The 59,718-nt window shown below is 44.4% G+C and overlaps 3 protein-coding genes across 8 annotated transcripts; 1 reads left to right on the top strand and 2 right to left on the bottom strand.

Moving 5' to 3' along the window:
- Window positions 1-5,842: 5,842 nt before the first annotated feature.
- Window positions 5,843-21,008, bottom strand: ABCF1 (ATP binding cassette subfamily F member 1). 3 transcript variants are annotated; one of them, XM_029944761.1, is made up of 25 exons: window positions 20,870-21,008; window positions 16,924-16,970; window positions 16,614-16,703; window positions 16,367-16,496; window positions 16,174-16,211; window positions 15,981-16,088; window positions 13,871-13,945; window positions 13,673-13,789; window positions 12,727-12,828; window positions 12,265-12,387; window positions 11,766-11,866; window positions 11,583-11,668; window positions 11,170-11,309; window positions 10,936-11,084; window positions 10,551-10,634; window positions 10,224-10,348; window positions 9,913-10,025; window positions 9,622-9,793; window positions 9,391-9,465; window positions 9,233-9,303; window positions 7,406-7,438; window positions 7,156-7,324; window positions 6,918-6,982; window positions 6,759-6,831; window positions 5,843-6,616 (listed from the first exon to the last, which is right to left on the bottom strand). In XM_029944761.1, exons 1-25 carry the CDS (start codon window positions 20,940-20,942, stop codon window positions 6,450-6,452), a joined length of 2,526 nt encoding a protein of 841 aa, XP_029800621.1. In that variant the 5' UTR covers window positions 20,943-21,008; the 3' UTR covers window positions 5,843-6,449. The 3 variants fall into 3 exon arrangements, with proteins under 3 accessions (XP_029800621.1, XP_029800622.1, XP_029800623.1); XM_029944762.1 differs by having other exon boundaries at window positions 16,367-16,493; XM_029944763.1 differs by lacking the exon at window positions 16,174-16,211 and having other exon boundaries at window positions 15,981-16,069.
- A 6,169-nt stretch (window positions 21,009-27,177) lies between these two features.
- PRR3 (proline rich 3) lies at window positions 27,178-33,289 on the bottom strand. Of its 4 annotated transcripts, none has more exons than XM_029943872.1 (5): window positions 32,550-33,289; window positions 31,770-31,832; window positions 29,398-29,580; window positions 28,760-29,050; window positions 27,178-28,480 (listed from the first exon to the last, which is right to left on the bottom strand). In XM_029943872.1, the coding sequence occupies exons 1-5, from the start codon at window positions 32,653-32,655 to the stop codon at window positions 28,374-28,376; spliced, it is 750 nt and encodes a 249-aa protein (XP_029799732.1). In that variant the 5' UTR covers window positions 32,656-33,289; the 3' UTR covers window positions 27,178-28,373. The 4 variants fall into 4 exon arrangements, with proteins under 4 accessions (XP_029799732.1, XP_029799733.1, XP_029799734.1 ...); XM_029943873.1 differs by lacking the exon at window positions 32,550-33,289 and adding an exon at window positions 30,344-30,416 and having other exon boundaries at window positions 31,770-31,818; XM_029943874.1 differs by lacking the exon at window positions 29,398-29,580 and having other exon boundaries at window positions 32,550-33,279.
- A 196-nt stretch (window positions 33,290-33,485) lies between these two features.
- GNL1 (G protein nucleolar 1 (putative)) lies at window positions 33,486-40,930 on the top strand. Its single transcript, XM_029943871.1, has 12 exons — window positions 33,486-33,833; window positions 34,247-34,412; window positions 34,797-34,933; window positions 35,090-35,241; window positions 35,334-35,405; window positions 36,349-36,556; window positions 36,726-36,821; window positions 37,226-37,420; window positions 39,380-39,558; window positions 39,636-39,798; window positions 40,044-40,184; window positions 40,569-40,930. The coding sequence occupies exons 1-12, from the start codon at window positions 33,761-33,763 to the stop codon at window positions 40,808-40,810; spliced, it is 1,824 nt and encodes a 607-aa protein (XP_029799731.1). The 5' UTR covers window positions 33,486-33,760; the 3' UTR covers window positions 40,811-40,930.
- Window positions 40,931-59,718: the final 18,788 nt, after the last annotated feature.

Below are 59,718 nucleotides of genomic sequence, written 5' to 3'. Positions count from 1 at the left end.
CAAATCCCTTTCCAGTATTGCCCTTAAAGCCTGAGAACCTAAAGCTGGTTATCCTGGAGAACACCTCTACTCTCCTATTGTGGGTCCTCCACATGCACATAGAACTGACATGGGATCAGCTGCACTTACAAAATCATCCCAGCCAAGTTCATTATTCTTCATGGGGTGGGGAGATGGTAAAAGGGGTATTATATATCCCACTGCACTGAGAGGGCTCAATCAGGCTGGACTTGAGTTCTGCAATACATCATCCCCACTTCTGTCATGACACAGGCTTTTACACTGAGTCCTTTCTTAAGACTTTGCAACCTTCTGTAAACTCCCAAAGTTTGCATCGTGGGTCTGTTAGGTCAGTGATGGCCAATTCACATCTGCATCCAGTGGAAGTTTTAGCTGGCATAGGTGAGGCTGCTGGTGACGGACCACCCTTGTGTACAGCTCATTCTGGAAACTTTGTGAAACACAAGTGAGACCAGCTTTTCATCAACTTGCCCAGCACGCTGGGCATGACAGTCACACTACATGCACTGCCTTCAGGACTTGGCACACTCTTTGCCCCTACCTGGAACCTTGTTGGTGTGAGGCCTCTGGCTTCCTTGCCCTGTCAGCCACCTCTGAATCCCACCAGGTGCCTTCCTGGGTGGGTGCAACAAGCTGACTTGCCCTTCCCCAGCCCTCTCCTCCACATGTCTTGGCATCAGTTGTTTTCTGTGAAAACAGTGGATTGGTTGGCTTTTGTGCAGGGTCTTGGGTTAGAGCCACAATGGATTTGAGGGATGAGTATTTTCTTTTTTCTTTTGATTTTGTATATTTTGTACATTAATAATAAACAGTGGAAAGAGAAGCAGCTTACTTAACCCCTAGTGTGTTTGGGCTCTTTGTTTAAAACCCAGCCATTTTATCTGCTGTTTCAGGTACATCAGTATAAATGTTTGTGGAGTCTGTTTTTCAGTCCTTTGAGGAGCTAACCTTTGTTCTGTGAGGTCAGTGTTGGTATTAAGTGAAACAATGGTGAAGCAAGATTTTGAACATAAAACATCCATGGGTAGAGTAAATCCTATGGGTCAACATTCTTTGAGCAAGCATTGGGACCTAGGGGAACACAGCTTTTCACAGATTGCTGGAGCTGCAGATGATGTGGGTGGACATTTACTTCAGTTGAACCTACCATCCCTGTGGAGTTACTTAGGGAAGAAATTTAAGTGAGAGTGGTGAAAGAAAAAACTGATTTTCTTTTAAGAACAGTTCCATTGGAGAAAGCAAAGAAAAGGGGAAAGTGTACACTGCTCTTCCCCCAAGTGGTTCTGCAGAACAGAGGTGAGTGACTACACTAGGCTAGATGATGCTGGAAACTTTAAAAAAAACCTTTTTTTTTTTTTAAGAGAGTGCATGAGCAGGGCAGGGGCAAGAGAGGGAGACAGAGGCTCCAAAGTGGGCCCTGCGCTGAAAGCAGAGAGCCTGATGTGCTGGTTGAACTCACAAGCTATGAGATCATGACCCCAGTCCAAGTCAGATGCCCACCCAACTAAGCCACCAAGGTGTCCTAATGATGTGGGGTTCTTAAGGACAGCCATTGAGGGCCTAGTTGAAGGAGTAAGATTCTTGGGAAGATAGGTTTTGGAGATCAGAACATAGAAGGATAGGATTACTTCAAATATGAAGTTCCGCTATTCTTGAAACTAGAAATTAGAATCGGTGCATTTTGGGGAGGAATGGGGGGATGTTGGGGGATGGGCTGTTTACGAACCGTGGTGTTAGGGGCACCTGGCTGGCTCAGTCGGTAGAGCATGTGGCTCTTGACCTCTAGGTTGTGAGTTTGAGCCTTATGTTGGGCATAGAGATTTCTTTAAGAAAAAACAACAGCTCATTTTGGGGCATCTGGCTGGCTCAGTAGAGCATGCAACTTGATCTCAGGGTCATAAGATTGAGTCCCACGTTGGGCATAGAGATTAAAATTTTTTAAAAAGGAGAAATAATTTTCAACTTTTTAGCATTCATCAGAATCATCGGCGAGGCTTGAGAAGGGAGTCACATATGGGAGCTTAAAAAGTTGAGAAGCTGAAATATATATAGTACCCAGCTTAAGTGGAAAAAGTGAACCACCACCATTCTCTTGACTTGTGCTTCCATCTCTGGCATCAAGCCACAAGAACCTTTAGAGAGTTCAAAGTCTTCTAGTTTAATTTAAAATCAAGTTCAGCTATTTCTCTTTCAAATTCTCCATGGAAATCCAAAGGGACTCATTTCCATGCCTTCACCAATTCCCCCTAAGGCACTTCTCTCCATTTCAGCTGGTCTGTTCTGCTTCCATTCCCTGCCCCCAAAATCCCCTTTCAACTTTAGACATTCTCTATCAACCCCTCCCAAACCACTCTAGTTCCATCTCCAATTCTGGATCATCATTGTTCTAGTTCTCCCATTCCTATTCCTGGGCAGTAAACCTAATGTTGAAAAAAAGCACGAAATCCTACCAACTTGGCTCATATAAATTACAGTAACTCACCACTTGCTCCTACTTGGCAATTCCTAACTTTTGATTGGCACCTGAAAATCCTGAACAAGTCCCATCCAGTGTGAGCACCATTTCCCCTTCACCTGAAACTATCTGAGCCTACGTTATCTTCCTTTGTTGGAGAATGAAGGATGAAGGGTACTGGTTTTCAAGACAGTAACGCTCTCTCAGCATCTCCTCTACCCACTCAACTATTCTCCACCCAGCAGACAGAACAAGTTTGTGTAACTTAAAACTGGGGCACCTGGGTAGTTCAACTGGTTAAGTGTTAGACTCTTGATTTTGGTTCAGGTCATGATCTCATGGTTTGTGAGATGGAGCCCCACATTGGACTCTGCAGTGTGGAGCCTGCTTGGGTGCTCTCCCTCTCTGCTCCTTCTGCTCTCAAAAACAAATACACATTAAAAAAAAAGAAAACGTCAATTCTCACCACTGTATAGATGCCAGTGGCCTCCCACTCCTGCTTAAACTGTATCGCAACTCCCCATCAAGGCTTACAGGCCGAGTGTCCTGGCCCCTGATCAATCTCAAGCCACCTATCTTGCCTATGTCAAGCTCTTCCCAGCTCCAGGGTCTCTGCAACACTGGTTTCTTCCCTAAGAGACTAAGGGCTCTTTTCCATTCACCTAGTTCCTTTACCATCTTCAGGCCTTGGCTTTAATGTTATTCCTGAGAAGTCTTCCTTTTTCAGTGGATTTAAAGCCCACCCTACCCTTTCTATCCTAGCTCCAAGAGTATCAGAGTCTTCCTATCCTTGCACTAACAGAATCCCAGGCGATACTCAGGCTGCTGGTCTGGGACATTCTGAACATCACTACCCTAGAACAGACAGTTCAGGGTCCCAGCTGTTTGCTGCATTTAGCACTGGCCAGACGTCAACTTTGGACACGTCCATGCTGTATGGCCACGAAGAATGAGCCAGCTCATTCCTCATTTTCACTTATAGTACTGACACTAGTCTCTAAAACCCCCTTATGTGTTCCTAAAGCAGTGCTATCCTGACTCTCATGCTCCTCCAGGACTCATCCTTTTTTACACAAAGGGAAAATGTCTGGGGCACTGGAGTCAGCTAAACAAGAGCCATCTTATTATCAGCAACAACCATCTCTGTTGAGGGTGGGTGACTGGGCAGGTCTGAGTTTCAAGTTTCCTTAGGAAGGTATGCAGAACAATCTGTGCTTTTCAAAAACATTTCTATGGTAGTTCTTATGTACATTAGTGCATTACTTATAAAAGTTGTTTATGAGTAAGAATATTTAATTCTATTAACAAAATTCCATTTTCCAGGCTTTGGGTTATCCATACATACTGTACCATATAAACTGTTATTTTTTATTCTTTTTGCATTTTATTTACCCATATTTAAGTGCATTAGTAACTCCATTACTATGTATATTGAAAGAAAATGTACAATTTGTGTCCATGTACGGAAGCTGTTTTGAAGCATCTCAAGTAGTTGTAGTGAAGTTGATCAAAAACTTGAAATGCAAAATTTTGGTATTCATTTTATAAATAACATTCCTATATATTTTATGCATCATCTCATCTGGACCAGTGAATTGAAAATATTGAGTGTAGAGTGAAACAAACACACCTAGCAAAAGTGAAAATTTAAAACATTTTACAAAATAACTGCCTACTCCCTTAATCCTATGAGGTAGGTATTTTTTTTTTAAGTTTATTCATTTATTTTGAGAGAGCACATGTGCACACACACAGGCAGGGGAGGGGCAGAGAGAATCCCAAGCAGGTTGTGCACTCTCAGCATAGAGCCTGACGCGGGGCTCCATCTCACAAACTACAAGCCGAAATCAAGAGTCAGTCAGTTAAGAATGGGCTACCCAGGCATCCCTAGGTACATTTTACTTTTTTTTTTTTTTCAGATGAGGAAACAGGTCCCAAGACGCTAACTAGCTTGTCCAACATCATATTCTTAGTAAGTAGGACTTGAAGCCTGGCTCCCATTGTTCTATGACAGATTTACTTCACAGAATTGTGGAAGTTACATGAAACACTTTACTCAGGTGTTTGGTTCAAGACCTGGATTTTTTTCCCCTCAAATTCCATTAAGAGGGACAGTTCCTTTCTAATTTGACAATGCTATTTCCACACCAAACCTGCACTTCCAGTACAAAATCTGTACTTCAGACTATTACTTTTCACTTAGTCAAAGAAGAGTTTCCCTAAAAAAGATGTCTAAGCCATCAGACTAAACCAAATAGCTCCTCATATTCCCTCTGGAACTGGAGACATCAGATCATTCTTTCTCCTCAACTCCCACACATCTCTTTTGTCCTTTCCTTCCTGTGCCTCCCCTCCCCTAATTCAGCATTTAGTTACCTCACCCACAAGTTATAGGCTCCATTCCATATACCTCTAGAGTCAACCTCACCCATCACCACCTAAGTCTCCAACCATCTGCCACTGGTTACTTTCCAAATCTACCTCTCCAATATAACTCTAGTAAGAAAAATGGCCAGCCACACCTACTACACTTTCTCATTAACTCCCAAAGTTTTTTCTTCTTTACAGGCCTGAGATCGGCTCTTCTACATTCCAAAAATGACTCCCTGTTTTCTCATTATTCAAATTCTTTTTATTTTTCAAGAGGCCCATCTTGAAATGATCCTATCTATCAAATAATCAAGTTCTGGATCATCTTTCCCTTCTATGAGCACGTGGCAACTTAGAGAATCTAGAGTATACACATTTGGCAACTAACCAAATCACCTTTACACTCATGTCTCATTTTCGAAGTCTTCTGTAACTAAAGACCTTTTCTTTTTTGTACACCCTACAGTGCTATACGTGATATCAGTTATTTAAGGGGCGCCTGGGTGGCTCAGTCAGTTAAGCGTCCAGCTTCGGCTCAAGTCATGATCTCACGATTCGTGGGTTCGAGCCCCGCTTCATGCTCTGTGCTGACAGCTAGCTCGGAGCCTAGAGCCTCCTTCAGATTCTGTCTCACTCTCTCTCTGACCCTCCCCTACTCACGCTGTCTCTCAAAAATAAATAAAAAATATTTTAAAAAATTAATAAAGAAAACAACAAAAAAAAACTTTTGAGAGAGTATCAGTACTGTACGGTCCTGACCACAGAGGAAAGCTTGGACAACGGGAGGCCTAAGAGTCCCAGATCGAAGGGACCCTTTCTGTTCCTATCTGAAGTGTTGGAGGCTCTTCAAACAGCAAGCACCATCTAAAATGTGTAAGACTACAAGTCAGATCCATCTGTATTAGTGGGGAAGAGCAGACGCTGAATGCTACTAGCAAAGTGAACAAAGTAAATAAAAACTGAGAATAGTCCCAACTCCCATGAATCTCCAAACAGTGACAGGGCGCAACAATTCCTTTCCTTTATTTCTTCCCCTTGTAAAGTGAGATTCAAGTTGAGTGGCAAGTCCTTCTTGTCTCCAAGTCCCCAAACACAAAAGAATGCAGGCACCAAACCCTGGACTGGGTAACAGCACAGGCCTCAAAACTTGCCTCCTGCACTGAGCTGCAGTAACTGTTTATATCAGTAAGTCAGCATTAAATCCACCAAAAAGAACAGCACCACTCAAAGACCAGGGGACCAGGTGGGCTTGAAGCGTTCTGGTGGACCACAGTAGGGTTCTTAGTGATGAAAGTCTCCAGACAACTGGCCATATAAGTTTGGCTAGATGGAGCCCACAACGATGGTCATCTCTGTGTATATGGAGGGATGTCAAAAGGCCAGCTCAGTCCTCTGAAGAAAACTGTGAAAGGCTAGTTTTTCAGAGAAAAGGAATCAAAGTGGTACCCTGGTGAGATCAAGACCATACTTTGCCTTCCTGTGCCTGAGTAGTTGCTGAGTCAGCTGCAGACCAGAGGCAGGCTTCCAAGCAAAGAAAGGGAGACAACAGGGTACTTCTAGGCCACACAAGCTTGTCCTTCAGGAGACTTCCACAAAGGAAAACTCACTCTCGGGGTCTGTTGACCATGACCTCACCCAGAGCCTCCAACACTTCCCGCTTGTAGTCCTCGAAGTCACCATCGATCTGGCTTACACTCTGCTCCTCCACTACCCACAGCTGGCAGTTGGTTTCAGTGATAAGTCGGGCATCATGGCTGACAACAATCACAGCTTTGAAAAAAGATGTGAGAAGAAAAGAACAGGGAGGAAGGAGGCAGAGAAGAATGAGAACCTGAAAGAAAGGAGCCCCAGCCAAGGCACACTATAGCCTGGTCCCCAAGGAAGGAGGAGGGTACACCCTGAGCCAACTTACCACCCTTGTATTCATTGATAGCTTCCCCAAGAGCATCAATAGACTCGATGTCCAAGTTATTGGTGGGTTCATCCTATGGAAAAGACAGTCCATGACGAAGTATTACAATTCTTTTTATTACTGTCACCTTTACCCCATCCCATAGTCCAGCTCACTCACCAAGATGAGGACATCGGGTTCCCGACAAGCCAGCTCAGCAAACACAACTCGGGCTTTCTGCCCACCTGAGGCAAAGGAAAAAGAGGGCCATCACACTTCACTGTCTTATGTTTTTGAAGATAAACTCTGAAAATGTGTGTGTGCAGAGATTCCCCAAGTCCTAGTTCTTTTCTGACTCTAGGTACAGTCTGGGCCTGTGAAAACTGAGGACACCTTCCCTAACCCCCTACAGTGGTACCAGAGAGTTTGCAGATCTGGATGGTGTGGGCATGACTCTCAAGGCCAAAGCGGCCTAGGCACTTCCGAGCATCCTGGTAGGGAAGGTTGAAGCCCCGCTGCAAATATTCAGTAGGTGTCTCCTCCATACGCAGCTGCTCTGCATACTGCTGGTTGAAGAAGCCAATTTTCTGCCCGAGAGAGGAAGATGGCTGTGAAAATCATACTTCCTCCATCAGACTCTTACTCCCTAATTCCCAAAGCCAACTTACCAACCGGTGGTTCTTTCTCATTTCTCCACGAGTCTGCAAGGAAAAAGCAAGTGGAAAGATAAGGGACTGGGGAGGAAAGTGCTGCCCCTCCACATCCCCATTATTCTGAAGGGGAGATAAATACCAGAATTGGGCTGGGAATAAGTCCATGCAAGAAAGGGAACCCAGATATTCTCCCTAATGTGACAAAGGCACATCCAGGAAATGACAAGAGACAGAGCCAAGGGGAGTGAGATGAAAATAAAGAAGGGGAGACAAAAAGCACAGATTCAGAAACAGGAGGGGAATGACCACAAAGAACACCCCTGTCCCACCCAGCAAGATCCACCAATGGCATCTTTTTCAGGGTTCTGCCTCACATGGGGGTTAAGACACTGTGAGAGGATCTAAGAAAGAACACTTTGAGGTGTGTGAAGAAATGGGCCCTTCTCAACACTTTCTTGGAGGGAGTAGAGATGGTTAAGCTAATCAAAAGCACTGTCTGGCAGTATGTTGTAAATCCTAAAAACAATCCTAGGCAGTTTATCCTAAGAAAAAAATCTATACTCATAAACACATACAATAAGAATATTTACTTGGGCACCTGGGTGGCTAAGTTGGTTAGCATCTGACTTCGGCTCAGGTTATGTCACAGTTCACGAGTTTAAGTACCGCAACAGGTGAGCTTGAGCCCCCCTTGGGATGAGCCCTACTTTCTCTCTATCTCTTCCCCCCTTCTCTCCCCCTCATGGGATTCTCTCTCCCTCTCCCTCTCTCTGCCCCTCATGGGATCCTTTTTCTCTTTCTTACCTGCCCCTTGCTCACTTGCATCCTCTCAAAAAAAAAAGTTTACTATAGAATTGACCTTCAGTGAAAGAAAAAGCAGAAATAACCTGAATGACATCAAATAAATTATAAATCCACAAGAAACAAATGCACACAGGTAATTATTGCCATGGAAAAATGCTTGATGTATATTACCCGAGAATAAAACAATTCATCTGAGAACCCATTTTTGTTAAAAAAAAAATATATGCACATTTGCAGAGAAAAAAAAGAGAAAGTAATCCATCTAAATTAATACTGGTTATCTCCAGACTTTTCTGACTCCTGCAATTTTGTTTTTAAATTTTTATTTTTGAGAGCGAGGAAGAGCATGTGCATGTGCACACATGCATGTACACACGTGCAAATGGGAGGGGGCAGAGAGGGGAGAGAATCCTAAGCAGGTTCCATGCTGTCAGTACAGAGCCCAACATGGGGCTCGATCCCAGGAACCACGAGATCATAACCTGAGCTGAGAGCAAGAGTCAGAAGCTTAACTGAGTCACCCAGGTGCCCTAACTCATGCAATTTCTAGTTATTCTATAATGGACTTACATTTCTTTAAAATTTTTTTAATGTTTATTATTTCTGAGAGAGACAGAGAGACAGAAAGAGAGCAGGCAGGGGAGGGGCAGAGAGAGAGACACAGAATTAGAGGCAGGCTCCAGCCTCTGAGCTGTCAGCACACAGCCCGACGCGGGGCTTGAACCCATGAACCATGAGATCATGCCCTGAGCTGAAGTCAGACACTTAACCAACTGAGCCATGCAGGTGCCCCTGGATTTATATTTCTTATGTAACCAAACACACAAGGGGGAGTGGTGCCCCCAGTCCAACCCACTTCTACTGGCTCACTCCCCTGATCAAAAGTGTTCTCTACAGCACCTCTTAAGAAAGGGAATCATCTATGATGAGTTCTATATTTAAATCTCCAGCACAGAGGGGGCTCCCTGATTCTAGTGTCTGGTGAACAGCTGCCTTTTCACACTTGTCATGCTCTCTTGTCCTGGCTCCAAGACTTACTGGCGTCAGCTTGCCCGTCAACAACAGGAGCAGGGTGCTCTTCCCCACGCCATTAGGGCCCACAATGCAAACTGCAAAGAAAAAGGTGGTCAAGAGATCCCCAGAAACTGTGCTTGCAGCCCTGCTCCGTATCCCTAAGCCACATGACACCAACTCACTCCTTGAATCCATGTCAATGCCAAAATCCAGGTTCTTAAAGAGTGGTTTCTGCCCCTCATAGCCAAATGTCACACCTGAGAATCAGAAAAGAAGTGACAGACTTTTCAGAGTCACTCTGAAGGTGTCCTAAATGTCTTTCCTGGCCTCAGAGAAAAAGGATCCCATGCTGGGTGGATGACCTGGGGTGCATACACTTCCACCCTGTGTCACAGGGGTCTGCAGCTGCTCACCATGCAGACCCAGCACAGGAGGGCTGAGTGGCGGGGGGTTAGGGAAAGTGAAGCGCACAGTGTACTCCTTGGGGCGCTTCAGGAGCTCGGGGGCCTCATGTGATTCCTCATCCTGGTTTTTCCGCCGACATTTCTGTTGTTTTCGAGTCAGAGCTTCCTTTGTTTGCTTTTCCTGGAGAGTAAGGAGAAAAGGAGAAATCCACACCCTTCATAGCAGTCCCTGAATTGAAGGGCAGTGTTCCAGAGTTCCCTCATTCTCCATACTTCGAGAAAAGCCCCCCAGGTGCTTACCGCCTGCTTGGTGGACTTGCCGCCTGCCTTTAGCTCCTTCAACTTCTTCTCCTGCTTCTCATACTGCTTTAGCAGTTCTTTCTGCTTCTGCTGATACATCTTCTTGAAGGTCACTGAGGCAGAAGAGGAGAATGGGCAACAAAGGTTGTTTTTCTCCCCAGCAGAGAAACAACCAGGACTGTTGAGGACAGAGGTGGGCATCATTGTCTAGACTCTTAAGATCTAGCTAATCATCGCATCCCTGTGGGTCTTCCCTTCAAGGCCTCTTCTCGAGGCCCTCTTTTCTTCCCCCAACTAATGATCCTCCTTACTGTAATTGCCCCGATAGTAATGGAGCCGCTGGGCATCGAGATGGATAATATCGGTGCAGACATCGTCCAGGAAGCCTTGGTCATGGGAAACGATGAGCAATGTCTTCCGCCAACCCTGGAGGTAGCTGGGTTTTAGAGAAGAGTGTGGAGAGGTCACAATGGTCAGATTAGAGTTAAGTCAGGGGAAGCAGACAGACAATGAAAAAAAGGGAGGAAAAGAGAAAGGAACTGGATGAAATGCTGTCAAGGACAGAGTGTAAAAAGCTAGAGGAGACAAGGACAGAATGGCAATCAATGATGCAAAGACTATACTCAAAGGTGACGCACTTATTGAGCCAGATGACAGCATTGAGGTCCAGGTGGTTAGTGGGTTCATCCAACATCAGCAGCGTGGGCTCCATGAACAGTGCCCTAGAAGGTGGGGCAGCAGAATGTAGGGTCAGGGGTAGGAAGATTCTTGCTCAGAGAACTCCACAGAGACCTCTGGCAGGTGAGACCATGAACATTCCTTCTGCATCTCTCCTCAGAGAAGCTCCTGTGCAGGAGATGAAGAGAATATACCCCCAGGTAGGGAAGCAATGCAAACAAATATAGGAGGGAGCAGGACACCTTGAAACTTCCTACTAGCCTTAGAAGAACGGAAAAAAGAGAAAACTCCCCACCGTGATGGATTGATGCTAGAAAGGGGAGAGCAGGAAGGTGGGTGGCCCACCTGGCCAGGGAGACACGCATGCGCCAGCCCCCAGAGAACTTTTGTGTGGGCCGATTCTGCATTTCAGGGTCAAAGCCCAGACCAGCCAGGATCCGCCGGGCTTTGGCCTCCGCAGCTGCTGCCCCAGTCGCCCGCAATTCCTCATATACCTGGAGGAGGGAGAAGAGGACACATTTCGAAAGGTTCCAGGAACCCCCAACTCTTAGCCCATGTCCCCTGCGCCATCTCCTCTACCTTCTCTAGCCTCTCAGCAGCTGTGTCATCTCCCTGCTCCAGCTGCCCCTGGAGCCGTCGCTCCTCTTCTAGCAGTTTCAATCGTTTGGTGTCTGCCCGAAGAACAGCCTGCACTGCTGGCGTCTCATCTGCTACCACCTCTATGGGGAGAAGAGGCTCGTTGCCCGGAGGGCCAAGACTTCCATTCCTTCTTTTCTTCAGCTCAATTTTGGGTTTGCCTGACCTTGCCCAATTCTTTGTACTTGTTCCAAAAAAATTTTCTCCAGTGTCTCTTTTCCTTAGCATTTATCTCCCAGTCCCCAATCTCCCTCTAGAACCTTTCCCACTTCATAACCACAATTTCTTCTGTTCTTGGTTGACTCTTCTACTCCAACTGCCCACCCCTCAGGCCCCTATCCCACCACTGGCCTCACCCTGCTCACACAGCAGCACGTCGATGTTGGGAGGGATGCTCAAGGCCCGGTTAGCGATGTGCTTGAGGAGAGTGGTCTTGCCCTTGCTGGGGAACAAGAACTATTAGAACCAGGCCATCCCTGAAAAACCTCTTCTTCACTTTCCAGCCCTTCCCTTTGATTAACTCCAGCTCTTCTCCTCACCCATTGGGTCCCACTAGTCCATAGCGGCGGCCAGCTACAATGTACAGGTCTGCATTGACAAATAACTCCTTGCCGTGGGCTGAGATGCTGAACTTCTCCAACTGCAGTCGTCAGGGAAGCAGTAACAGAGGAAAGAAAGAGCACATAAGAATCCCCCTTACAGACAACTTTCTCCCTTCTGGGAAGCCTCTCACAAAACAGCTCCAGCATGACCCTCTTCACCACGCTGGTCCACTGCTTTGAAGAGGAGTCTCCCGAAAAGTCTAAGCCAGTCAAGCCCATCCTATCCTACTTGCTCCGCAAGGGTGGACCCATTTACTTCTGTTGGTTTTCCTATCTTCTCACTGAAGCTGTAGAACTTAAGGTATGGAAAACACCTCTAAACTTTCTATCAATGGACTAAGCCACTCATACCTTGCTTCCTCGGGTGCCATGGCCACTCAGGGAAAGGTGGCACTTCCCTGAGTAAACTGGTGGGAGGTAGCCCCTCAGGCCTTACCTTAATGTCAGATGCATTTTCTAACATGGCTTGGCGGGAGGACACCTCTGCTTGGGACACGGAGAAATCATTTTCAGCAGCACTGGCTGCTTTTAATGAAGCCACCTGGCGTTCATACTCCATCTGAAAAAGGAAAAACCACATGAGGCCATTGTCTGCCAGTTACCCATAACAACACAGCCTCAGGTCATCGAAACCAAAAAAAGGCCCACAGAATACAACTGTTTCTTTATTACAACTGTTCTTGCAGTAGTCTCAAAAGCTCTCTTTTGCCCCAATTCAGATGTCCTCAAGTTTAAAAAAATTATTATTTTTTAAAGATTTTAAGTAATCTCTACACCCAATGTGGAGCTGGAACTTGATCAAGAATTCCATGTTCCACCTACTGAGTCAGCCAGGAGCCCCCCCGCCAATTGAAATATTAAAAAATTCAAACACTCCTAACTTTGACCAAGACCTTACTTGTTTCTTTAGCTTTTTCTTCTCCTTTTTGCTAAGATGCACACAAGGATCACCAGTCTTAGACTCCCCTTCTTCTTCCTCTTCTCTTTCTTCCTCTGAACTCTGTGAGAATAAGGAGATGATGAAAAACAAGAGACCCCTTCTAGAACTCAGGTTTCATGTCATTCACCCAGTCCCACAGTTAGCTTGTTCCTTCTCCAGAGTCCTAAAATATCTTGCTGAGTCTCTCACTCTCTCATACACACCCCTGAGCTCCCTGGAGTCCTTCATCCACTTCTGCCGGCAGGAATGATAGAAAACAAATGGTATGAACAGTATGTACAAAGTATAACAATTTCACATGCCTACAAACAAAACTGCCCATAACACTGGGGAGGAAATAAATGAAACATTTTTTTCTTGTGTATGAAATGAGTTTCTGTGGCTTGCATGTTAAAATGAAAAAAACAGGTCCAGAAACCCTAACGTACAGCACTAAGAAATCTAAGAGAATCTAGAATTACAAAAGTGCTAGAGGTGGAGGGACTGCAGAGATCACTAGATCATACAGATAAGCAAGCCCTGAGAAGGTAAAAAGGCCATACAGGTGGTGAGTGGCAGAGCCAGAATCCAGAACATCTGAGGCTAACACCAGGGTCCTTTCCTCTCTGAGTCAAGGACCTGAATGAATTATGGGCCAAATATCACCTGATGCCTATTTTTATACAACCCAAAAGCTAAGAATGGTTTTACATTTTCAAAGAACTGTTTTATAAAACAAGAATATGCATCAGAGCTTGTATGTGGTCCACAAAGTCAAAAATATTTACTATGTGGCCCTTTACAGAAGCCTGCCAACTCTGCCTGTAGGAAGGTCACCCCCACATCCTGCTCCCCTCCCCTAACCAAGAACCATAGAAGGCTAGTCCCTCAGCCCATCTTCCTTCCCCAATACCAAAATACGCACCTGTTCTGCCTTCTTGGCCTTGTCCTTCCCTTGTCTGGATGGTTCCTTTTCTTTAGTTATTTCCTCTTCTTCATCCTCCTCCTCTTCATTGTCCAGAGAAGCAAATTTATTTTGAGGCTAACAGGAAAAAGACAACAGATCTGATGAAATGCTCTAATTCCTGAGATCCAGCACCTCCTCCTGCCAATACTCCCTCACCTTGGTCTTCCTCTTTGACTTCTCTTCCTTTCCCTTTCTGCCCTTCAACCCAGGCTGTTGTTCCTCAGATACAGCCTAGAGAACACAAACACATACACACACACACACACAAAATTAATTTGCTAACTTGTTTACCAAGCATTTCTAGGGAGTCTAGAACTAGGAGCTAACTACACTGAGTGCTGCTCAGGAAATGAGGCCAAGGAAAACCCTAGTTTCTAGCTTGAGATGAAAACAATGAAAATAATTAGATGATGTCAGCAAAGCTAAGGAAAAGCAAATCAGGAAAACAACATGGGTGGAGTGGAGGGCTAGCACTAGCACTAGAGGGCTTCCTTGAGAGGGGACATCTTGAGAGGAAATAATGGACTTAAGCCTGGAGAGAGCACTCTAAGGAAGAAGACACAACATAAAGAAGAAAGAAAGGCTTCGGGGTGCATGTCTGGCTCAGTTGGTGGAGTATGCAACTCTTGATGTCGGGGTCATGAGTTCAAGCTCTATGTTGGATGTAGTGCTTAAGGGAAGGGGAACCTGGCCGGCTAAGTCAGTAGAGCATGCAATTCTTGATCTTGGGGTTAAGTGTAAGCCCCAAGTTGGATGTGAAGATTACTTAAAACACAAACAAGCAGGGGTTCCTGGGTGGCTCAATCGGTTAAGCATCCAACTTCAGCTCAGGTCATGATCTTGTGGCTTGTGAGTTTGAGCCCCGCATCAGACTCTGTGCTGACAGCTCAGATCCTGGTGCCTGCTTTGGATTGTCTCCTTCTCTCTCTGTCCCTCTCTAGCTCATGCTCTCTCTCCCTCTCTCTCAAAAATAAACATTAAAATAAACAATAGGGCGCCTGGGTGGCTCAGTCGGTTAAGCATCCAACTTCTGCTCAGGTCATGATCTCACAGTCTGTGGGTTTGAGCCCTGCATCGGGCTCTGTGCTGACAGCTCAGAGCCTGCTTTGGATTCTAGTCTCCCTCTCTCTCTGCCCCTCCCCCGCTCACTCTCAGTCTCTCAAAATAAAATAAAGACATAAAAAAAAAATTTTTTTAAATCAAAAACCAAACCCACAAATACTTCAACACAGGCATAAAACTGAATGCCATAGTGTGAACAGGCTGATTTGAAACACATACATGAAAGAATACCAAGTAACCCTGCAGAGGGCTCTAAGTGAAAAAGCAAAGGCTTGAGGTCCTTTCTTTGCTTCAGATTTTGAGTCTAATCTGGGGTGCCTGGGTGGCTCAGTCAGTTAAACGTCTGACTTTGGCTTGGGTCATGAGTTCAAGGTTCAGGAGTTGAAGCTTCACATCAGGCTCTCCGCTGTCAGTACACAGCCTGCTTTGGATCCTCTATCCTCCTTTTCCTGCCCCTCTCCTACTCACACACGTTCTCTCAAATAAACGTTAAAAAAAAAAATGATTTTGATAGTGTAAGTCAGACCTGAAAAAACTAATTTTATTTATTTATTTATTTATTTTGAGAGACAGAGAGAGACAGCAAGCAGGGGAGGGATGGAGAGAGAGTGAGACACAGAATCCAAAGACAGGATCCAGGCTCTGAGCTAGCTTTCAGTACAGAGCCCGATGCAGGGCTCGAACCCACAAACTGTGAGATCATGACCGGAGCCAAAGTCGGATGTTTAACCAAATGAACCACCCAGGAGCCCCATTTTTATTTTTTTAATGTTTGTTTTTGAGAAAGAGAGTGTGAGCAAGGGAAGGTCAGAGAGGGAGACACAGAATGTGACACAGGCTCCAGGCTCCAAGCTGTCAGCAAAGGACCCGATGCAGGGCTCAAACCCACAAACTGTGAGATCATGACCTGAGCCGAAGTCAGACGTTCAACCAACTGAACCACCCAGGCATCTCTAAAAGAAGTAGTTTAAAAGCAGGAAAAGGGAAGCCTGGCTGGCTCAGTCAGTGACACATGTGCCTCTTGATCTCAAGGTTGAGAGAGCCCACACTGGGTGTAGAGATTACTTAAAAATAAAATCTTAAAAAAACATTAAAATTAGAAAATTAAAAAAATAAAAGCAGGAAAAAAAGCAAGGGAATTACCACACCACGGCCAGAAAGTGCTATATGGGGTGGGAGTGACTGGCAGAGAGGCCACTTTCACCTTATTGATACGATTCTTTTCCAGCTTGGCAGGCTTGGGAGGATGTTTTTCTTCCTTCTCCTCATCCTCACTCTGATCCTGAATCAGGGCTGCAAAAACATTACCACCCTAGACAATAAAAGGGCCATACATCAGTGGGATAGTCAAAGATGCACCCCTGGGGTCTCTTTTTTTTATCACAGAGATGGCTTACCTTGGTTTTCTTCCCTCCTCGGGGTATTGGGGCAGGTACTGAAATTACAAGCAGGGGTGGGCAGATGAGGTAGAAAACAATTATAATATCTGGTTCCTCAATCTAATCCAACTTAAAGATCAAAAAATGAGGTACTAGTATTACTATTCATGACTCAGGGACTCTGGAATCCATTTCCCCTCAGGTCATTTACCCTCATCCTCCTCATCACTGGCTGGCACTGAGAGCTTCTTAAGACGTTCCATGAGCTCTTTGTCTTCTCCGTCATCATCCACGTCCTTCTTCCGCCGGCCTTTTCGAGTGTCTCGTTTCTTTTTTTGCTGCTGAAAGGAAAAGAGAGTAAGACAATGAAGCCCAGGTCCCTGCCACATCTCTGCAACACAGAGTTCCCCATTAGCTGACTGAACCAATGTGGGCTAGACCCCTGGATACTTGAGAACCTGCTGTTGCTGTTGCAGCTGCTCCTTCTCTTTGAGCACTTTCTCTTCTTCCCCGGCCTGTTTATCTTCTACTGCCAGTTCCTCAAAGAACTGAAAAGGGAGTTAAGATATAGGTATATGTGGATCAGAAACCAACGAAGTCCTTCTCTGCCACACACAGGCCCACTGACCCTCCAGTCCACCCTCACCTTGCTTCCTTTCTTGAAAAGATCTTTCCTCCTCCCTTGGAACCCCCCACCTCCTTCACACGGGCCTATTTTGATTGAAAACACCCACTGTCATTTCTTATCCACAACCCTCATTTACTCACTGTCTTTTTGGTCTTTTTGTCCTTCTTTCCTTTCTTCACCACTTTGTCTAGAAGGTTAAGCAGACATTGTGAATGCTTATCAACAAATTCTAAAGCAGCCTGACCTCCCCTGCAAAGCTCTCAGTGGCTCCACCCTATTTTACTATTGTCTATCATTCCTTAGGCATTTTCACTGTCCCAACTATGCCTTGGTCTAGAGTGGCAATGGAAGGGAAAAGGAGAATTTTTAGAGTGAAGACAGAGGTGGGAAGTAAGTGAGACACACTACTCAGAAATGACACCTACATTTTTAAAAAGATTTTATTTTTAAGTAATTTAGTAGATTAGTTTAAAGTAATCTCAATACTTAACATGGGGCTCAAGCCCACAACCCCAAAGAGCCCTATGCTCCTCTGACCGAGCCAGCCAGGTACCCCAGAAATTCCTGTTTTTAGCTTGGCAAAACTGGTTGGGATAGTGGTATCATTTATTAACTTAGGATAGGGGCGCCTAGGTGGCTCAATCGATAGAGCGTCCGGCTTTGGCTCAGGTCATGATCTCGCAGTTCGTGAGTTCGAGCCCTGCATCAGGCTCTATGCTGACAGCTAGCTCAGAGCCTGGAGCCTGCTTCAGATTCTGTGTCTCCCTTTCTCTCTGACCCTCCCCTGCTCGTGCTGTCTCTCTCTGTCTCTCAAAAATAAATAAAAAACATTAAAAAAAAACTTTATTAACTTAGGATATACTCAAAGAGAAGGTTCTCTCTCTCCAGCTCTGCCACCCATGAAGGGAAAAGCAGGACAAAGATATCATAAATTTGGTTTGCCATGTCATTTGTGAAAAGCTGCAGACTGTGTAAATGGAGCTGTCTAATAAGTAAAGGAACATCTGGGTCTATGCTCCACCTGCTCTGCTCAAATAACATTCTAGCACAAATCACACTCTGTTATATTTACCTGTTTGTACATTAGTCTTTCATCCCAGAGAGCAACCTGACAGACTGTTTAGCTTGTGTTCCCATGGAACAAAGTGGGAAGTCTTATGTAAAACCTGACTGAACAAATTCCAGCTCCTCCCTCCTATCCAATCCTGTTTCCCTGAAAGCAGGGGACTATGTCTAACTCCCTCTCTCCCTGCCCCCATGAGAATGGGAGGCAACCATCAGCTTTACAATTCTCTTCCTGTCCAGGCCTATCCACTGTCACATCCCCCTTCAAATCATCTTATCCATCCACTGCTATCCAATTCTATCCAGAAGCACTTCTATACTATCATTTAGTTAAAAAAAAAATCAGGGGCACTTATGTGGCTTAGTCCATTAAGCATCCAACTTTGTTTTTTTTTTTTTTTTTTTAATTTTTCTAATGTTTTTTATTTATTTTTGAGAGAGAGAGACAGCATGAGCAGGAGAGGGTCAGAGAGAGAAGGAGTCACAGGATCTGAAGACAGGCTCCAGGCTCTGAGCTAGCGGTCAGCACAGAGACTGATGCAGGGCTCGAACCCACAAACCGTGAGATCATGACCTGAGCCGAAGTCAGACGCTTAACCAGCTGAGCCACCCAGGCGCCCCAAGCGTCCAACTTTTGATTTTGGCTCAGGTATAATCTCACAATTCAAAGGTTTAAGCCCTGCATCATGTTTTGCCCTGACAGTGCAGAGCGTGCCTGGGATTCTCTTTCTCTCTCTCAAAAATACACATTAAAAAAAATATTATCAGTGGCTTTCTGCTACCTACACTATTTTTCATTCAAAAAAAATTTTTTTAATTAATTTGAGAGAGAAAGAGATAGTGTGAGTGGGGGAGGGGCAGAGAGAGGGGACAGGAGAGAGACTCCCAAACAGGCTCTGTGCTATAAGCAGAGCTGACATGGGGCTTGAACTCACAGAACCACAAGATCATGCCCTGAGCTGAAATCAAGAGCTCCTCCCCTTCAGCACACCACTTAAGCTGCTGCTAACTTCAAAGGCTAATAGAACACCTCCTTACTATCTCTTCCCCCAATTACTGTTTTCTATCCTTGTCTTCACAGAGTCTCCACAGGCTCACACTAGCTCTCTCCTTCCTCATTTCCCATTCCTTTTTGAACATACTCCTATCTGATTTGGGTATCATCTTCTAATAACTACCACTTTTGCCAAAGTTGCCACTGTCCCTTTAGTTGCTCAATCCAAAAAGAATTTTTTTAGTCCTGATTTTGTATGACTTCTCTGCAACATTCCACGCTACCACCTCCTCTTTCTACTTCCCTCCTGTCATTACTTAATTTCAGGGATCCTGTTGGCTCCTGATTTGCCTTCAGTTTCTCTGGCTGCACACCTTTCTCAGTCTCATTTCCTCTACCTCCTTCCTTACCTTAATGCTCTTAATTGTTGAGGATCTTCTGGGTTTCTGTCTTCTGTCCTCTTTTGACTTCAATCTGCATACTCCCTCTAGGGAACTCCTCTGAATTCAATGTTTCAACAACACTTGCTTGTATGTTTACTTCTGGCCTAGATCTTTCTCCTTGCCCTCTCCACTTAGAAGTTCCCCAGAAATCCCCAACTCAGCATTCAAAAGTTGACCTTATCTCTTCCCACTCCCAACTCTACAGTCCATTACCGATCTCAAGCAATAGTATACTACCCACTGAGTTACTTAATGAATGTAATCCTTAATTCTTCTCCCTTCAGTCAGTTCTCAAACCTGCTCAATGCCATTTCCTCAGTAACTCTTTAATATTCACTGACTTGGCTTATCCTTACTCCTTCTCACCTAGATCACTACCAGCACCTCATGGTAGCCCTGCCTCCAATCTTGACTAATACAAGCCATTCTCCACTGCTCAGTGTTGTCAGGATAAGCTGATCATACCATGCCTTAAGTACTTCAATGAGTCCTAATGTCTTAAGAATTAAAGTCTTTGGAATAGCGTATAAAGCCTTCTATTATTTGTGTCCTGCACACCTTTCCAACCCCAATTACATTAGTCACCCAATACAGGCTCAACTATGTCTTTACCTTTGCACAAATTTCTTCCTCTGCTTGGAATGCTCTTCCCCTTGTTAACTCATACTGATCATTCCAGAATCAACTCAGCTGTCACATACTTCTGGGAGGCTTTGCTGGCATTCCTACCCTGTCTGAGTAGATGCTTCTCCTCTCTTCTCTAGGTCTCACAGCATTCTCAAGCACATTCATCACTGTCAACCACTTTTGGATTAATGCTGTCCCCTCTACTAAACTGGTTGTACCTTTGGGGCAAATCTTATCTTTTATCTCTACATTTTCAGTTTCTCTGCACAGTAACAGATACACAGCAGGCATCCAAAAACTGCTTGAAAATAGAGTCACTATATATTTACTGTAATTATTTGTAACTATTTTATGTCCACTTGAAGTGGCTTCAAATTTGGGAGGATGTCTTCATATTTTTTCTCCCTTCCCTTCCCAAAGCAGCTGTTTAACAAACCTTAACCAGTTCAACACCCAGCAACGACACTTCACTCTTGCTCCAGATGAGTCTGACGCGTATTATGAAAGAATCCAGGGAGTCAACCTCTTGCTCCTGAGAGGGTATGGGTGGCTGGGTGGGTGGCTGACGCTGTGGTGTGTGCATGAGCTCGCAGTGGGTAGGGTGTAGCACGGTTTTACGGATTCCCTTGGAATGTGGAATACAGCGCGGTAGGGAAGATGTCCAAAAGGGAAGAAAGGGAGGACTTTCTCATTTCTCCCCATCGTTTCCACGATACCATACGCTTTCCCTCGTCTCTTGCCAAATCCCACTGAAACTTTTGCGAGAGAGCCAGGCATTTTCACTCCCACCCCAAACTCGTGGGCAGGCTAAACTCTTTTCTGCCGGCCCCATTAGACGCATGCGCAGTAGCCTCCCTCAAGGCTCGGTCAGTTTCACAACCCGTGACCTCCTCCTAAAATATGTGCACTCTCTTCCTCCCTTTTCTATCTAGTTCGTTCCCTGTTTATCAGCCTCACCTGTGGGGCTCGTGATCTCTCCATCCCCGATCCACTCGGGCTCTGGGGGCTGCTGCTTGGGTCCTTTCGGCATTGCTGTGGCAGTTAAAGCTACTCTGGCGATGCCGGGCGGTATTTCCGCTTCCGGCAGCCGGGAGACCCGAATGGGGCGGGCTCTCCACTTTGGCGCCACGGCCCGGCCCCTGGGCGGTGCACGTGCGCGCCGTGGCGTCACCTGGGGGCGTGCCAGCGGCGTTGGGGCGGGGCCGGCGTTTGCTAAAGCAGTTATGTCTGCGTGTGAATGCTGCGGCGTGGAGTCCGCGACGCTGCCTGAAAAAGTACTGAGCGTAGTAATTTCGGACTACTACGAAGGAGCAAAAGCTTCCTTCTTTTGTTTGTTTTTGTTTTTTTAAGTGATTAGGAGCAGGAAGACGTAGTCCATCTACTTAGGAAGAGGACTGGTGTTGAGTGTAGGGTTGTAAATGAGGAACTGTAGCCTAACAAATCACGGTATGGTAAAGCTTGGGTTCATTTTAGGGGGCGGGGAGGTGGGGGGAGTCACAGTTTTATTGATATATAATTGGTATGCAATAAACGTATACAATAAATTGACAGGCAATAAATTGCACTTTGATCAGCTTTTACATATATACACCCGTTAAACCGCCACCACAATCAAGATTTGTGTGTGGAAGCAAGATGCTCCCATAGCTCTCCTTAACCCATTAAAATCATGTTTTTGTCCCTACCATTGCTTGAGTTCATTCTTGCCAAGGTCAACAGATAGGAGACCAATTCTCTGTCCATATCCTACTCTGCTAGCAGCATTTGACACACATGATCATTCCCACCTTTTTTTTTTTTCCAGGCACACTACTTTCTGCAGGTTTCCCTTCCGTTTCAGAGGCTGCTCCCTTTCTCTCCTTCCCTGGCTTTTTTTTTTCTTTATGTTTATTTATTTAATTTGAGAGGGAAGGTGCCTGAGAGCGTGCTCCAGAGGGGCAGAGAGACAGAGACAGAGAGAGAGAGAGAGAGAGAGAGAGAGAGAGAGAGAGAGAATCTCAAGCAGGCTCTGCACTGTCAGTGCAGAGCATGACTCAGGTTCAATCTTACGAACCATGAGACCATGACCTGAGCCAAAATCAAAAGTTAGTCGCTTAACCGACTGAGTCACCCAGGTGCCCCTCTCCTGGTTTCTCTGGAAGTCTAAATGTTTTGGGGCACATTTTTTTGACATTTGTCTCTTTCTAGACTTATATCAACTGTGTCTCATGACTTTACTATCCATAACTGATGAATATCCCTGGATGTCTCTTCTTGACCCGAACTTCTGCCCTCAGCTCCAGGCTCACAAATCAAACTGCTTATTGGCCATCTTCTCTGAGATCCCTAATAAATATCTCAAATTAGTAGATACAAAACCGAGTTCTTGTTTTTACTCAACTGTTTCTCTTCCAGGTTTCCCTTCAAGAAATCACACCATCTTTCATTTAGTTACTTGGGCCCAACACTTGAAAGGTCATTCTCTTTCTCAATTCCCCCTCATCAGCAAGCCAAGTCTACTTCATTTATTCAAAAAATATATTTATTGTAATGCCCAGGTGGCTCAGTCAGTTAAACATCCGACTTGAGCTCAAGTCATGATCTCATTGCTTGTGAGTTCAAGTCCCACATCAGACTCTGTGCTGACAGCTCAGAGCCTGGAGCCTGCTTCAGATTATGCTTCCTCTCTCTGGCCCTCCCCCACTCACACTGTCTCTCTCAGAAATAAGCATTAAAAAATGTTTTTAAATGTATATATTTATTAAGCACATGGTATATGCCAGGCACTCTTCTAGGCTCCTGGGATCAGTGAATGAAATAAAGATCTCTGCTTACATTTCTAGTAGGGGAAATAATGCTATGGAGAAAAGATAATACAGGTCAAGATAAAAGTATCAGGAGGGCAGAGATTGTAGTACTAGACAGTTCATGAAGCCTCAGTGAGGTGAAATTCAAGCAAATCCTTGAAGAAGCTGAGATTTTTGGCTGCATGGATTTCCAGGAAAGGAGCCTTTCTGGGAGAAGGAATAACTAGAGCAATGCTCTATAACAAAAGTATACTTGGCATATATGAAGTGCAAATAGCAAGGAGTCCAATGTGGCTGGAGCACTGTGAATGAGAAGAATTTGTTGGAAAGGCAGAGAAGTAAAGCAAGGTCTGGATTGGGAAGGGTCTTGCAGGTCATCTTAAGAATTTGGCTTCTATTCTTGTCTAAAATAGATAGTCAAGATAGTCATTACAAGGTTTTGAGCAGAGCAGTGACATGACCTGACCTACATTTTAAAAGGATGACTTTGGAGGCTGAGCTGAGAATAAATTGTTCAAGTTTATTCTCATAAATTGAGGAGCACAGTGTGGGGAGGAATGGGGAAACACAGGGTAGGGAGAAGGAGGGTGACATGTTAGGAGGTGTTGGTGACTCAGACCAGGGTGATGGTATTGGAGGTGGAAAAAATGACTGATTTCTGGATATGTTTGAAAAAGAGCTAGCAGGTTTTGTTAATGAATTGGGTATTGGATGTCAGGTGTGACTAAAAAAAAAATTCAAGGATGACACTAAGTTTTCTGGACTGAACAAGTAGGAAGATAGAGTTGCCATTAACTGAGACTCTAAGACATATCCCAAATCTGCCCACCTCTCTCCATTTTTACACTAGACCAAGCCACCATCTCTTTTCCCTGGACCACCAAAGTGGCCCCTAACTGGTGGCCCTCATGTCAGTCTCATTCTCTAGTCTATCTTCACACCTACATTAGCGGCAGTTTTACAATGTAAATCAGTTGGGGTGCCTGAATGGCTGCAGCTCAGGTCATGATCTCCTGGTTCGAGTTTCAGCATGCATCAGGCTTTGTGCTGACAGCTCAGAGCCTGGAGTCCGCTTCGGATTCCGTCTTCCTGTCTCTCTGCCCCTCCCCTAGTCTCTCTTTCTCTCTCAAAAATAAAACAGAACATTAAAATTTTTAAATGTAAATCAGTTTTGCGGCACCTAGGTGGCTCAGTCAGCTGAGCATCTGACTATTGATTTCACCTCAGGTCATTCTCCAGTTCAAGCCTGGAGCTGCTTGGAATTTTCTCTGTACCTCCCCTGGTCTCAAGGGACTGACTCTCTTGAGAGCGCGCGCTCTCTCTCCCCCTCTCTCTCTCTCCCTCTCTCTCTCTCAAAAATAAACAAACTTAAATTGTAAATCAGCTGTTCAAAACACTCAGAGCTTACCAGGTTCTGTATGACCTGGCCCCTGTTGAACTTCCTGATCTCATCTCCCATAGTCTAGCCTTACTGGCCTTCTGTTTTACTTCAAACTCATTCCTGTCTAAGGGTGATGTTCCCTATGCTTGGAATGCACTTCCCCCAAACATTCATATGTTTGCTTTTCTATTCAATTTCAGCCTCTATTCACATTTTACCTCCTCAAAAAGGCGCTAATTGTAGTATTGACTTGTTATCTCCACCTGTCACTCTTCAGCCTCTTTCTTCACTTTTTCTTTAGAGCACTTATTATTTTTTTAAGTGATTAAAATTTTTTTTACTGTTTTTATTTATTTTAGAGAAAAAGAGAGACAGCATGAACAGGGGAGGGTCACAGAGAGAGGGAGACACAGAATCTGAAGACAGGCTCCAGGCTCTGATCTAGCTGTAGCACAGAGCCTGAGGGGGCTGGAATCCAAGAACCGTGAGATCACGACCTGAGCCAAAGTTGGACGCTTAACCAACAGCCACCCAGGTGCCCTGAGCACTTATTACTTAAGATTATTACTACACATGTACTTATTCTATATCATCCTCAAGATTGTAAGCACCATATGGGTGGGGATTTTGTCTTTCTCATTGTTATATCCCCAGCCCCTAAACAGTGCCTAGCCCAGAGTAGACATTAAAGTATTGAATGAATGTGAAACTTACATAAGACAATAAATGTAAAAACTTGAAAATGGTACCTTGCACAGAGCAAGCAATAAGAAGACGCTACACGCTGAGATCTCTCCCCAGATCTCTCTGGCCATCCCTCCTCAATCTCCTTGTCAGGTTCATCCTTGTCCTTATGTGGCCATCAAAAGCCAGCCCTCCTCAAGGTTATCCTGAGCCCTCTCTTCTTCCCATCTGACATTCTCCTCTGTGATTTCGGCAACAGGTTCTTCAGAGTTCTATCCCAACCATCACATCTTGAGTAGCCCCTAACCATTATTCTCTATATAGTACCCCCAATCACAACATGTAATTATTCATCTGTTCACTTTTGAGAAAAACAGCCCATGACAGTGGGAATTGGCCTGATCTTAACAGCTAGGCCATGGTCCTCAGGTTGAACATAATCTTACAGAATACCAATGTCAGACAAGGTTACTGTGACTGTCATAAATTAGTAAGACAAAGTTTAGAATCTTGTCTAAGCACAAAGATACAATCACTGTGCAAACCATAAATATTAAACAGCCTCCTCTCAACTAAAATGGCCTTTTTTGACCAGTCACAGCCATGTTCCATTCCTCCTTCCTTCTAGATGAGATTAAGATGTGCAATCATAGAATTGTCCTCACTTCCTGACAGCACCCAATCCAGAACAATTTCATTTCCTTGAACCCTCCCTCCAAATCACCTAACACAACCGTTAATTCCGTCATTCTTAACCCTCCTGCTGATATAATCTCTGCAAAATAAATAAATCCAACACATCCACAGATGTGTTGCTGGTGGTCTTTGGCTAGAGGGCATTCACACTTTGTCTTATTCTGTTGCATCCACACATTTTAGCAGAGGAAAAGATATTCATCCTCAAAGTCCAATTATTTTGCTTAATAGGTAGCTGCCTGAATAGAGTACTTTTTTAAGCTTCAGGCAGCTAGGTGTTGGCTGCCAGACTAAGTTATGACCAGTGGCACAAAGTTGAAGTTGCATTAGCTTTAAGGAAATTTCCTCCAACACAGCTGGTATCCTCTGCCCTTCCTGGTCTATATTGAGGCTTGGAGCATGGATAAGCAAGCTAAAGCTTCACTTCCCAAATCATGAATAAAAGGATCTGACCCCAGGAATTATGGAGCTGAAACCTGTAGGGATAGATTCTAAGTACATGAGGACCCCATGGTGGCATGATGCCTTGGACTGTCTACCTCTTAAATTGTGAAAAATAAACTTCTATTTTAAGACTAGTTTTGGTTTCTGTTACAACTGAACTTATAAGCTGATAAATTGCACCATAGTAGGTACTTAATATTTATTGAATGGATGTTTCTATGCTTACAGTTTAACTACCACCTATATGCAAAAAACTCATTTACATCACTAGTTTTAATCTGAATACCAAACCTGTATGTACAAATACCTATTTTCTCTCTTCTTGTAAGTCTTAAAACACAGCTAACCCAGTAATTTCAAAAACAAATCAGCAGCATTCCGCCCATTTTCTTCCAATACCTCTTTTTAAATGGTAGTTATTCAAGCAAGAACTACCCTGAAAAACCTAAAATACTTTAATTTTGATCTATTTTCAAATTACTTTTCTTCCACTCCACTCCCAAGTCTATACCATCATCACAACTCACCTGGACTACTGAAGTTCCTTTCGAAGGCACTTCCAAGCCTGGCCAGCTCTTTATAGAGTCAACCTTGAAAAACTAATCTAATCAATGATACTTACCTGCCTAGAATGAAACCCATCAAAGGACCTAAATCTACATTCTGCAAGGTTCTGAGCAGTCTAGTTCCCCTTTCTTCTGCCTCATCTGCTTTTTCCATCTCTAATCTCTAAGCAAACACTTGGACTTCACTCTCCCACCTTACCTCCTACTTGTCCTTCAGAGCTTGTCTGAGGTCACCTTCCCAGTCTCCCTTTTCATGTCTTACTTTTGACAAGTGCTGCCTTACACATGTTCATGATTTTTTGACTAATGGGTCTCCCCTATAGATTTAAAATTAATTGTTTTTGTCTGTTATTTCTAGTGCCTAGTATATTGTCAGGCCCACAGTCGCTTCAGAACTATTTGTTGAAAGGCTATTTTGTCATTACCACTCCCATAAACATCAAACCTACAAACATGGGTAAAGTATTTAAAAATTACTCTATGGATACTTGGCCTTTCCTTTTTCCAATAAAACTTTATCCTTGAACGTAATGCAGTCTGGTGTGTTTGATGCTTATAGGTTAATGGGACCTCACTGGTTCCTTCAGACTGAAAGAAACTCAAACTTTGTCTTCTCCATTACCACTGTGTATGAACAAGTTAAAGAATAAAGTGACTCCAACAAGAATAGCCTCATCTGGATCGCCAGAGACGACTGGAACACAGGGATTGAAGAAAATGCTTGTTTCCACTGCATTTATTACTAATATAAAAAAATGTTAAAAAGAAAAAAATTCATTCTCAGTTCTCCAACGGCTCTCATCCTTCCCTCTTGCCCACACAACTCCTGACCCATTTCCTCAGGGCCAGTTCAAAACTGAGCCTGTTCACTGCCGTTTTCACAGAAAACAACCAGTGCCAGGGATGCAGGGAAGAAGGTTGGACAAGGGCGACAGTACTGTACAGGTTCCACCCAAAGGTAGGCTGGGTGGAGATTCACAGAATTCAGACGAAAGGGCTGGTGGCCTCACAATGAGGTGGTCTAACTAAAGTGGGCTGGAGAGGAGGGGGTTCCCCATCAGAAGCTTTAGAGGACATCTCATGGGCTTGTGTCAAACCCAGAAAAGCCGACACCAGGATGGGGAGACCGGGGAGGCAGTCTTGCAGAAAGGTTCACAATTCTCCCATATTGGGAGGTATGAAAAGTCTAAAGGGCACCAAGTCTCACTTGTTTTGGCAGAAAAACTTACTCTAGTGTTGGGAAGTCACAAAAATGCCACAGACACTGAGAGAGGCTACGTACGAGGGGATGCACAGTTTCACAAAGCACAGTGATCACAGACCAGAGCGGTAGGGATCATGCTACTGACGCAGAAACTACAAAATCCAAAAGCAGGGAGAGTGGCCTTTCAGGGAGTAACTCTGCACCAGTCATCCATACTTGACCCCAGGTCAACTTGGTGAGTTTCAGAGAGCAACCGGCAACTTTGGGGATAGGGGTTGTCACATAAAAAGGACTTAAGCAGCTAGAAGGGAATGGTAGGAAACTGCTCCAGGGCTCTCAGGAATCGAGGGCAATATTGGGGGCTGGGTCGACAGATGCACAAGAAACAGCACCAAAGAGTTTCCTGTTCAGCAGTCAGTTGGTGAGGGGGAAGAGGATCCAGGAGGCAGCAGAAGGGAGCAAAGATGAGGTCCTGAAGGCGAGTCTCTGGAGGCTGGATCAGAAGAAAGACCACACACTGGGCACCAGTGATGAAACACAACTCTGGCCCCCAAATAGGGAGGTGACGGATGGGAGTGGGTGTCACTGACTGAGGGTGATGGGTGGAACAGCCTCACAGTAGCCATCACAGGGCCACAGGGAAATATATGGCCACTAGGTCACAGAGGGCTCCTTCCAGTCTGGATGGGAAGGCACAGTCTCACAGAGGAGGTCCATTGACGCCTGGGTGGTAGAAGGCACAGAGGTCCTCATATCGACAGTGGCCCTTTTTGGCAAAGTGTCGGCAGACAGGGCGGTTGGATTTGTCTGTGAACAAGTGAAAATTGCGGAGTTTAAAATGTAAGAAAGAAAACAGATGTAACAAAAATCAGAAATAGAGAGGGTAGTCAGATTTCCTACTCCCTACCACTTCCAGGTATTTGGTAGTGGTAGTGATAATGGAAGTCATTCTCCTGGGAGAAAAACACATTCAGGGCTACTTCTACTTCAAAAGGACAAAGAATAGCCCAAAAGAAAAGAGTCACAGGCATTCTGAAGTGATGGGTATTACATGTGTATAGGCATTAAAAAAAAAATGTACCTTACCTTCCATAACTTGGGGGCCATCCTTGGGTGGGCAGGTATTTTTGATAAGAGACCAACTTTTGAGCCTTCGAGGATTTCTCTGCTCTTTGTGAAAGCCTCCCCTGGGAGGACCCCCATGGCCTGGTCCAGGAAAAGGAGGTTCAGTATTGGCTCCCCACCAACCACGACCATATGGGCCACATCTGGGGCCTAGGCTCCCCCGAATTGGGCCTCTGCCCCGAGGAGGAGGTGGGAGACTCAGCAGTGGTGGAATCATTGGTCCCCTTGATCCTGGAGGACCTCTGTGAAGAGCTGGAGAGAGAGAGAGAGACAAAGACAACATGGAAAGATAATCAGTGTGCACATTAATCCTGATAAAGCTGTGTTTTTCTTTACTTTTATTTGAAGTCCAATATACATACAGAAAAACACACCAATTTTAAAAGCACAACTCAATTATCATCAAAGTAAACACACCTGTGTTTTTACCACCCAGGTGAAGGGATAGAGCCTTCTTAGCACTCATAAGTCCTCCCCCCATTTGTGCCCCTCCTCCCCCACTATTCCACCCTCCTCCCCAAAGGGAACCACTATCCTGACTTCTAGCACCATAGGTTAGTTTTTGCCTGTTTTTGAATTTCGCATAAATGGAATCATACAGTCTGCATTCTTTTCTGTCTGGCTCCTTTCGCTCAACATCGTGTTTGTGAGATTCATCCAGGTTGCCTGTAGCAGGAGTTCGTTCATTTTCATTGCAGTGTAGTATCCCATTGCATGCACACACAACAACTTATTTATCCATTCTACTGATGGTGGACATGTGGGTGGATTCCAGTTTGGGGCTATAACGAAAAATGCTGCTATGAACATTTTTATACATGTCTCTGTTACACATATGTATGCATTTCTGTTGAGGATAAACGTAGTAGAGGTATTGTTGGGCCCTAGGGTATATGTACGATAAGATTTAATAAAGTCAAACTTTCCTTTTCAAAGTGGCTGTACTAATTTACACTCCTACTGGTCACTGTTCCATAGTTTTGACAACACTTAGTATTGTCAATTTCTTTCATTTTTGCCATTCTGGGGAGTGGTTTCTTGGTTTGGTTTGTTTTTAAATTGTGGTGGAACATGTAACATAAAATGTGCTGTCTTTTTTTTTTTTTAAGCAAACTCTGTGCCCAACATGGGGCTCAATCTCACAACTCTGAGATCAAGAATTGCATGCTTTACCAAATGAGCCAGCCAGGCACCTAAAATTTGCCATCTAAATATTTTTAAGTGCATGTTTCAATAGTGTTCAGTAAATCCTCACTGTTGTGAACCAGATCTTTAGAATTTTTCCATCTTGCAAAACTACACTGTATAAGTACTTAAAACTCTTTTCTCCCCTCCATCCAGCTCCTGGCAACCACCATTCTACTTTGTTTCTATGAATCTGACTACTTTCAATACCCCAAATAAGTGAATCATACAACATTTGTCTTTTTGTGACTGGCTTGTTTCATTTAGCAAGATGGCCTCAAGGTTCTTCCGTGCTATACAGCATACAAGAGGACTGTATTCCTTTTTGGGGCTGGATAATATTCCATTGTAGGAACATACCATATTTTGTACATCCATTCATCTCTCAATGGACATTTCGGTTGCTTCTGGCTCTTGGCTTTTGTAAATAGTGCTGCAAGAATAGGAGTGTGCAAATATTTCTTCAAGATCCTGCTTTCCGGGGCACCTGGGTGGCTCAGTCGGTTGAGCGTCCGACTTCGGCTCAGGTCATGATCTCTCAGTTCGTGGGTTCGAGCCCTCCATCTGGCTCTGTGCTGGCAGCTCAGAGCCTGAAGCCTGCTTCTGATTCTGTGTGTCCCTCTCTCTCTGCCCCTCCTCTGCTCATGATCTGTCTCTCTGTCTCTCAAAAATAAATAAATGTTAAAAAAAAAAGTTAAAAAAAAAAAAGATTCTGCTTTCCATTCATTTGGATATCTACCCAGAAGTGGGAATGCTGTGCCACATGGTAGTTCTAATTTTTTTGAGGAAACGCTATAGTACTTTCCATAGAATTGCATCATTTTACTATCTCACCAACAGTGCACAAGGGTCTCAACTTCAAAGTGGTGAGTTTTTATCTTTCAGTTATTTGACAACTAATGATGCTTGAGTTCTTGTTGACATGCTCTTGGTTATTTAGATTTCAGTTTCAGTTTTTGAGAGCCAGCTGCTCTGGTCCTTTGCCCATTTTTCTAACAGGCTGTCTAGAAAAGTCCTGTATATATTCCAGATATGAGCTCTTTACCGGTAATACTTATTGCAAATACCTTCTAATCTCTGGCTTCCTATTAATTTCTTAATGGTTTTTGCTTAATAAAAATTTAATGCAGTTCAGTTTATCAATCTTTTCTTTATGGTGTGTGTCTGCTTCTTGTCTGTTTAAGAACTCTCCTCTAAGACTATGAAATATATTTGTTTTCTTTACCTTTATCAATCAGATCTACAGTTCACATGGAATTGATGTTTACATATGGTATGAATAGTTCAGATTTCATCCCCCCCACCATGAATATCCATTTGATCCAGTATCATTTACTGAAATGACCACTATTTCCGGTCCATCTTCATCACAAATGAAGTATCTACATATGTGCAGGCCTGTTACTAGACTCTTTGTACTGGGATACTGACTTATGCCCATACCACATCACAATAACTATAGCTTTAGCTTTACAGTAATAAGTTCTTCTACTTCAAGACTGTCTTTGCAATTTCTCAGCCTGGTCCTTTGCATTTCCATGTAATAACATAGAATACTTATTTCCATTATAGGGATTGTCACTGGGACTGCAGTGAATCTGTAAATCAATTTGGGAAGAAGTAACATTTTTACATCATTGAACTTTCCAGCCTGTAAGTATACAACATTTCTCCATTCATTTATGTAAAGAATATCTGATCTTTTGGTCCTGAATTTTAGTCCCTCCCTCGCTCCCTTCTTCAGGACCTACCTAATCAAAGGATCAGAATCCCCCCTTGTCCTCACCTGACTTGGGGTCACCAGGCTTTCCATTAGCCATGGGAGGAGGGCCCAGAAGGCTGGGTGGTCCTAAGAGTAGACATGAAAATATAGTCACCAGAATGGACTAAAGTACTGATGATCCTATTATGGTTTTCTGCTACTCATCTCTTAATCCAATCAGCAAAGCCAGATACATTCTCAGCAGTGTTACAAGTTGTTAGCCCATCTACCTGCCCTTTCCTCGGCAAAGCTCCTCAGAGTTTGCGCAAAAAAAAAAAAAAAAAAAAGTAAAGACTCAGTTAAGGAGAGCACACAATGCAGAAAGGATACCTACAGCTTTCTCTTTCCCTTATACAGTTGCTATCCAAAACATCCCAGGTGATTCCAGAGGTAATGCTATCACCCTCCTTAATTACTGGTCAATCAGAGCAATTCCCTTACCCCCGTCCCAGAGCAGTTCAGTGCTCTGTGCAAGTCTGGTCTAAAGTTGTTATCCTAGACATAGCAATCTGCAACCTCTCTAGGCGCCCCCCCGCCCCGCCCTTGCCGTTCTGCGGCTGCGCACACGAGCTCTTTATCCTTTCCTCCCTTGTCTTCTTCAGAAAGGTTAGGGGCCGGATGGAAGTTGAGGAGTTAAGGAAGAGAACTCGCCCAAGACTCCACATCGGACAGCCTCCTATCCCCGCCCCAGCGTTTGCGCCCTTCCTCCTTCCTTTAGAGCCCCTTTCCCCGCACCTTTTCAGACCCCAACCCCTTGCCTTGACCAGCTGACAGGCATGTGTACACCCCTACCCAGCTCCTCACCTATGGGACTCCCATCCTCCTCGTCTCCAGTCTCTTCCCGCTCTGGCAGCGGGGGCCGCTGTGGTGGAGGATGCTGCTGCTGATTCTGCTTCTTTCGTTTGGGCATCGTGGTTGCGGCAATGGCTGCAGCGGGATTTGGAGGGCAGTGAGGAAGGGGCACGCCGGGATTCTGTTTCCGCTTCCGGTGGGTGGACTGAGAGGCTGAGGCTCCTGCCCCTTCATTTCCGGAACGCTCCCGGAGCTTTTGTGGGGCTTGGTCTCTGCCAGACACAATGGCAGTCTCAAGTTTTTGTTGCGTTCCTATAAATGCTTAAAAGGAAATTCCTCTCTTCTTCCCTCGCTGAAAAGACCCGACAACCAGCTCCTCAAAATGTGCTATAGAGTCTATAGGCTCTCGGGTCAGGAGGCCTGAGAGCTGTCGCACCTTAAAGTCGCCACATCCGGTCCCGGGTTACTATGGTAACAGTTGCAGGCACAACTTCGTGCCCTCTGACCTCTCTTCAAAAGTCCTTGCCCCGCCTGGGTTTCCCTCTTCGTCTGCGCTTGCCCTTATGGTCTGTAAACCTGTTCCCTATCATTGCTCCTACAAGGAGTTTGGGTCCCAGGAGAGTGGAGTCCAGGACTCTTCAGACTGCCATTCCGCCCCTCAAGACGTCTGACCCTGTCCCCAGTGTAGCTCAGCAACTTGACTTCATTGCCAAGACACGCAGTCCGGTCTTTCCACAAAGGTCAAGCCCGCGGGTTGGTAAAGTAACTTCAGTGCATCCACGCCTCTCTCTCCCCTAGGTGGTAGGACCCGCCCTCCGCTCCACCGCCCCCTCCAGGTAAGTGGTAGCTTCCCAGCGCGCAAGGTAGTGATGACACGCGTCTCCCCTCTTCCGAACACGAGTTGGTAGCGTCCGTGACGAAGTTAGCTTGATCCTCCCACGCGCGCCTCCTTCCTTGCAGCAGCTGCACCCTCTCCATGCCACAGAGTCTCACGTGCGGGTAGCCCACCCTGCATCTTCCGCTCGCCTCGCTCCAGAGGGAAGTGGCTGTATTTCCCCTCGTCCGCCTTCCACCCAGGCCACTGGGGCGAATCGGCCAGGCCCGCTCGCTGACGTCACCTCATAGCCCCGCCCCCTCTAGGGTCCCAGGCCCTTGCGGCGGGGGTTGCCGGAGGGGAGTCCGTTGAGGCTGGCGGAGGTTGGGCCAGGTGACTGGTCCAGGCCATGCCGAGAAAGAAGCCCTTCAGCGTGAAGCAAAAGAAGAAACAGTTGCAAGACAAGCGGGAGCGGAAGCGAGGTCAGTGTAGGAGCCAGGGGAGGGGGCGGGGCTCGGGCTCCAGCACATCTGGAAGGAGGGGTGTGCCGGCCGCCCCTTTGCGGGGCGTGGGAGTGGGTGGAGGCCTTGCGCAGACGCTCGCGGGCTACCGCAGAGGGGATTCTCTCACCTCAGGCTCCTTGGAAAGAATGGGAAAGGATGGAGAGTTGGGGGAGGGGAACTCCTCTCGCTCTAACGAGGCGCCATCCTTGCAGGTCCCTGGTGCAGGAATGACTACCCCCACGTACATCCGGTAGGGTCTTGAGTGGGATGGCTGGGAGTCCCCGGCCTCAAAAGAAGTGAGGTCTGGTGAGAAGAAGCCAGGTTGACCGAGGAGGGGGTCTTATGGTCCCTTCGAACCTGACAGCTCTGGCGTCACCGCCTCCTCCCCGCAGGGCTCCAAGATGGGCTGCGATCCAGTTCCAACAGCCGCAGCGGGAGCCGGGAGCGGCGGGAGGAGCAAACCGACACTTCGGACGGGGAGTCTGTGACCCATCATATCCGCAGGCTAAACCAGCAGCCTTCCCAGGGGCTGGGTCCTCGAGGCTATGACCCAAATCGGTGAGAGTGGGGGTGGGGGGAGAGGTGTGGGGTGGTGTATTGGTGGGGGCTTCCCTGCCTACCCGGATGTGTGCGTTGGGGGAAAGCAGGCTATTGTTGGTGGAGGAGATAGGGCTGGGATGCCACGGTTCTCCGCAGGCAGCTGGGCTCATCAGAGCAGGCCACAATTCTCCCTTCTGGAGGGGCTGGAGAGAGAGTTCTTGGCTTTTAGAAGGGCGAGGCTTACCGGAGAGTCGAATACTGCAGGAAAGAGAGACTTGAGGGAGGGCTTACTGAAAGGAGACTTGAACAACTCTGAAGAGAAAGGTCTACGAAGTTGTCTGCCCAAGAGGGGAGTTGGTGGTCTCAGGATTGCAAGAGATGGCGTGGTCCCTGTCCCATTAGATACCGGCTGCACTTTGAGCGAGACAGCCGGGAGGAGGTGGAAAGGAGAAAGAAAGCAGCCCGGGAGCAAGTGCTACAGCCGGTCAGTGCTAAGCTGCTGGAGCTGGACATCCGAGAGGTCTATCAGCCTGGCTCAGGTGAGGGCTCAACACTGGATGTTTGGGAGTGGCAATGGGCTGGGGGAAGGAACTTGGAGGAGGAAGACCAGACTTCTAGGAATGAGAGGTCTGGGATGCACTCTTGAGCCATGAAACTATTCTCAGTCTTACCTGGACTTTTTCTTGATTTCTCAGTCCTGGACTTTCCCCGACGCCCTCCTTGGAGCTATGAGATGTCCAAGGAGCAGCTAATGAGCCAGGAGGAACGTAGCTTCCAGGAGTATCTTGTGAAGATTCATGGGGCTTATACCTCTGAGAAACTCAGCTACTTTGAGCATAATCTGGAGGTGAGAACGCAGTGGGGACAGAAGTGACCCTTGGTCAGATTGGTCTGGGGTCGGGCAGGAGAGGTACTCTTCCACTGATGTTTTTTTTTTAGACATGGAGGCAGCTGTGGCGTGTGTTGGAAATGTCTGACATTGTCCTGCTTATCACTGATATCCGACATCCAGTGAGTACTGGGGATGAGGGTGGCAACGGGGAGGGAGAAGGAAGATTTTTGTGGGGTAAAGGACAGAAGCAAAAGTTGGGAGATGGAGAGGTATCCTTTATTTCTAGTCTTCTCTACCTCATACTGATGTCTGCAGTCAAGAGGTCAATCTTTTATTCATCAGTGTCACAGCTTGTCACTTCTGCTCTGGTTAATTGACTCTCTACTTCCTTTGATGAAAAACTACATGTCTTATTTACAATCCCACCAGAGCTAGAGCAATAGAAAGTTCTAGTGTGGAGCTCCAAGGGATTCTGTGAAGGCATCACATCATTCACTACAGAATTCAGCCTCACATGGATTACTAAGATAGTGGTTCAGGCTCTAGTCTGCTGCTAGATGACCCTTGTGTTAACCTGGCTCTACCACTTCACTGTTGTTCTCTAGTGGGAGAAAGGGAGGTCTGTGGGAATATTTAGAAGTCCTTAACATATATACATGCATTGGTACACATACTCATAGACTTATGTGTGTGCTCACATGCACTCACACAGTCACACATGCTGGCCATAAACATGCACACACATACATGTATAAACATGCATGTGTATAAACATAGATAGGTTCGTGCACATAAAAATAGGTGTTAAGTTTTATCCCAACTCCCACTCCTATGCCTGACCCCAACCTTTATCCCAGTGTGCTAGGTATCACTATTTCCTTCTTTTGTGTTTGGCTCATTTCCATCCCTAATTAGGACCTGTAAGAAGTCCCTCAGACACAAATGCACAGGTATTGCTTACCATTACTTTATTTTCCTAGTTTAGTTTGGCTGATTTACCCTTTTGCCCCAGAATCTGCTACCACCAGAGTTTCTGAGCTGTGCCTGGTGAGTGGGGAGCTGGAGGCAGGGAACTCTGGGTTGATCTCTCATTGCTCCCTCCTCTCACCAACCCTGTCCCAGGTTGTGAATTTCCCACCAGCACTTTACGAGTACGTGACTGGAGAACTTGGGTTGGCCTTGGTCTTGGTCCTGAACAAGGTGGATCTAGCCCCACCGGCTCTCGTGGTTGCCTGGAAGCATTATTTTCACCAACACTATCCCCAGCTCCATATAGTCCTTTTTACCTCTTTCCCTCGGGACCCCCGCACCCCACAGGACCCTAGTAGCGGTGAGTGGGCAATGAGGAAGGCAGCATGGGAGAGGTGGGGTGGTAGGGAACAACAGGGAGACTAGAGAGGCTTGTTGACAAAGGAGTACCTGATATTGGGCTTAAGGGTGGTGGGTGAGATGGGGTGCATAAGCCCATGTGCTAACGCTTTTGTGCCCTCTGATCTCAGTTTTGAAGAAGAATCGGAGACGGGGGAGAGGATGGACTCGGGCCCTGGGGCCAGAGCAGTTACTGAGAGCCTGTGAAGCCATCACTATGGGGAAAGGTATATACCTCTTAGAGGGGAGCTGTGGGATGATAATGTGGAAGGCCCAAGGCTTGGAGTCATTTTGCTTACCTTCCCTGAAGTCAACCCCTTCTTTATGGATGTAGGCAAGAAGCCAGGGGGTGAGATAGAAGAGGGAGCAGACTGACTTGGTGGACAGAGGCAGCAGGTAGACAGGAGCCCAGGGGTCTGTTGCTTTCAGTCTTCCCAGTATTTTCCTGAAACTCAAAATTCACATGATTTCTATGTGGGATCAAGTGAAGGCTGGGGAGAATGTGTTGTGCAGGTTGGCACTCTCCAACCCTTCAGGGCTCCAATTACATTAGCTGTGCAGTGCATAGTCTGTGCAGTCATCTACAGTGGCCCTGGGGAGAACCTTCATCATATTCTCCTTCCCTGAACAGTGGACTTAAGCAGCTGGCGGGAGAAGATTGCCCGAGATGTGGCTGGGGCCACCTGGGGAAATGGCTCTGGGGAGGAGGAGGAAGAAGAGGATGGACCTGCAGTCCTTGTGGAGCAGCAGACTGACTCAGCGATGGAGCCAACGGGCCCAACCCGGGAGCGCTACAAAGACGGGGTGGTGACCATTGGCTGTGTGGGTAAGGAAGTGATGGCCCATCCATGGCGACCTCCTATGAGTTACAGAGTTTCACTCTTTGGAAAAGGAGGGTATCAGCGATAGTGGAAGGATCCTGGCACCCCTGAGTTAAATTTCACTTTCCTTAGCTCTTATTAATTTTGAGCAAGTTATTTACCCATTCTGAGTCTTAGTTACTTTGATTTTTAGAATGAGGATGCTGATGCCCAATTAGAACGAATATGAGGAATGAGGGGAATGGCATACAGAGAACCTAATGATGCCTGACAGATAGTGATAATCATGAGTTGAAATTTAACATTTATGTGGTACTGGGTACCAGGCATTATTCTGAAAGACATGGATTTTAACTGTGTCCATGGTAGTAATCAATCCATAGTAGAGCAATCATTAATCAGAGCAGGAGCTTTGTTAGCATTTGTATTTTTCTGAATCTTATCCAATTAAGTTTGTTGTCAAGGAGAATCTTCCCTGAATTAATAGCCTATCTCTGCTCTTTTTGGGGATGAGAGGAATATAGCATTAGGGCCCAGAGATCCTTTCCTTTGCTGTGGGATAGGCAGTCCTGAGTTTGGATTTACCTCTAGTTCTTAGCAAATATTTGCTGAGTGCCAGTTAAGCTCCTGTGAAAATAGCAGAAAAGTCCTTACTCTCACAAAACTTATCTCCTAGAAACTAAGTTGATTCATGATTTGAAATCATATTAAAAAAATTTTTTTATGTTTATTTATTATTGAGACAGACAGAGCATGAATGGGGGAGGGACAGAGAGAGAGGGAGACACAGAATCTGAAGCAGGCTCCAGACTCTGAGCTGTCAGCACAGGGTCCGACGTAGGGCTCGAACCCACAAACCATGAGATCACGATCTGAGCCGAAGTCAGTCACTTAACCAACTGAGCCACCCAGGTGCCCTGAAATCATTATTTAGGGGCAGTGAAAGGTAGAGAGTGATCCAGCGAGGAGGGTTCTCATGCAAAGCGCACTCTGAGAAGAGCCCAGGATGTTGAGAGGAAGTAGTCATTTGGAGAGAATGGGGAAAAGGGCCTTCCTGACCAAGGGGTCAGTAGATGAGAGGGTCTTCATGTGGGAATGAGCTTGGTGAGTTTTGGATAAGCCACAATATCGAGCATTGGGGGATGGGAGCCATGGGGTTGAGTAAGATGGAGGAGAGGGGCAGGACCAAGGAGTTCAAGGTGACCTCAAGTGTGAAAGCTACTGGCTATAGAGCTGGGGCCTGGGATCTCAGGTGGGTAAGAAGGGAAGTAAGGACCTGAGTCTGGTTATTAAATAGTGGTCCTGTACTAGAGTCAGAGTTGAAGATGTATTAGAACCGAGGAAACAGAGTAAGTAAGCTGAATTGATAGAATGTCAGAGCAGAGAGAGTGGTGCCTGTGGTTGAGATTTTGTAGGTATGAAGTGACAAGGTCCAGAGTACGACCTTGGCAGTAGCTGGTTGAGGAAAATGATCTTTGGAAGATAGATGCGAGCACTGAGAGGCCAGAGTGCTAAACAAAACACCTGTACAGATACCAAAGTCACCCAGAATGATGGAGGTGGTCCTGAAGAGAGCAGCAATGAGCCCCAAGGGTTTTCAGTTTTCTCCTTGAAGAACTTGTGATGATTATGAGATACATGTTTCACTTGTGTTAGGCATTTGGTCTACTCCATGCACTGAACCACACAGTTGTATTTGTTTTCTGTTGTATTTAATCTTGATCGCTCACTTGTAAAATGAGGAAACAGAGGCTCAGAAAGTGAAGCAAATTGCCTTGAGGTTACAAAGCTGATTAGTGGAGAGGCAGGATTCAACCCTGGTAGCCGAGAGCCTAATTTGAAACTTGTAAGGTTATACTGCTTCCTTGATTTCTGAGCCTTACTTCCCTTTTTCTCTATAGCGATAGTCGTGCCTGTCACAGAGTGGAGATCTGTCCAGTGTTAATTTTTCTTGCCTTTCTCAGGTTTCCCCAATGTGGGAAAATCCTCGCTGATCAACGGGCTGGTGGGGCGGAAGGTCGTGAGTGTCTCCAGAACCCCCGGGCACACCCGATACTTTCAGACCTACTTTCTCACCCCCTCTGTGAAGCTCTGTGACTGCCCTGGCCTCATATTCCCCTCCCTTCTGCCCAGGCAGTTGCAGGTATGGGGATAGAGGGGGCAGGGAGGGAGAGAAAGCAGAAGGCCGAGAACAGACTGAGCATTCTTGTTTCCCCTCAGGTTCTGGCAGGGATCTACCCCATTGCCCAAATCCAGGAACCATACACTGCAGTGGGCTATCTGGCATCTCGAATCCCTGTGCAGGTCCTGCTTCACTTACGCCATCCAGAGGCCAAGGATCCTTCAGCAGAACATCCCTGGTGTGCCTGGGACATCTGTGAAGGTGAGCTCCATGATTCTGGCTTCTCCCCTGCCTTTTATGCTGTCCTATCTCCTCTCCTCTTTTCAGAGGTTCTGCCCTTGGTAAAATACCTGGCTACTCATGCTTGGATTTCTATTGGGGAGCCAGCAAGATCTGTGGCCTGGGATGTTCTGGAGAAAACTGGGAGGACTATGTTATGGGAATAGAGTGATGGTGACTGAGCTTGATTAATGGCTTTCCTCCCCATTATTCTTTTCGTTCTTCAGCCTGGGCAGAGAAACGTGGTTATAAGACAGCCAAGGCAGCCCGGAACGATGTGTACAGAGCAGCCAATAGCCTCCTGCGGCTGGCACTGGATGGCCGCCTCAGCCTGTGTTTTCATCCGCCAGGCTACAGTGAACAGAAAGGTCAGACAGCCAGTGTTCCTGTACTATAACGTAGGCAAAAGGGTGTGGGCTTTGTGGCCCAGGGTCAGATCTGGATTCTATACCTGTCAGCTAGCTCTGTGTTACTAAGTATCTTTGAGACAGTTTCCTGATCTGCAAAAGCAGAGTGATAGTTGCCTCCTGGCAAGGTGGTGGTAGAAAGTAGAGTTCATGTATGCAGAGCTTCTGTCCTATGCCCAGCACATGGAAGTTTGAATGAACGAATGAACAAATGAATGAATGAATGAATGAATACTAGCAGCTACAAAACTGATTGTTACTCTTAGTTTTTGCTTCTTCCCTTTCTCTGGCTTTAGTTCCTTGCTTAAAACTCTCCCCCATTCTTTTCTTGTTTTGGTTCCCCAGGCACCTGGGAGTCCCATCCGGAGACCACAGAGTTGGTGGTTTTGCAAGGCAGGGTGGGGCCAGCAGGTGATGAGGAGGAGGAGGAAGAAGAAGAGCTGAGCAGCTCCTGTGAGGAGGAGGGAGAGGAGGACCGAGATGCGGATGAGGAGGGGGAAGGGGATGAGGACACCCCAACTTCAGCTCCAGGGTCCAGCCTGGCTGCCCGAAACCCTTATGCCCTACTGGGCGAGGACGAGTGCTGAGTCCTTGCCCTACACCATCTGCTCCACCCAGTATCTCTGCTTTTGGACTGACCTGGGGGTCCTTTCCCCCTGCCATCCCAATTGTGAATAAAGATTGTCTGCTTTGTAGCCCCTTCCCCAGATGGACTGAGGTGAGAGCGGCTGTTTTAGGCCAACAGCTATGGGAGGCCTCTCTCTTTTTCTCCTTTCTTTTCTTGTGTATCCTTTTTGGGAAGGAAGAGCTCTCTTAAGGGTTACTTCACCGGGTTCTAAGGCCCTGAAATCCACGATCTCTGCTCACTTTTCCATTCTGCACTTTATGAATCCTGTTATCAACATAGGGATTGGAGGTCACTTCAGGCTTTGAGGCCTGGTCTAAATCCAACCCTCTTTTGGAGTTCATGTCATACCTTCTTTCTCAGATTTGAGCAGCAGCCTTGTGTGTTCCCTGCTGCTAGACTTGGGTTATACCTAGCTTTTTGGAGAAGACGTGGTAAGAGGTGTGACAAGCTGGTGTCTACAGTATGTGAGATTTTCACAGGACTTATTCAAATTTAAGAAATATTTTTGAGGGCCAGCTGTTTGTCTGGATCTGTGTTAAGTACTGAGCATATAAAAATGCACAAACAGGACCTGACCTAAATATGCAGGGTGGCTGTGATTAAGATCCCATTTTCACATACCCAAGTTTTTGAATTAAGAAGGGTATGTGATGTTCTCCAAATATTTGGGGCTTATACACTATAATTCTAGGACTTACTGTTGAAAGAATTTTTAGTCAAGACGGTGTTTGTGAAAATGGTGATTAATGTGTAGAAGTAGCATCTTAATTACTGGCAAACAACTAGTGTGCACACTTCTGATTTGAGCAGACCAGCTTCTTAAGTACAGTGTTAAGCTTTATTACTTAAAGGTCCACACTCACGGAAGGTCAGTGAGATTCTTCATAAGGGAAGGCACAGAATCAATCTTCAGAATCCCATTTATCCTGGTTTGGGGATGGAGCAAAAACGAGCATTGTAGTGTCTGAGCTAGAAGTCAGCAGGTAGACAGAGGTATCTTATGGAGTCATGTGCATTTCAGCAGCAGTCAGCTCTCTTGTGAGTCAGGGTATTTTAACATTTGCTGTACTTCTTTGTTAAGCAAGCAACTGGACTCCTAGAACTATTTCTTGGAGGAAAAGGAGAATGGGATTTGTTTTGTTGGCTGTCACCGTGTTTTCTGGGTTGAGTGGTAGCAAAAAGTATTGTTTAACAGATTGACAAACTATTAAGTGTAGGGGTAACGAGAAGATGTGAATACCAGATTCTTTCCCTTTACTCTAAAGCATCCCATGCAGGATCTGGTCACGAGGTCTGTAATGCCAGTGGAAACCCTGCCCATACAGGAGTGAAGGAAACTAAGTATATTTAGGAAAATCTGATATGTTTGACTTTTAAGACCTAGTCACATACCCCCGAGCTTATCCTCTCTTGGTCCAGTGAGGGCATGGAATTTGCATTCCAGTACAAAGATTAAATACTGTGAGCATGTGAATGTGCTTAAAGGTTGCTCAAAATATGCTATAAAAGAGAAAAAGTCCCAGTTAGAGAAAAACCCACCTGTCTCCTATCTTGGGCTCTTAGCTAACTTCAAAGCTGACTCTTCTGATAGAAGAAGGGCTCCAGGCTCAGCTTCCTCTGAGGGTTCATGATGTTTAGGGAAGCAAGAGACTTATATGTTGCTTCGACATAGAGACATTAGCATTCTCAAAAAATGGAGAAAGGGGGGAAAAATCAGAATTCTTCTTGTCCTCCCACCTCACATCCACCACAGTGCTGCTTCTCTTTAATTTTTTTTATCTTTGCTGTCTCATGAGTTTCACTAGGGCCATTGGGAGAGTCTGGGGGTGGGGATGAAAAGTTGAGACCTGGAGCTGGAGGGGAAGTTGAAGAGGGGGGAGGTTTATGCTAAAGACTTAGAAGGAGGCAATTCTAGCATCCCCAGTGGTCTATACTGTAAATGATTCCTCACAGCCCCTGTCAGTGACTCCCTCACTGTAGGAAAGTAACACTGGGCAAAGACTATCTTAGCAATAAAAAGATTCCAGAGAAGAGCAAATAATACTGTACTACCAGTGCCTGGGTTTGAGGGTTGAAACTGACTAAAAGAGACAAGCCGGGGTCCAGTGTCCCTTCCATGCTGAAATACCTAAGTCCCCTGTCCTCACACTCCTTGGTCTGGGTCATGTCCACTATAGGGATACTTAACCATGGGGGTCTGAGGCCCTGACAGTTCCCAGTTCCCATTGCTTTGGCCTGCCTCTCTCTCTGTTTCTTTCTCTCCTCCCCTCCCAACCTCCCCGCTCTGCTCTCCTCCTCTTCCTCCTCCTCCTCCTTCTTTCTCTCTCTCTCTCTTTCTCTCAAGTTTATGTATTTAAGTAATCTCTACATCCAATTTGGGGCTCAAACTCATGACTCATATGACTCAAGAGTCATATGCTCTACTGACTGAGCCAGCCAAGTACCTCTCTGGCCAGTCTGGAATTCATTGCTTCTCTCATTCATGCTGGCATTCTCTTTAGACATTGAGCAACTTCCTTCCAAGTATTCTCCCTCTTCCCTTTTTTTTTTTTTTTTTCCAGACTGAGTTCTAATCCTGCTTCTGGGACAAGGTAGCTGTGTGCAATGTAGGGCGGTTCAGTTATCTGGGCCTCTGTATCTTAATTTCTCATGATCACTGATACAGTCAAGTTGGTCGAAAAATGATACGTGCCAGGCATGGTGAGTTTTTTGGAACAAAGAAATTGAATAAGGCATAGACTGTAAAGAAGTAAAACAGCCAGATACTAATAATACAGTAATTCTATAGCACCATGTAAATTATATGTATCTGTTAAACTTCATTACCAAGGAGGATAGAAGTATAATTACCCCGAGGATTCATTCACCCACTGAACTTTTGGTGAGCAATCAGTATCTGCCATTTGCTCCTAAATGGTAAGTGATATAGAAGTAGTTCTTTGTGGGGCTCACAATTTACTGGAGAGTGGAAACAAATAGACAATTACAAAAAAAGTATAAGTGCTGTGAGAAGGGTCATACAAGATCCCATGAGTTAGTGGTGGCTCCTTTTGCGGGGGTTGGGGGGTGGCTTGGGATCTGATCAGGAAGGAGTGGTATACAGGGCTGGAAGCTGTGTTTGTATAGCAAATTATGTAAGGCCGCAAAAAAAAAAAATCAGTAGTGTATGGTTAATCATTGCTATGGAGATACTAAGCAGGCAGCTAAGCTAATCTTGGTGAGACAGTGGAAGCCTAGAGAAACAGAGGTCCAAGCTGAGACCTGAAGGCTGACCAGGAGTTAGCTGGGCATTGAGAAGGCCAGAGTATTCCAGAGGGAACAGCAAAGCTCAAGGAACAAGCACTTGACAAGTTGGGAAGACTAATGTATTCGGCATGGCTTAGGGGGTTAGGGTGCAAGGGAGAGGTGGGGAAAAGTGAAGCTGGAGGAGGAGGCTTAGGCCATCTCTTGCTAGGCCTTGTCAGCCATGCTAAAGATGTAGAGTTTACCCAGAGGAATTGTGAACTTTAAGCCTAAGAACAAGGAGAGATTGGTGCCTTAGATCACTTTGGTTTCAGTGTGGGGACTTGTTTGGAAAGGTAGAGAGATCCAAGGCTTTTGCAGTGATCCAAGGGAAGAGAATGGAAATCAAAATTAGGGTAGTGGTCGATGGGAAGAAGAGAAATAGTTTTCTGGGGTACATAGGAAATAGAGTTAATATCTGGGGAATTGTTTTGCTGTATGGGGAAAGGAGAGAGACAAGTCAAGATTATGCACCATTTCTGACTTGAAACCAGGGTATTTGATGGTGTCATCTCCTGAGACAGGGTTTATTCAAGTGGAGCTTGGAGGAAGGGAGTTATGACTGCAGACAGATTTGGGCAACATCAGCACATGGGGAGGAGAGTAATGGAGATAACCCACAGAAAGTTCAGCATGAGAAAAGAAGAGGGCTAAGGAAGAAGTGAAGAACATACATAAAAGGGTGGGCAGGGGAAGAGAAGCCAGCAGACAGGATGAAACCTAGTAAGTGTGGTGCAATGAAAGCCCAGGTAAGAAAGAAGGAAGGGTGAAGTGTGGGATGCTCCCAAGGAGTGCCAACACCAAGAATCAGGAGTGGCCACTGTATTTGGCAACAAAGAGCATTGGTGACATTGGTGGGAGTAGTTCCATTGGACAGGGGAGATGAGAAGCCCCAGGAAAGAAAAATGGAAGGAGCAGAATTGAGAAACTTTTTTTAAAAATCCTTTTGAGTTAACATGCTGTTGGGAAGAAGGATTAAGTGAGGAGGAAAAGTTGGAAATGTGGGAAAGTGGGAATTAGGATAGAGTGAGCCCTGGAGAGCAGGTGATGCACTGAGAGTCCCAGTGCAGGGAGTACCCTCCTTCAGGAGCTGAGTGGCTTCTGTCTTAATAGAAGGAAATGGTGCTGACATTCAGCTGGTCTGCACTAGTACAGCTCAACCAGTTGTTAAAAACTCTTAGGTACCCATTAGTAAATAGTATAAGAATAACTGCAGTGAGCAGTTAACGTAATTAATAAGACAAATTCTGATATGAACTCATCAATTCAAACTAATTAAGAGATTGTAACAGCCATTGATAAAGGGTTTTCCGTTGCACCTGAAATGCTCTGTAGCATCATCTGCTGGTGTAGCATCATCACTGCAGGCTGAGAGTTGCTTTGCACATTTATGAAGCACTCTTTAAAATTGCCTGTTTAAATTGTCTTTGAATAATGGAGTTGCTGCTTCTTCTAAATAGTTTAGCTTCACTTCAATTTTATTGGTACTATATTGTCATTCTTGTGCCAGTAAGTTGCAGTGTTTTAATATTTACAAATTCAGGAATTTTTAAAGTAATGCCGACCTTGCATAAAGAGACAACAGAGTTTGGATGTTTCTTAATATGTCTTTTGAAATTTTGAAGTGAGAATCTCTTGATTGCTGATGAGAACAAAGAAGAAATATTAATGAGATGCATCCTGGGATGTCTTCCATTACTGTAGAAAAATCAGAATATTCATGTGGAAATTCTTTCCAACTTTTTATTTTAAAAATTGTCTAACACACGGAAAAACAGAAAAAAGATGACACCCACTCAATACAAGAATTCAACAAATCTTAATATTTTTCTATATTTGCTTTAATAGTCTCTATGTTATCTATCCATCTGTTTGTGTACTTATCTTTCTTTTCCTGAACTCTTTGAAAAGAAGTTAGACACCATGACCATTTGCCCCTAAATCTTCAGTATATATCTTACACCCCTTCAATGGAATTATCATCTCTAATGAGTTAATAATTCCTAGTATCATCTAACATTAATCCATATTCAAACTTTCCCAATTTATCTTTTATAGCATTAATTAAAAAAAAACCCAAGATCCAGTCAACTTCCATATGTTGCTTTGTTGTTATGTCCTCCTCTCTCCCTTTTTCTTTTTAATCCAGAACAATCAGTATTTTTTCTTCATAGAATTGGCTTTTTGAAGACACTAGGCTAGTTTTTTTTTTTTTTTTTTTTTTTTTTTTTTTTTTTTAAGTAGTCTCCACATCCAGTGTGGGGCTCAAGCTCACAACCCGGAAATCAAGAGTTAGATGCTCTACCAAGTGAGCCACCCAGGCACCCTACAGGCAGTTTTATAGAATGTTCTACATTCTGGATTCTGTTATTGTTTCTGTCTGGGCCTTTAACTTGTTCCCCTCTCCCTCTGTATTTTTTTTTTCAATTAAAAAATTAGATGATGATTATTCAGTTTGGGGACTAATTCTTTAAAAGTGTCATATACTTCACATTGCCTCATATCAGAAGGGATGAGGTCATTCCAAAAATTAGTGATGATGGGGCGCCTGGGTGGCTCAGTTGGTTAAGCGTCCAGCTTCGGTTCAGGTCATGATCTCATGGTTCATGGGTTCGAGCCCCACATAGGGCTCTGTGCAACAGCTAGCTCAGAGCCTGGAGACTGCTTCAGATTTTGTATCTCCCTCTCTCTCTGACCCTCCCCTGCTCACACAGTCTCTGTCTCTCAAAAAACAAAAACAAAACAAAACAAAACATAAAAAAACAAAAAACCCCAAAAACTAGCGATGTTGAGTGTAATCACTTGGTTAAGGTGGACACTGTCAGATTTGTCCTGTAAAGTTTTCCCCTTAGCAATTAACAAGTCATTTGCAAGGTTCTTTCACATCATGGCTATTCTAAAACACTTTCACCTAATAATTGGCATCCATAGTGATCCTTCCCTGAATGAAATTATTTCATCAGTGGTTACAAAGCAGTGCATTTTGGATTCTCCCCTTCCTACCATTATAAGGGAGTAGTTATCTAGAGACGAGCATTCCCTCATCAAATAGGACTCTAGAGTTCCTTCTAAAAAGGCAGAGCAAATGCTTTATTATCTCTCTTTAATTACCAATTTTCAGAGTAAGGTGGTGGCACGATATTAATCTACAAAGGTAGAAAATAAATCTTTTTTCATGAACTGTAAATTCAGAGTTTTTAATCCATTTAGTATTTTACAACCCAACCAGTCATTCTTTTTGTACTCAAACTGTACCAAAATATGTCCAGTGGGCATCCTTTTAAACTGGCTCCTCTGTCCTTTTGAGATGCCCCCTAAGTTGTCTATGAGCACTTTCTTGCTTTTGGCACAAGATGTCCCAGGCTCAATTTTACTTTCTCAAGCTCTGGACATGGAATCAGCCATTTCTCCAAGTAGCACTAGTTCTTTTAATGAGGAATGGTTTTTAGAAAGCACTGTTTAGGTGCTGGGAGAGTTCATTGCTTCAGAGCTATCACTGCTTTCAGACTTTTAAGGCAGTGTTTAGAAAAATCATGAATTTATGTTGATATTTCTAATTCAAATTTTACATTATAGTTTTCTCCCTTTGATTTTATACTTTAAATCTTTTATCAGGATAATTGAAATCTTGTGGGGTTTTTTTTCTTTTTCTTTTAAGTAGCCTCCATATCCAAAATGGAGTTAGAATTCATGACCCTGAGATTAAGAGTCCTGTGCTCTACAAACTGAGCCAGCCAGGTACCCCCAGGGTAATTGAAAATCTTGGCTCTTAATACCTGGACGTATTTACCTATTTGCTTTATCTTAACATATACATAAAACAGCTTCAACATTGCAACAATTCATACTACTACTAACAATAAAATCGCTAAGTGAAATATAATATTTATTTGGTGGGTTACTTTTTTAGTTTATTACCAAGTTGGTTTCCATATAACACCCAGTGCTCCTCTCTGCAAGTGCCCCGCTCCATGACAATCACCCCCCTTCCCTTCCCCACTCCCTCTGCAGCCATCAGTTTGTTCTCAGCATTTAAGAGTCTCTCATGATTCGCCTCCCTCCCTCTCCCTAACTATTCCCCCCCCTTTCCCCTTCCCATGGTCCCCTGTTAGGTTTCTCCTGTTAAACGTATGAGTGAGAACATATGGTATCTGTCCTTCTCTGCCTGACTTCTTTAACTTAGCATGACACCCTCAAGGTTCATCCACTTTGCTACAAATGACCAGATTTCATTCTTTCTTATTGCCATGTAGTATTCCATTGTACATATAAACCACATCTTCTTGATCCATTCATCAGGTGATGGACATTTAGGCTCTTTCCATGATTTGGCTATTGTGGAAAGTGCTGCTATGAACATTGGGGTTCATGTACTCCTATGCATCAGCACTTCTGTATCCCTTGGGTAGATCCCCAGCAGTGTTATTGCTGGGTCATAGTGGAGTTCTATTGTGAATTTGGTGAGGAACCTCCACACTGTTTTCAAGGGCGGCTCCACCAGTTTACATTCCCACCAACAGTGCAGGAGGGTGCCCATTTCTCCACATCCTTGCCAGCATTTATAGTCTCTTGATTTGTTCATTTTAGCCACTCTGACCAGGCTGAGGTGGTATCTTAGTGTTGTAGGGAGCTGCCAGTTTGGCCGCCTCAGGCAAGGAAGTATCGCTCCCTGTGGGGTGCAGCCAGAAAAACAAGACTAACTGTCTAGAGGCCAGGGATGTGTATTTCCCGATTGAGGGATTGGAGATGGCCAGACTGGAGTAGCCAAGTAGAACAAAAGATCAACCGCATTCGGGCTTATGCAGTGTCAATCGCCCCCCTGCCCAGCGTCGCAGACACAAGTCTGGGCTCTCCTTTAGATGCTGTGTTTGAAATTTCAGTTTCAGTTTCCCCTTTTTCTAATAATCATTTGACCCTGTTTCCTAGCAACCAACCCAGCTTAGCTTCCCGCCCCAAACCCTATAAAGGTGTGGATATTTTCTCAATAAACTGAGGCTTGAACAGAAACGCATGTCTTGCCTCCGCTCTCTGTGTCCCCTGTTCTTACTCCCTCCCTCAGGAACCTGTAACCCATCAACCGCCCTGCCGGCCAGGCCGGAACAGACACAGTGTGGTTTTGATTTGTATTTCCCTGATGCTGAGCGACGCTAAGCATTGGTTTCATGTGCCTTTTGGCCCTCTGGATGTCCTCTGTGGAGAAGTGTCTGTTCATGTCTTCTTCCCATTTCTTCACTGGATTATTCATTTTTCAGGTGTGGAGTTTGGTGAGTTCCTTGTAAATTTTGGATACTAGCTCTTTATCTGAAATGCCGTTTGCAACTATCTTTTCCCATTCTATCAGTTGTCTATTAGTTTTTTTGATTGTTTCCTTGGCAGTGCAGAAGCATTTTATCTTGATGAGGTCCCAATAGTTCATTTTTTCTCTTGATTCCTTTGCCTTTGGGGATGTGTCAAGTAGGAAATTGCTGTGGTTGAGGTCAGGGAGGCCGTTTCCTACTTTCTCCTCTAGGGTTTTGATGGTTTCCTGTCTCACATTCAGGTCCTTTATCCATTTTCAGTTTATTTTTGTGTATGGTATAAGAAAGTGGTCTAGTTTCCTTCTTCTTCATGTTGCTGTCCAGTTCTCCCAGCACCACCTGTTAAAGAGGCTGTCTTATTTCCATTGGATACTCTTTCCTGCTTTGTCAAAGATTAATTGGCATACTTTTGTGGGTCCAGTTCTGGGTTCATGACAGCTTTGTAGTAGAGGCTAAAGTCTGTGATTGTGATGTCCCCCATTTTGGTTTTCTTCTTCAATATTACTTTGGCTATTCGGGGTCTTTGGTGGTTCCATACAAATTTTTGGATAGTTTGTTCTAGCTTTGTGAAGAATGATGGTACAATTTTGATTGGGATTGCATTGAATATGTAGATTGCTTTGGGTAGTAATGACATTTTCACAATGTTTATTCTTCTGATTAGCATGGAATATTTTCCATTTTTTGGTGTCTTCAATTTCTTTCATAAGTTTTCTATAGTTTTCATCATATAGGTATTTTATATCCTTGCTTAGGTTTACTCCTAGGTATTTTAAGGTTTTTTTCGTGCCATTGTGAATGTGATCAGTTTCTTGATTTCTCTTTCCACTGCTTCATTATTGGTGTATAGGAATACAGTCGATTTCTGTACATTGATTTTGTACCCTGTGAGATTGTTGAATTCATGGATCAGTTCTAGTAGGCTTCTGGTAGAGTCGATCGGGTTTTCCATGTCGAGTATCATGTCATCTGCGAAAAGTGAAAGTTGGACTTCTTCTTTGCCATTTATGATGCCTTTTATTTCCTTTTGTTGTCTGATTGCTGATGCTAGGACTTCCAGCACTATGTTCAACAACAGTGCTGAGAGTGGACACCCCTGTCGTGTTCCTGATCTCAGGGGGAAAGCTCTCAGTTTTTCCCCATTGAGGATGATATTAGCTGTGGGCTTTTCATAAATTGCTTTTTAAATGTTAAATAAGTTCCTTCTATTCTGACTTTCTTGAGGGTTTTTATTAAGAAAGGATGTTGTATGTGGTCAAATGCTTTTTCTGCATCTATCGACAGGATCATATGGTTTTAATCTTTTCTTTTATTAATGTAATGTATCACATTGATGGATTTGCAAATATTGACACAGCCCTGTAACCCAGGAATGAATCCCACTTCATCATGATGGATAATTCTTTTTATATGCTATTGAATTTGATTTGCTAGTATCTTGTTGGGTATTTTTGCATCTATATTCATTAAGGATATTGGTCTGTAGTTCTTTTTTTTTTTTTTTTTTTGCTGGGTCTCTGTCTGGTTTGGGTATCAAGGTGATGCTGGCTTTGTAGAATTAGTTTGGAAATTTTCCTTCTATTTCTATTTTTTGGAATAGTTTGAGAAGAATGGGTATCAGCTCTGCTTTAGATATCTGGTAGAATTCCCCTGGGAAGCCATCTGGCCCTGGGCTCTTATTCATTGGGAGATATTTAATAATGGATTCGATTTCTTCACTGGTTATCAGTCTGTTCATACTTTCTTTCTCTTCTCTTTTGGATTTTGGTAGTGCATGTTTGTTTAGGAATTTGTCCATTTCTTCTAGAATGTTCAGTTTGTTGGCATATAGTTTTTCATAGTAATCTCTAATGATTGCTTGTATTTCTGAAGGATTGGTTGTAATAGACCCATTTTCATTCATGATTTTGTCTATTTGGGTGCTCTCCTTTCTTTCTAAGGAACCTGGCTAGAGGTTTATCGATTTTGTTTATTTTTTCAAAAACAAACCCTTATTTCAAAAAACAAACACACTCTTGTGTGTTTCATTGATCTGCTCAACTGTTTTTTGGATTCCATGTTATTTATTTTTTCCCTGATCTTTATCATTTCTCTTCTTCTTCTGGGTTTGGGGTACTCTTGCTGCTCCCCTTCTAGTTCCATTAAGTGCTCTGTTAGATTTTGAATATGCCATTTTTCTAGTTTGTTGAAATAGGCCTGGATTGCACTATACTTTCCTTTTAGGACTGCCTTTGCTGTGTCCCAGAGAATTTGGGTTGTTGTATTTTCATTTTCATTTGTTTCCATATATATTTTTTAATTTCTTCTCTAATTGCCTGATTGGCTCAATAATTCTTTAGTAGGGTGGTTTATAACCTCCAGATTTTTGGAGGTTTTCCAGATTTTTTTCCTGTGATTAATTTCAAGTTTCATAGCATTGTGATATGAAAGTGTGCATGGTATGATCTCAATTCGTTTAGATTTATGGAGGGCTGCTTTATGCCCCAGTATGTGATCTATCTTGGAGAATGTGCATGGTCACTCAAGAAGAAGGTGAATTTCCTAACTACAGGATGCAGAGTTCTAAATACGTCTATTAATTCCATCTGTTCCAATGTGTCGTTCAGGTCCATTGTTTCTTTAGTGATTTTTATGTCTGGTTGATCTGTCCATTGCTGTCAGTGGAGTATTAAAGTCCCCTGCAATTAGCATATTCTTATCAATAAGATTGTTTCTGTTTGTGATTAATTGTTTTATGTATTTGGGTGCTCCCGAATTTGGTGCATAAATGTTTATAATTGTTAGCTCTTCCTGATGGAGAGACCCTGTAATTATTACATAATGTCCTTTTTCATCTTTTGTTACTGCCTTTACTTTAGAGTCCATTTTGTCTGATATAAGTATGGCCACTCCACCTTTCTTTTGGCTTCCAGTCGCATGATAGATATTTCTCTATCCCTTTACTTTCAATCTGAAAGTGTCTTCAGGTCTAAAATGAGTCTCTGGTAGACAGCAGATAGATGGATTTTGGGTTTTTTTTTTTTTTTTTTTTTGTCTATTCTGCTACCCTTGTGTTATTTGGTTGGAGCATCCAGTCCATTTACATTCAGTGTTATTATTGAAAAATGTGGGTTTAGATTCATTGTGTTCTCCGTAGAGTTCATGTTTGTGGTGGTGTCTCTGGTACCTTGTATTCGTTGGAAAATTTCCCTGATAGAGTCCTTCTTAGGATTTCTTGTACAGCTGGTTTGGTGGTGATGAATTCTCTCAATTTTTGTTTATTTGGGAACTCCTTTATCTCTCCTATTTTGAATTACAGGCTCTCTGGATGAAGGATTCTTGGCTGCATATTTTTTCTGTTCATCACATTGAAGATTTCCTGCCATTCCTTTCTGGCCTGCCAAGTTTCAGTAGATGGGTCTGTAACCACTCTGATATAGGTTTCCCTTTGTATGTCAGGGCTCTTTTATCCCTAGCTACTTTCAGAATTCTCTTTTTATATTTATATTTTGCCAGTTTCACTATGATATGTCGTGCCGAAGGTCGATTCAAGTTACGTGTTAAGGGGGTTCTTTGTGCCCCTTGAATTTAATGTCTATTTCTTCCCCCAATTGACTTGACAATTCTTTAGGTAGACTAATCAAGAAAAAAGTGGGGTGTCTGGGTGGCTCAGTTGGTTAAGCTTTTGACTCTTGATTTCCCCTCAGGTCATGGATTCTGAGTCCGTCTTCCCTTGGGCTGGCTCTGTTCCTATAGCATAGAGCCTGCTTGGGATTTTCTCTCTTGTTCTCTCTGCCACTTCCAACCTCTCAAATTAAATAAATACGCATAAAAAAAGACTCAACATTGTTAAGATGACAGTTCTCCCCAAATTAATCTGCAGATTCAACAAAATCCAAAAAAACATTTGGATACTTTTGGTAGACATTCATTAGCTGATTTTAAAATTTATATGAAAACATGAAAGACCTAGAACAAATAAAGCAATTTTTAAAAAGGCAAACAAAGGTAGAGAACTTATTTTCAGCTAAAAAACCTGAGATGATTTGTTGTGTTTATGACTACTTCTACACAATTATACTTACTATCTACTTGTACAATTTCTGTTGATTTTCTTCCCATTATCTATCAATGCAATGTTCATGTAACCACTTTGGGAATGGACAGGAGAATTGGTAAGGGAAACTAGAAAACCAAACATTAGCCTGCACAGGGCATAGGAAGAGGTGCTATTTTAGAGCAGATTCTAGGCTAAAGGTGAGACCACACAGAGATGGCAGCCTCAAGCCAGAGGGAGAGGAACTGTGGCTCCATTGGAGATAAAGGCAGAATCAGACTGAGCAGCAGGCCTTGGAAAGTGGTTTAGGGCAAAGTCTAAGGGAAAGAAACCCAAGCAAAAGTTGGTCTTTAATATCAGTTTCTTTCTTAGAATTTTTTAAAAACTTTTATTTATTATTGAGAGATAGAGCATGAACATGGGAGGGGCAGAGAGAAGGGTAGACACAGAATCTGAAGCAGGCTCCAGGCTCTGAGCTGTCAGCACAGAGCTTGAGGTGGGGCTTGAATTCACAAACTGTGAGATCATGACCTAAGCCGAAGTTGTATTGTAATGCCCAAGATTTCAATATCACCTCAAAACCAGAAACCGCCAGGGAGACCGAGGCACACATACAAAGGCAAAGGGCTTTATTACGGATTCGAACTCAGACTCACAGACTTTTCCAATGCAGTGGATCCGTACTGTGAGCCCCGAACATTGGCGGGGTAGGGCTTTTATGAGTTTTGGGAAGGGGGAGTTACAGGAAAGTGCGACACAGGTGCAGCTATCCAATCATAATGTACAGTATCATTGACAACAGGTTTAAATTAACCATACACATTGTTTAGAGCGTTCATTACTTTTGGCTGGACCCAATTACAACATTTAGGGTATCTTTGAAATTAACCAATTACAGAGTGAGTTCAGGGTCTTGTGTGGTGACTATCGGGTTAACTTTAACATTAGGTAACAGGGTCCTATCTAAAGTTTCTATCTGTAGGCCTCACCTTTGGGAATGTGGGGAGAGGTAGCTGGCCTTCCCTGATTGGATACCGCAAAGTGGTCTCTTCTGCCTCGGGCAATGTGTAACTGCCTAATAGTTCTGGAGAAAGTGAACGTTAGACCTTCTAGTTTAGAGGGGAAACTTAAAGCCTGTCATGACGTCTGTTTGGTTCAGACTCATGTTCTTACAGTATGATCAACCACTGAGCCACCCAGGCGCCCCTGCAAGATCAGTTTCAAAGGGAAATTGCCTTTCAATTATGTCTGGAGTTCTTTTCTCCTACCTTCCTTCCCCAAAGCCTCATATTTCTGAAATGACCCAGAAAGCAGTAGACCAGGGTGGGGGTAAAGTGTCCCAGAGACTAGGACAAATTCAGCCTCCTCATCAGAACCCCTGAAACTGCATGGAAGTTTCTCTAATCCATGCCTTGTTCTCTCCCATCCTTAGGGACAGGGCTGCAGACACTGTCCCATTTAAAGAGGAGGTCCAGAGAAGCTGCTCTCTGGTCCCCATGTTCCTAGGTGAAGAAGCATACCCTCCTGATTCTCCAGGGATCTATGTGGGGAGTCTAGGCAGTACCCTTCAGGTAGGTCTGGAAGTGCACCACTGACCAGGCCACCTTCCCTTGTGAGTATTCCAGCCTTTACTCCAGAGCTCAGGTTCCTATTGAAGAAGATGTGATGTGTGCAGGGAGAGGAGGCAGCTCACAACCGTGTAAAGGCTCGAGTTGGGTCACCCACAGGACGGTGTGAGACCCTGGCCCCAGCCACATGGCGTCCCCTTTCCAAGACAGTAATTAGCAAGATCAGGGGTCATTCACAGTTCTCTTCTATGTGGGGTCAGTGGCGTCCCAGGAATACAACCATGTGTGTTGTCCATACCTTTGAAGTACCCAGGCTTTCTGAATCTGGGCTGGGGATAGGGTAGTGGTGAAACACCTAAAGAAGTGGGACCCTCCTGAGGGTGTGTGTGTGTGTGTGTGTGTGTGTGTGTGTGTGTGTGTTGGGGTGGTAGGGAAGGTGAGGATGATCAGAGAAGGCAGGTGAACAAGAGGGCAGGAAAGAGAAGAGATCCAAAGGGGTATACCTCTTTTCTTTCCCCCTCAAAGGCAGTTTCACTCCAGATCCCACACTTACTCTCCTGGGTCTCTATCAGAATTAGCACCCTTGAGAGGAACAAGAGGAGATTTTGGACCACAGTGATCTGGCACCTCAGGATCTCAGAGTTGGGGAACTCTAGTTACCTTTCTGCTCCTCTGTAAAAATAAACACCATCTAGTTGGCTTCCAGTGGAAACAGATATTGACAATTGTCATAGGTCTCTTGGCGTAAAAGAGGTTGTCAAATTGAAAAGTGAAACTGCTGGGGGAAAAAACCTATGTGAATGTATTCCCAGGTGCCTTCTCCCAACATTTGGCTCCACTACACCACCATAGTTGTCTTCTGCATACCAGACGCTACCCTCAGTGCTGGACCTCTGAGATCAAAGTTGCAGACATTGGCACCTTTCTCTGAGCCCTCTCCTCCGCCACATAGGTAGCCCTTGCCCATTGTCTCAAGACCAAGTCCTGCCCCCAAACACTCAGAAGAGACAGGAAAGAAGACAGAGTGACATTAGCCTGACTCTCAGCCTACTTTTCTTTTTCATTTTCTGGAATCTCTACCCTGAACTGGGTAGGGAAAAGGACTCAGAGACTCTTGACTCAAGATTCTTCTCAGGGACACCTAGGTGGCTCAGTTGGTTAAGTGTCCGGCTTCTGGCTTCGCTCTGGTCATTATCTCACAGTTCGTGGGTTCGAGCCCCGTGTCAGGCTCTGTGCTGACAGCTAGTTCAGAGCCTGGAGCCTGCTTCGGATTGTGTCTCCCTCTCTCTCTGACCCTCCCCTGCTCTTGCTGTCTCTCTCTGTCTCTCAAAAATAAATAAAAAAACGTTAAAAAATTCTTCTCAGTCTTTTCTATTCCCTTCTAGAAAAGTACCTTTCTCCCAAGAGCTCAAGGACAGATAATAAACACCTCTGGAAAATGAAAGGTGGTGGGATGGAGACTCTGTCTTTAGTTCAAGGGACAACCAAGGGCTCCATTGGATCAGACAGTGATTCTCTTACAGTTTTTATTGTGTTTATTAGCTTTTGTTTTGAGAACCATACCCCCCAAAAAGCCAGAAGCCCAAGGTAGGTTCCATGAGGATTTTGGCCACTTCTCATATGTACTTCACATAATGCACCTCACATAATGCACTCCATCAAAGAATAATATTTGTGTGACTTTGAGATTGAAGTGGATTACAGTAGTTGTATATCATTTCTAGGGGTAATAGCAAAATGGGGATCATGTGTATCAATCAATGTAGACAGTCCCTCAGGAAACAAAATTTATTCACAAAGTTTAACAAGCAGTGTGTACAAATATTAATGCACGTTTTAAAATATGTTACAAATATTTTAATTTTCTAACATTTATTTTTTATTTTTGAGAGGCAGAGAGAAACAGATCATGAGCAGGGGAGGCGCAGAGAGAGAGGGACATGCAGAATCAGAAGCAGGCTCTAGGCTCTGAGCTAGCTGTCAGCACAGAGCGCTATGCGGGGCTCGAACCCATGAACAGTGAGATCATGACCTGAGCCAAAGCCAGAGGCCCAACCGACTGAGCCACCCAGGCGCCCCTGTTACAGATATTTTAAAAATGCCTTAACTAGTTTCAATGCATTGTCTTTACAGATATATGTTTTATGGTATATTTATTGACATATATAATTCATATACCATACAATTTGTCTACCTAAATCATACAATTAAATGAGTTTTAGTACATTCGGAGCATTTTAATATTTATTTGTCTGTTTGTTTAAAAGTTTATTTATTTATTTTTGAGACAGAGAGATCATGAGCAGGGGAGTGGCAGAGAGAGAGGAGAGAGAGAATCCTAAGATTCTCTGACAGAACAGAGCCCAATGGAATGTTCCATCGCATGAACCATGAGTTCATGACCTGAGCTGAAACCAAGAGTTGGATGATTAACCAACTGGGCCATCCAGGCACCCCAATATTTATTTATTTTTAAGTAAGCTTTATGGTCAATGTGGGGCTTGAACTCATGACACTGAGATCAAAAGTCACATGCTCTACTGACTGAGTCAACCAGGCACCCCTGCTCATAGAGTTTTGCAATCATCACTACCATCAATTTAGAATATTTTCATCAGCCCCAAAGAAATCCTGTACATATTAGCAGTCACTTCTCTTTCCCATTTACCCACAAATCTCCCAGCCTTAGCTAACCACTAGTCTATTTTCTGTCTATGTGTATTTACCTATTTTGGATATTTCACATAAATGGAATCATGCAATGATTTATTTATTTTATTCAGTTGATGGACACCTGGGTTATTTCTACCATTTGACTATTAAAGAATAATGCTATTGTGAATATTTGTGTACAAGTTTTTGTGTGGATGTATGTGTTCACTTCTCTCAGATATGTACCTGTGAATGGAAGTGCTTGGTTATATTACTCTGTTTAAAGTTTTCTAAAAAATTATTTTTTTCTGATTTAAAAAATGTGGAAAGATACAGATGACATAAATTTTCCATTTTAAGTGAACATTCAGTAGAATTGAATACATTCATAATATTGTGCAACCATCACCATCATTGATCTCCATAACTCATTTTATCATGTAAAACCAAAACTCTTTAATTATCAAACAATAATTCCCAATTCCCCCCATCTCCAGTCCCTGGCAACCACCATTCTACTTTCTATAATTTTGACTAGTTTAGGGGCGCCTGGGTGGCTCAGTCGGTTAAGCCTCTGACTTCGGCTCAGGTCAGATCTCACGTTCGTGGGTTTGAGCTCCGCATCAGGCTCTGTGCTGACAGCTAGCTCAGAGCCTGGAGCCTGCTTCCGGTTCTGTGTCCTTCTCTCTCTGCCCCTTCCCCTCTCATGCTCTGTCTCTCTCTGTATCAAAAATAAATAAAACATTAAAAAAATAAAAAATATATATAATTTTGACTAGTTTATATACCTCATATTAAGTGGACAAATAGAATATTTGTCCTTTTGTGATTGCCTTATTTCACTTAGCACAATGTGCTCAATGTTCATTTATGTTACAGCACATGTCAGAAATTTCTTCCTTTCTAAGGCTGAATATCATTTTGTATGTAGACTGTATTTTGCGTATCCATTCATCTGTCAGTGGATACTAGAGTTGCTTCCATGCTTTAGCTGTAATGCTGAATAATGCTGCTATGAACATTGGTGTACAAATATCTGTCTTTGAGACTTGGGTTTTAGTTCTTTTGGCATATACCCAGAAGTGGGTCATATGGTAATTTTTCATATTGTAATATGAAGTTATCATATGGTATCAGATGGTATCATATGGTGTCATAACCCGATGGCTGGGGTCGCTTGTCCCCAGCGATCAGCTCAGTGGTACCTGTTCCGTCCAACCGGCAGGGCGGAGAGGAGAATCGTCCCAGGTCCTTTTCCTGAGGGAGGGAGAGAAAAAGGGGGCAGGAGAGGGAGACGCAAAGAGTAAAGACAGAACTCACGGTTCTCCGGTTCTCCGATCAGGCGAAAGAGAGTTTATTCAAAGAACGGTTCTTTATATAGTCTTCAGGGGGGGAAGACAAGGCAAGCTGACCTAGGCAGGCTACAGAGTCGAATGCATATCAAAGAAGCGCCCCGACTTTGCCTCAGCAATCTTGGGAGATGGAGAACTAACACTGAATACGGTTTTGATCTTTTGTGTGCCTTGGCCACTCACGTCTAGCTCAGCAAGACAGACGCCAAAAGTTATTTTGACCAGGAAACGGCAATCTCCAGCCTCCAGATGCAAATCTTGCTTACTGGCTTACTCAACGGAGTGATAATCCTTGCCTGAGGCAGACAGAAAACTTGGCGGCCCCGACAGGTCCTCCCTTTAAAACTGATTTTTAAAAAGCTCCTATTAGGCAAGGAATGGACCGTGCCTGGCTTGGGTTGGAGGCCTGCCAAACCTTCTTACCCATCATGGGCAAACTCAGAAGCATATGTCGGAGCGCCTGGCTTGGGTTGATAGGATGGTAAGGCCTCTCTTACCCGTCATTGACTAACCGGCCCGTGCCTCTTGCCACAGCTTTTTATCGGCCTCCTGAATCGGTCGTATAGAGCTTAACATACTGGACCTGGGTAGGCTGCGCCTTTTGCTGCCTTAGGAGAGCCATGACCTTACAGAATAGAACGGGGCTCAAGGGCACCAAGATCAAATAAAACCGCATTAGG

The sequence above is a fragment of the Suricata suricatta genome, chromosome 7 (genome assembly GCF_006229205.1).
Source record: "Suricata suricatta isolate VVHF042 chromosome 7, meerkat_22Aug2017_6uvM2_HiC, whole genome shotgun sequence".
Taxonomy (NCBI): Eukaryota; Metazoa; Chordata; class Mammalia; order Carnivora; family Herpestidae; genus Suricata; species Suricata suricatta.
The sequence above is the reverse complement of the archived record's forward strand: the minus strand, read 5'-3'. Positions and strand labels throughout refer to the sequence as shown.

Excerpts from the sequence above, each read along its gene's own strand:
- ABCF1 (XM_029944761.1), bottom strand. The coding sequence starts at position 20,942 with ATGCCGAAAGGACCCAAGCAGCAGCCCCCAGAGCCCGAGTGGATCGGG. Across the intron at positions 10,026-10,223 it reads TTACTATCGGGGCAATTACA|TGACCTTCAAGAAGATGTAT; the intron begins GTAAGGAGGATC and ends CTTCTGCCTCAG. Across the intron at positions 7,325-7,405 it reads TGAGAAAGAACCACCGGTTG|AAAATTGGCTTCTTCAACCA; the intron begins GTAAGTTGGCTT and ends TCTCTCGGGCAG.
- PRR3 (XM_029943872.1), bottom strand. The coding sequence starts at position 32,655 with ATGCCCAAACGAAAGAAGCAGAATCAGCAGCAGCATCCTCCACCACAG. Across the intron at positions 31,833-32,549 it reads GGAGGATGGGAGTCCCATAG|GACCACCCAGCCTTCTGGGC; the intron begins GTGAGGAGCTGG and ends GTCTACTCTTAG. Across the intron at positions 29,051-29,397 it reads GACAGAAAAGAATGCAGACT|CTCTTCACAGAGGTCCTCCA; the intron begins GTATGATTCCAT and ends CTCTCTCTCCAG.
- GNL1 (XM_029943871.1), top strand. The coding sequence starts at position 33,761 with ATGCCGAGAAAGAAGCCCTTCAGCGTGAAGCAAAAGAAGAAACAGTTG. Across the intron at positions 35,242-35,333 it reads ACTTTGAGCATAATCTGGAG|ACATGGAGGCAGCTGTGGCG; the intron begins GTGAGAACGCAG and ends TTTTTTTTTTAG. Across the intron at positions 36,822-37,225 it reads AGCCATCACTATGGGGAAAG|TGGACTTAAGCAGCTGGCGG; the intron begins GTATATACCTCT and ends TTCCCTGAACAG.